A 72089-nucleotide genomic window follows, 5' to 3' on the forward strand; every position below is an offset into this window, starting at 1 on the left:
GCATTTTGCAAATCTTGCATCTCTCCAAACCATTCTGCATGGCTGGTCATATGATTGGATGCACCTGAATCAACATACCAAACATCATCATGTGTTCCCTTTCCTGTAACAGCATTCAGCATATGCTGCATAACAAACAGACGTTCATTTTTGTCTTCATTCTGTCGTGAAGACAATGCATAGTTTCCTTGCTGCAACTTACCACTGCGGATATCATCTTTCTTAGCATAACATTGGGTTGCAATATGACCTGTTTTGCCACAGTAGTGACACACAATACCAGAGTTGTTAGAACCTCTATTTTGCCATCCACCTCTTCCTCTAAAGCTCCCCCTGCCTCTAAAGTTACCATGACCTCCTGAAACCTGCATATCACCAAATTGCTGATTCAATCTGTTTTGCTGGTTGTCACTACCACGTCCTGTACCATGGCCTCTTGAAGAGAACCTGCCACGTCCCCTTCCTGAATTGGAGTAGAAAGCCTGGACCTGTTCACCACTTCTTTCAGATGTCGCACTGTGCATGTTGATTTGTTCAGTGATCATTAGAGAGACCAACTCATCGAAATCTGGGAATGGCTTTCTAACATATACGGAAGTTACAAAAGACTTCCAAGCCTTTTCATTGTTAAGTCCACCCAAGGTTGACGACACCAAATCATCATCATCGGGCATTGCATCAATCGCTGCCAATGCATCTGCAATGCTCCTTACCTTCAATGCATACTCATTGATAAACAATTCCCTTTCTTTAATGTATTCAACTCTTGCTTGAGTTGAATCTTTCGCGCCTTTGTATTTACAGAAAACATACTTTCAAGTATGGTCCAAGCTGCATATGAATTCTCTACATTTCTAATGTGTCCCAACATATTATTGTCAATTACTGCAGACAACCAATACATGACCTTTTTATCCTTTGCATTCCATTCCTTTCATGCCTTTGTCTCTTTTGCAGTTGGAGGATCACTCACCTCCGGCTCCTTTTCTTCACCTGAAACAAACTCGTAGAGGCCTTTTCCAATAAGGAAATTCGTGACATGGAACTTCCATGAAGGGTAGTTGTTCTTGTCGAGCTTCTCAATGATGGGGCTTCCACTGTTCTCTGCCATTATCACAGAACTAATACCAAACAGCAAGCAAATCTTCTGCAACCCTCAACCTGTAGTGCACAGCAATACACCAAACAACCTTTTTCACTGTCTGCTCAACAATACATGCAATCTGCGCAACCAGTTTGCAGATAAACCTTGTGTTTACTCACTGGTAAAAACCTTTGAACTTACAGATCTGAAATCTGTAACCTGTGCACCCACTTTCGGTCAATAAAGTCGAAGTCACATCGTATCCTGAAACTGCTGTTCGCAACCTTGCGGCTCTAAAACGGTCAATACAGTCGAAGTCACAGCGTACCCTGAAATTGCTGTTCTCAACCTTGCGGCTCTAAAACGGGCCCTGAAATGGCCTCAAATGCCCAAAATAACTGCAGGAAAACCCTAAAGGCCTTATCTGCAAAATATACAACGCTCTTCGCGCACACCAAATCTCACTGCAATCTGAGATTTTTGCTCTGCCCTGCTTCCGGTGCCTCCACAGGCACTATCCAAGAGAAAGAGTGGAAGGATGGGAGAGCTTCTTACCCGTGGCTTGCTTGCTCGAACCTTGCTTCTTCTCCTTTGCTTCAACCTTTGAAATCAGCCTCTCTCAGTGATGTGGCTCTGATACCATGTCAAGAATTGCGTGGTGGAGGGAGTTGCTCAGGATGCTGCGCCGAACACACACAGGATGCACAAGGAGAAGCTCACTCAAGAGACAAGAAGAGAGATGGAGGCCAAAAAGTTTTCTTGCTGATTTCTTCTTCTTCTTCCACACACTTTTCAATGTACACAAAGTATAGATAAGATACAACATAAAAGGAAAGTGGGCTACTAAGTCAAACAATGCATAACCGACTACACTAGTCGACTAGCGCTATAACTATGCCAGCTGTAAATAGGTGTAACAACCTGAATATAATAAGTAATGAGTCAGTGGCCATGTGAGAGTCATAATGACCATCAACGTGCTAAGTGTAGACGTGTGGACCCATCTAACCAGGTGGTCCATCATCAATGTCCACATGTGTTGAGCTTGTCATCTCAACAAAGTGGAGGCCTTGACCAGTCCTATCCACATAACAATGATGCCACTAGCTAATTACGACGAGTACGTCGCCAAGTTGCTCTCACAATTGGAGAAGGCTAAGAAGAAAAGGAAGATAGCTGTGGCTGAGTTCGCGGTAGAAAAGGAGTCGATGGCTGCATTTCAGCTCTAAAAGACCCAAGTAATAGCATGCAACAAAGGGAGATCTCTGATCTCAAACAAGAGCTGAAGGATAGGGATGACAGTGAAGAGGGCTGGAGGTAGTAGCTGGAGGATGAAACATAGGAACTCGTGAAGATGCAAAGAGAATACAAGCTCTTGATCATGCAACTTGAAGAGTTGATTGCAAAAACTGATCAGATCGAAAAGCTTATGGCTGAGTTTACCGCCATGGATGAGGAAGAAAGCATGAGTTAGAGCTGTAGCAGAAAGAGATTGAAACCATGACCGACAAGCTGGACCAAGGAAAGAAAGAACAGGAAACCATGAGCAAAGAGCTAAAGGACCAGGAGCAGAAACTCATGTCCCTGGTCTAGAGGTAGGGTGAAAGAAAGAACAGGAAACCATGAGCAAAGAGCTAAAGGACCAGGCGTAGAAACTCATGTCCCTGGTCTAGAGGTAGGGTGAAAGCATGGAAGAGATGAAGAAGAGAGCCGATGAATGGGCTGGGAAAAATGAAAGAAGGGTGAAGACACTGGCGCGGTGCCTGGCTCTGGTAGAGAAAGAGAAGATCCTTGTAGAGAGCAGAGCAGAAGCTACCTAAGTAGCCTTTAATACCCAACAAAAGGCCTTCCTAGATACATTGATGGACACCATCCACCCAGACGAAGGAGAGTCATTGGAGGTGGTTAAGAAGAAACTCAGTATTGCACACAGAGCTCCACACGTAGGGATGCACATGCCACCCCAACCTACAGAGGTTAAGTTGAGCCTAGATGATCAATGAAAGTACCTGTTTTATTGACTGGCCTAACCCCCCATGAAATTGATGCCATAGGGTTTGAAGAGGGAACACAACAAGGAGACCGATAGGGGGATGAAGCTGAACTTCAATTCGATATGGGAAGGTTTAGAGAAGAGGTGATCTCACAACCCCCCTCGCTGCATTCCCAAGAGCAACAACCGGTCAACACATTTGCAGAAAGACAAGCCGCGCTCAGGGAAAGAAGGAAAAAATTAGTAGAAGAAACCAAAAAACAGCTAAGGGCCAAGCCAGTCGTGCAGCCATCCGCGTCCCTCCCACCATGCCTTGATGAAATTCCCACAGGATTCCATGCAGAACTGGTAGTTTGGGAGCGACAAGAAAGAGAGAAAGAGCCATTCACTTTCAGCTTCCTCATGCCCAACAGCCTACGAAGGGTCTTAGCACTCAAGGTGATGGAGGAGGTGATTGGGATTGGTAGCTAACTAGGACAGAAGTGGCGGAAAGAAAGAGAGAAGAACCCCACTCTTTGGGAAACTGAAGAAGCCAAATTCTGGCAAAATAAAGTGTTCAAAGTGTCACATTCCGTGCAAGGTTATAATTGCTAGCCCCTATGGAGGAGGCGGGTGTGCGACATTAGCATACTCACCTGGATGGCTTTTTGCAACACCCTGTCCTATGAGAGGAACAACCCCACGTTTATGGCCTATCCTCGTAGGGTAGGAGTGGATTTTGCTCCCCCCCTCCACGGGCGATATGATTTTCCCATTATCTACAACTCTAATGTTGTCTCTTTTTAAACACGCCCTCATCTTCAACTCGGAAATCTTGGATGACTCCATGACTCGCTTCCTTGTTGACTTCTCCTCTTGTCCAGATCCAGCTTTCATAACTACATATAATTATCTTAGGCTTCTTAAATTATTACTTAAGCAAGATTCAACTCTACAAGGACGTAGCCTGCCTTCCCTCTTCTTTGATCCTAACGCCACCGATAGCTATGCCATGGTGTGCCTGATGATGAGGGCTAGCCTCCTCCCTTCTTTTGCCTAGCTCTCCTGGAAGACATGAATGACAGCCAGTTCACCAGATGTAATCATCCCTTCCTCTCCACCACTTCACTCCACGTTCGCATGAATCTTAAAGGATACATGTAGAGCTGGAAATTTTTGAGCAAATCCATCCAACCCCCTTCTCCACCTAATTCAAACGATGAGAATTAGGCACTGGCTGTCATCCTACTAATGTAATACTTATACAAAAAAAAAAGAGAAGCATGAAAGGAAAAGTAAGAGGAACATCACTTAAGGACATGGAAAAAACGACTCACTTGAAGAAGCACTTAGCACCACATAAAACACGATCACTACACCTGGGGATCCTCAAGTTAGGTGTGCCCGGTGGCTTCGGTCAGCCGGCTCCGCTCCTAACCCCGTAGCCCTTTTGATCCCCCACTTCACTCTTAGGGCCCATCAAGGGCAGGACATACCTAGGGAGGTAACAATCGCCTATGGTTACGCCTATGGTTAGACCTGTCATCCTAAGTTACTTGCACTGCACCTTCCCATTCCACTAGTACGAGCACGATATACCACACAATAAGGTAGACACTCCCCTTAGGTAGTGCACCGCACCTTCTCCTTTTAGGCATTACAAAAAGGTGACAAACCACCAACTTCGGAGGTCCCTATCATCCACTTGGCATCCAATTGGCTTCTCCGATAGACATCATTACCAAGCCTCCACAAGCACTCAAGTCTACATGTGGCCCTACCCACACCCGAGCTGCCTACCATTCCCCAACAATAGCCAGAAGTGCCATGGGAGGCAGCTCGGGTGTGGCTCTACCCACACCCAAGCTGCCTACCATTCCCCAACAAAACAGCCAGAAGTGCCATGGGACTGGCACTCATCTCGAAGGGGGTAATGTTAACCCAAGTTGAGATGGTGGAGAAAGATGGCGAAAAAATGAAGGAAAAAGCAAAAAAAGGATGGAAAAAGAGCAAAGACATACATGCAGCCTCTAAAGCTAAGCTAGGGAAGAAAGTGCAATTTTAAATGAAAGGTGCCTCAAAAAGCTCTAAAAACTATTGTAAAAGAGCGCCAGACTCCCTCTTGTGCCAATTGTAAAATATTAGACGGGTGTAGGCTAGAGGCATAAGGCTAGAAGAGGGAAATAGAGAAAGGACCTTGCGACAATGGCTGGTCATGTAAAAAAGGGATGGGTGCCCATGGGAATTTAGGGTTTTGTATATAAAGTTCAAAAAGTGAATGAGAGCTCATTCTTTTGGTGTGTGGCTAACGAGAGTTCTCTTCTTCTTCTCTTCTTCTCTTCTCCTTGATTGTGTGTGCTCTTGAGAGAGGGAGTGTGAGAGTGTGAGGGAGTGAGTGTGTGGGAGTGAGGGAACAAGAGGGTTCAGAGGCTCTGCACCATCTCCTCTTCTCTTCTTCTCTCTTTTCTTGCGCGCGCGGCTATGGTGGATGGACCTTGGAGATGGAGGATGCTTGAGGATGCTTGAGCTAGCATCTAGGATCGTGGAGCTACCGGTGTGTGCAAGAGAGGAGGCAACTCATTTCGGCATCAAGGTAAGCTCACTACACTTGTAGGATCGACGGTGTGTCGGCTAGGTGAGCCATTAGAGCTCGCTTGAAACACTTGAAACAATAAGTGGTCCGTGGGTCTTAGCAGTTGAGCATGAGCTCCCTCTACAATGCACAATGCTATGCTGTGTGTCATCTCCTATGCATACATAGCCATTCTTGTCAAGCACCATGTCAGTAAACCAGTTAGCATGAGGTGTCATATGATTTAACACTCCCGAATCAATATACCAAAGTGCATCCTCAATAGACTTCTTAGCAGCCCTGTCTTTCACATATATCATGGCAAACAGTCTATCCCCAGACACATCTTCTGTCTTGATCAGACGATGCATAATGTCCATGCTGCTTGCCCTTTTGATTGCCCTGCTTCTTCTAGTAGTCCTTGGCAATGTGACTGTACTTACCATAGTAGTGACAATCCTTATCCTTGTTAGGATTGAGAGAGGTCCTATGTGGCTACCAGAAGCCTTTGCCTCTAGGGCTAGATCTTCCATTGCCTCTAAAATTTCCACCTCCTCTTGCATTTGAACGCTGCTAGCTGTTATTGCCATAAGACACATTCTACTGAGATCCTATGCCAGAGCCATAGCCTCTACCACGGCTGCCACGACCACGTTGATTTGAATAAAAAATAACGTCCTTGCTCTTAGAGTTGCTAGAACCTGTAGCCAATCCCAGTTTAACTTCGTCATGAATGAGCAATGCAACAAGCTCATTAAAATCTGGCATTTCAGCCTGTGCAGATATGGAAGTATCAAAGATTTATATTCAAGCCCCAAGCCATTTAATGCTATTGCAACCATGTTTATATCCTCCACCTTTGTGCCAATGGATGCTAACTGGTCTGTAATGGTCTTGATTTCAGTGACATAGTCCTGAATAGACCTACCCTTTCTGTCCATATTATTGAAATTTTCCTTCAATTGTATCTTTCTGGCACTTGTGGTTGTGCCATAATACCTAATCAAAATGTTCTGTGCATCTGTTGGTGACTTGCAATTCATTATCTGCATCACCATAGCATCTTAGATACATAGTGATAGCCAATGTAAAACACCTCGTGTGCTCTTTTCGTCCAATCTCGGTGTGCCCATCTTTTATCAGCCGTAGGAATCCTCTCTAGGAGCTTAGGTTCAGCTTCAACACCTGTTACCAAATCCCAATATCATTTTCCTATTAGGAAGTTCTCCACGCAGAACTTCCATATGGCATAGTTATTGCTATCAAGCTTTTCCCCCACTATCTGGGTTATGTTGTCGATTCTCTCTGCATTTCCATATTGCAAACATTGCCTGACTATCTGCAAACCAAGGCTTCTTAAATGATCAATTTTAGCCTTCCAATGCAATGACAGTTTTCAGCAGCAACCTTTGCTCAGTGATATTTCAGTCCAAAATACCTGTCACATACATCCCTTGTCAAGTGACAAACCACCTAGGTATTACAACCCGTTTACTTAAGCTGCATTCACTACATATTCAACATGCATTCATTGAGAAACGACAAATGATGTATGCTCCAGGAAGAGATGTCCTGAACCCCATATGCACAATGAGGAGAGTGGAACAACTCAACTTCTATAAAGCATTGTACTTGACAATGGAATGAATACAATATCATGATGCTCTGTACTTTCACTTAGTATCTTGTCAGTGTAAGCTCATTGCACAAGATTGTCTTTATGAGTCCAAGCTAATCTATCTTGGAACCTAATTCACTTGTGTAACAATATGTCTCTCTTTGTCTATGACAACATGAACATAGTATTCATCTTCCAACCTCCATAGCTGCCATGCTCTAGATCCATGATCGTTAACATGGTATCAGAGCCCAGTCATGCATGGCTTAGCTCATCCCCATCTCTTCTTAGCTTAGGTTGAGTGTTGGATCTCATCTCCAACTTCATTTACATTTCTACCTTCAATAAAGCTTCCATGCAGCCATAGCCAATAGTATCCTATTAGCTTGAAGTTTTTATATATCTCTCCATAGGCTAAATTTCTCTCGACTTTCTTTTGGAGAAGTGTTTTCCTGCTTCTAGAGCTCCTCCCTTGCACCTTAATCAATGACATTTGGCAACTATAGCTTTAGCATTGCATGTTTTCAAAGTTGCTGCCATATCTGTGTCTATGGAGACAATAGCACGTACCTTACTTGGAGGAGTTGGATCTCCACATATAGGCTATATCTCTCCAAGCTCTCTTCTGAAGAAACATCCCTGAACTCCCTGCACTGCTGCTTGGCACATTATAGTGGGACATTGTTGCTTCTTGGCTCTAGCATTAATGAAATTTATTGTGTTGCCCTAAAATTGGCCTATTGGTTGTTCGTACGCTTGTACTCCCTGCATGCAACACAATGCTTACCAAATCCATAGGACTTTGGAAGCTTGGGTCATAAGCTTCTTCCTCATCAAATGATTCATGATATGAATGTGCCTACAAGCTACACCAATCGCCTGCCTGTGTAACCCTAATTCCACCATACCTCATTTACACTAAGAACTCATAAAACTCCTTATTTTTTCTCACTCCAATGTCTGCCACCTTGATTTGATTCTGAACTTAGTCTCTAGCAAAGACTTCAGCAAGAGGAAGGTTTGAGAAGCCTAAGCATCAACATCAAGTTTAACATCAAGGTCTTCATTCAAGACATAGTATCTATTGATACTCAAATAATGCTTCTTGGCACTTGAGTTTTCAACTTACTTAAAAGTAACTCACCTTCTGATTCATGTTTTGAAGACTATCCTCAGTTTGTGTAATGATTTAAAGTCACATTGATCAAATCCCTTGTATTTGTATTTTGGATACGAAATCTCATTTAAAGCATTAGATAGGGGTGCTATCAAAGTACTAGGTCCCCATGGGATTTCATATACGTTCTGAAAACTAGCCAAGCAAATAAGTGAACTTTAAAGTGGATTTGTTGCGCAAAGAACACGTTATAACTCATTAGCCTCAAGTCTCAATCTTCTTGTAAAAGGGTAGACACTGCTGAAGAACTCTCATGGTAAGACCTCCTCCTAAGATGGCTAAACTAGAGCAAATAGCAATGTTTAATGGTGAAGGTTTTCACGTCTAGAAGGAGAAAACCATGTACTATCTCATGAGGAAAGACCTCTAGGATCTCTTTGAAGAAGATGATGCAGATGACAAGAAAGAAGATGCTAAAGAGGAAGATGCTGCAGAAGACCAACCTAAAACAAAGGCATGGAAGAAGATGAACAACAAAGCTCTAGGTATTATTGTGCGGGGTCTATCAGATGATGTATTACACCACATCTCTAGCATCAGGGATGCAAAGAAGGCATGGGAAGAACTTGGCAAGATCTTTGGTACAGAAGCAAAGAACTCAAAGGTAAAATTACTTATGCAGCTCTATAAGTTGGATGTAAAAGATAGTTCATCTATGATTGTACACATCAATAAGTTCAAGAGCCTTAAAACTCAGCTAGCAACTCTTAAAAAGAACAGTGATGAGGATGAGGCAATAGCAGTGCTACTTGCTAGTGTTAATCATGAACTATATGAGAACCTTGTTTCAACACTAAGTAATATTCCCAGTCTCTCACTTAAAGATATTGCGCACTCTCTCCTTGATGAAGAGAACAAACATAAGAACAAGAATGCAAAAGATGGTATTCCATCATCTAGGAAAAATCTCTTATATCCCAAAGGAGCTGATGGATCCAATGGAAGAGGTCGAGGATTTAACACTGACAACAAAATTCAGATGACATGTCATTATTGTAGTAAGACTATCCATATAGCCAATGAATGTTTTCACAAGAAAAGAGCACAACAGATGCAGAATGACCACCACTAGAACCAATTCATGAATGAAGAAGAAGATGCTTCTGCTACCATCAACAACTCTGATAGATTGTTCTAAGGAATTGGTTCCCATAGTGGATCTCTATGTTTCCCTTAGTGGATTTACTTTGTAAAAACCCTTGCTAAAAATGTAAAGTTTCAAGCTTTCACTTGACTAGGCTACCTATGAGCTAGTCTCTTGGGCCATGTCATCATGTAGGGGGGCAAAAGCCAACAAGTGTAGGAACTCATCATTTGAGGGGGGTTGTTGAGAAATGACAAATGATGTATGCTCCATGAAGAGATGTCCTGAATCCCATATGCACAGTGAGGAGAGTGGAACAACTCAACTTCTATAAAGCATTGTACTTGATAATGGAATGAATACAATATCATGATGCTTTGTACTTTCACTTAGTATCTTGTCAATGTCAGTTCATTACACAAGATTGTCTTTATGAGTTCAAGCTAATCTATCTTGGAACCTAATTCACTTGTGTAACAGCCGATCTCTCTTTGTCTATGACAACATGAACATAGTCTTCATCTTCCAACCTCCATAGCTGCCATGCTCTAGATCCGTGATTGTTAACAATATTCAAGCTAATTGAGAGTAAATAGACAAGTAGTCTGTGAGCAAAAATTTCTAGTGACCAAAAGCCCTTTTCCAACCAGAAATCAAGTATATATGCCTCAAAACACCCCTATAGCACAGACACTTACCTATGCATATGGGAGTCCATACATGTCAATCTGGGCACAAAATAATTCATGTACAGCAAGTACAAGAGTCAAATAACCTTTCTGCGTTTTGCAGCTAGCTCAAAGACAGTCAAAACAAGTCGTATCTCAGCCCAAAAACTCCTCAAATTGTCATATACATATGCCACCGCAACTAGAAATCAATACATGATCACTGGAAATCAATACATGATCATTTCATCATCCAAAGAGGTCTTGTCTTCAAGAGCTAGTGTCATCCAATGTATTTATTGTTCATAAATGGCCAAAGCCATGTTAATACATTTGTTTTTAGCTCCAAACATTAGCATTCAATCCCTTGCTCAATCCACAAGACATTTGCCAAACATATGCCAAGTCATACATCTCATAGGAGCCAACCAAAGTCATGGAGTGCTTCAATGTAAACCAATGCTTGCTGCCAGCAATTTATGACAAATTTTCAGCATGTCATAAACTCACATATTTGTGTATTCTATTCAAGAAATTGTAGCTCAAAGTCATGAAAAATAATGCATATGTCTTCCAGGATGTATATATGCTTTAATGAGGTCTATACAACATGTGAGATATCTCCAGTTTTCATCCAAGATCAAGTGTGTGCTGTCTATTCCTTATTTATAACATGTTTGCACTTAATTTCAAATATGTACCTCTATCTCACAGTCCATAAGTGAGCTCCCAGGTAAGCATTAGAGCTCTAGGGTCTTCAACAACCTTCCAAGGTATGTTTGCAAGCATTTGATAGCTCAACCACAATGCTTGTTACCTTGATTTGTAGCCAACCAAGGGAATCTCATGCACCAACACTCGCAATCACATTGGTAGCTTGGAGTGTGTTTCAGCAAATCTCCATCACAATGATGATTAATGCTCTCTCTAATGTGGTCAATGAAGCCTCCAAATACTCTAGACAAAACCCAGGCACACTTCAATAGTAAAGAGAAAAATAAATGACCTAACACTTACGCAACATGAGCAATGGGCATGCTCCTCTTCACATAGATATTGTCTCTTCAATCTTCATGTCTTCTTCACTTTGTTAAGCTACAGAGATCCCATCCAAGATGGCTCTGATACCATGTTGAAAGTTAAAGAACAGTTGAGGCAACATAGAGTAGCAGTGTGCTATCTCCTCTCATTTCTCATTATTCCATAATCACACATAATTGAAGTGAATACAATGCTTAGGTCTGACTAAATATCTATACTAACTGTGATTAAACCTAGATTCATTGACTTATTCAATGTCCGCATATGGAGACAGCTGGACAATAGCTAAGTGTCAGGTACACACTAACCAAAGGTGAAAGAGCTTGAAGTCTTAACAATGTGTAGGGTGATCTTTTAGGAGCAGTCTCATGTTACTATATAGCCAAAGCCTGGTTAGATAGCCTATAGCTATTGTTGATGCCCTAGTGACCTAGGATCTACCTGTTGTGCAAGATAATGTTAATGATGGATAAAGAGAATAGATGTAATGGCTCCACAACCAATTTTGTGTGTCTCTACTAGAGCCTCACATCCTCCTAATCATTATTAGTCCTCTATGCATTATGTCATGGTGACATATATTGATAGCCCCTTACTTATAAGGAGGCTATTCACAAAGGTGATAGTTTATCTTAGGAGAGGTCTATGTAGTCTAAGTTTGACTCACTGTAGGGGGATCTACATGAGGACATCTATATGCAACAACCTAAGGGCCTTGTGAAAAAGATCAGGGAACACCTAGTGTGCAAGTTGAGAAAAAATTTTTATGGACTTAAGCAGGCACCTAGGTAATGATGTCTTTATATATTTACAATTCTATACTTATAGTGCTATGGATATGTGTACTTACACAAAGAAGACCTATGATGGTAACATTATTATTTTGGTATCATTTGTTGATAGTATGCTAATTGCTAGGAACACTCGTGATGAGTGGATGCTTTGAAGACTCAGCTCAAGAGGAGCTTTGAGATGAAGGTGATGGGGTATGCTTCACATATATTTGGTACGCACAACAACCACTTTAAGGGACTCCTCTAGTTATTATAGAAGGAGTGCATCCAAATGGTACTTATGCCATTCCATATGTAGTGTGGTAGGCCCATTGGCACCCTATTATCTTCTCATGTGAAGGTTAGTTAGGTAGATTATCCCCACTCAGATGATGAGAGGGCCGAGATGGCCAAGAGTTTGTATGCATCTATAGTGGGTAGCTTAATGTGTTCCATGATAGCCACTAGACTTGACATATTATTTCTAGTGGGAATTGTGGCTCGTTAGAAGGTGACACCTAGCCATTGATATTGGAATGCCATGAAGGGTAACATGAGATACCTTAAGGGCACTATTGACTTATACCTTTGCTATGGTAGCCAAGATATTGGAGTCATGGGTACACTGACTGAGATTATGTAGGATAGTTAGAAGTCCACCTCTGATTATGTCTTCACCTTTGTTGGAGGCACTATTTCTTGGATGTTTAGGGTGCAAAAATGCAGTACCTTGTATACTACGAAGGTTGAGTATATTGTAGCCTCTAAGGTTTTGTAAGGATGCCCTTTGGCTAGATTGTCTAGTTGATGCAGACCTTGATATCACTTCTATGATTTCTACTCTAGATTTGGATTCTATGAGTGCCATCTAGTTGGCATGTAATTTAGCTTTATGCAAAGACCAAGCACATTAAGATGTGTTATCACCTCATTAGAGAGGTGATTGAGGACATACAAATAAATCTTACCAAGATCTCTAAGATGAGAATCTTGCCAGTATACTTATTAAAAGTCTCCTAGTGAAACATTATACCTTTCTTAGGAAGATAATGGGTGTAAAATGAGATGATGTCTTTTCTTGTCCAATTGTACTCATGTGTACATATTGTACTTTTCTCCTCACTCCTAGCACATTCCATGTTTAAGTGGGAGGTTGTTGGGGGTTAAAAGCCACCTATGCCTAGCCATGTATATTTACATTATACTTAGCGCCCGCACACCTATACGTTGCAGGTGGCATCGATGCCCATCATTGTCAACTTTATTCTTTATTATTTATTATGATAGAATTTATGTTGGTCTTGCCCTCTTGATTTCAAACCTCCATAGCCATAGCTCTTACTTCTGCTTGTCCTCTTCTCACTCTCACTCCTACTCGCCCCTTTCAAGATTGATTACAAATAAAGAGTGCACATTGAATGCTCTCATCAATGAAGATGTATATTATAATACCCTTACCTATAATGCTTGGGTTCAAATTGTTTAGCCTAAACTTGTGCCAATAATGCTAACATCAACTGATATAAGGGAAAACCATATTCATTGCTAGAGAAGTACAAGATAATTATGGCTATTGAAACTAAAAATTTGTTGTTGATGATTTTCTATTTGCTACCTAATTGTGAAAATGTTGAAAAAGAAGTATTCCTTGTTGTGCATGTTAACTACAGATAAATTGCAATGTGAATCAATTTGTTAAAAGAGTCCATTAATCTTACTAGTGCAAAAATCCTGGTGCCTTTCAACAAGGGTAAGCAAGCCAAGCAAGAAGATCACGTCAACAACTTAGAATGCCATTTAGCAAAGAAGGATAATAAATGGTGATAGACATCTGAGCTATTCAAGGGAAGAACTTCAAACTAGTGAGCCAAGTCACTCCCTGGTAAGAAGAAGAAGAAGCACAAACAAAAGAAGGGATGGAGACTAAGATGACTAACTATGGACCTCCACAAAAAGAGAACACATGACAAACATCAAGGAGGAGAGCACATAAACTTCCACATAAGAGAGAAAAGCACATGACAAACATCAAGGAGGAGAACAATTGGAATGGTTAAGCACTATAGAAAATGGAAGATTAAACAAAGATAGGTGCCTAAGAACCTCTTGTATGCCTGGGGCTATGATAAAGGCAATTGCACCATTTAGCTACCAATACGATTGGATAAGTAACTCCTCAAGTAGTTGATCATCTAGTCAAAAAGTAATAGGCTATGAAGGTAATGATTGAAAAGACAGGGAAAAAAGATTGTTTCCCTTGTAGTAACAAAGACTCCACTAGTTGCTAGTGCGAAACCTAAAAAAAATATGCCATCAAAGCACAAACCAATACAGCAACATAAACCCTATTCTAAAACATCATGAACTTCAAAACAAATAAGAGCTCACAAAGTGACCCCCAAAAACATTAGGAATGAGAAACATACCATAAAAGAAACAACTAAGAATGCTACTACCTTGAGAGAAACTTGATGAACTAGGGACTTCAAACAACAATGAGGCAAGCAAGATTTTTTTTTCAAAACTTCACCTTGTTTTCTATTATTTTTTAGAGTGAGAGAGAGAATGTGTCTATATATGCACACGTGTGTGTGTGTAAATTATCTATATATAAAACTTCTATTGATTGATTGATTGAGAGAGAGAGAGAGAGAGAAAGAAAGAAAGAAAGAAAGTTATATTAACGTCTTTTAAAGACCAAAACTGGCCTATGAGACAAACTGTGATACAACTGATGAGGTCCAGCTATCCAAAATAAAAGTGCTGAATGAAAAGCTAAAAACTGGAAACTGAAAATACGGTGCTGTGAGTGTGATAAGTGTCGTGTATGTGTATGTGCGTATGTAGCTCTGGTACTCGAGATAATGGCTACAAAAGGGGAACAAATGTCGGCTGTGATAGGGGAACAACTGTCGGCTGTGATAAAGTGGTGCGATGTGTATATGTAACAGATGCAGGGAGATATACTATCCTGGGATGTAGTAGCAGTCGTCGAAGTCGCTAATAGCAGGTGATCCCTCCTAGATGCAGGATGTGGTACATCGGCGGTGGAGAAAGAGCAAACTGGAGATCTGAGATCCAATGTGTCGAGTGTCGTCGGATCTCAATCTGCTGTCGATGTAGATCAAGAATACTCTGGATCTCCTGTCGGTGTGGCTGTGGGGTCCGAAACCCACGGATCCTCATGCGACGTCGGGTACGCTGGTCCTCAGCCTGCTGTAGTGTGAGCCCGGAGGTCTGGCTAGAGGCTGGTACAGTAGCTCTCACTCTGTCTGTCTGAAAGAACTGTGTAATAGTCGTCTGGGTGGGCCCCTCTCTGACTAGGACCCGCTGTGTGCTCTGCTCTCTGATGTGCCATGCCTCTCCCAGAAAATGGCCAAATGATCTCTGATCCATATTAGTCATACATCCCTGAAGTGAGCTACTCAATGTGTATCTAGATCTCAACTCTGAGTATGCCAGGCATCTGAGAACAAAATGCTACTCACTCTCCACCTCTGATCTGCAAAGGGGGCATATCCTCTCCTCCCGCGGGATGCCATTGGCTCTGCCACTCTCAATCATAAGCTGATGTGATGATACCCTGAGCTGTCCAATAAGAACTCTCAATCGATGTGGCATATAGATCTGCATATATCTCGGAATCTCTATGAATCCTTGCTCTGATATGCTCAAGAACTGTGTATAATAATGTGCCATCTTCGATGGCAGTGGCTGTGCAGGGCCGACCCATGTTGTTAGATATGATCAATGCCCCACCCTCATTAGGTGCTACCAATGATCCATGGTGCTCAAAGTTGTAAGGCCCCCATTATGAGGAGAATCCAAATGTGAGCCCGGACATTGGTTGAGTCCTGACTTGTATATCAGATGAGGTCTATGTGACCGGATGGCAAAAAGGTGACTGTTGTGGGTCTAATCTTTGGGTTAGACGGAGTGGTTAAGCTGGTAGCAACTCGAGGCACATTGCATTGAGTTGCGTGGTAAGGGAGTTAAAAGGGGCCCCTATTGTGGGGTCCGGGGGCAGCGCCCCCGGCCCGATGGTAAAGGGAATATTCCCTGGAATATTCCTTGGCCGACTAGTGGAGGCTCATATGGTAGGTCGGTCAGTAGGCTGACCTAACGACCTTCGCAGGCTATAAAAGCTAAACCCCTTCGCAGCCATCTTACACTCATCTTTCACCCAGTCAGAGTTGTTGTTCCAGCTAGCCTTAAGCTCTTCACCTATCTTCTGTCTAGATCGCCATCTAAGCTTCATTTAGTGGAAGCGCACGGGTGGGCAGAGCCATCTTTGTATCAGTTGTTTGGAGTTAAAGAATTTTACTGATTCTCCTCTTATCTGTTGTGTACTCTCTATCTCTTTCTCAGATTCTGTTCGCTGCGCGGTGTAATATTTTACATGGTATCAGAGCCCAGGCGGCTCTAGAGATCGGAGAGCATGCAAGAGACAAAGGCTTCAACAGCAAAGAGAAACGATGTCGACTCCGGGAAGCAGTTCTGGCGCATTAGGAAGCGGTGCAGGAGGTGGTGCTGCTGTACCGGCTATTCAAACACTGAGGATTCGTCCACCAACCTTCAGCGAAGGCAAGTTAGATGGTACAAACTACACCTTGTGGAAGTTCAAAATTAGAACTATCCTTGATTCTTATGAGCTTCTGGAGACTGTGCTGGGGACTGACGCAGAACCACAGCCTACCCCCAACCCATCAAATCCTAGTGTGATGATTCCTCCGAATGCAGATCTTCTACGAGCTTGGAAACGAAGGAATGCAGATGCATTGTGTGCCTTAGTTACAAGCTGTTCTGACAGTGTTTTGACTCTGATTCAGCATACAACCAAAGCGTCAGAGGCTTGGAATGTACTAAGGAGTCAGTATGAAACACGAAACCAAACAAGGATTCAAAACTTGGAGAATCAACTAGCAGCGGAGAAGTTTGTTGAAGGAGAGACGGTTGAAGCATTCATCACTCGGATTAAGAATCTGCGCGACCAGATGGCTGGCGCTGGGATACAAAAGACTAGCGAAGAGCTAGCTCGGAGGTGTCTTCGGATTTGTCCACAAAAGTTTGATGGACTAGTAACTGCCCTTAATACTCAGGTGAGACCTCAAGCTTTGACTTTTGAGGAGTTTTGTGCATTATTAATGGAGGAGGAGTTGAGGCTGAAAGCCCGAGAAGGAAGCAACAATGGAGATGCTGCATTCTCTGCAAGTGCAAAAGGCAAAGGTGTTTCCTCCACCAAAAATGATGGTGACAAAAAGAAGAAGGGCGGCAAGAAGAAGTTTCAAGGAGAGTGCTTCTACTGTAAGAAGAAAGGACATGCAATTGCAGATTGTCGTGTCAAGAAGGCAGATGAAAAGAATGGTACCCTTAAAAGTAAAGGGAAAGAGACAGCCAATACGGCTGAAGCAGAGTTGGAATTATTCATGGTGACCATTGAGGAAGTGTGCTCCTCGGCGCAAGAAGAATCTACCACTGACTCTTGGGTGTTGGATAGTGGGGCCTCCCGTCACATGACCAACAAGAAAGGTCTATACAGTTCTATGCAGCCTCTACAAGAATCCATCACTGTGACGGTTGGAAATGATGCTAAATGCCCTGCTGCGGGCACAAGTACTATTTCTTTTGTTGTTGCAAATGGTGAAGTCAAAAAGCTTTCAAATGTGTTGTATGTTCCCGAAATCAGGAGAAATCTCTTATCAGTTGCTGCCATAACTGATCTTGGTCATGAAGTGAGGTTCAAGAAGACAGGTGCATAAATTATTGATAGTGCTGGCACAATTGTTGGCAAAGGAGAAAGAAGGAACAACCTGTATGAGCTAAGTGCTCTTACAGCCACCGCTGGAGTGGGCACGAGTAAGCTTTGGCATGAAAGGTTTGGACACATCGGATTTGCAGTATTGAAGGAGATGCAAAAGCAAGGTATGGTTGCTCACCTACCTACAATAACTGAATTGAAGGAACCATGTGAAGCTTGTATGATGGGCAAGCAATAGAGAAAGGCATTTCCACAAGAAAGCAAGAATAGAGCACATGCTCCTCTAGAGTTGGTGCATGCTGACTTGTGTGGTAAGATGCCTACACAGGCCTTGGGGGGATCTTCTTATTTTATGTTGATTGTCGACGACTACAGTAGGAAGATGTGGGTGTACTTCCTTCGTGATAAGGCTCAAGCTTTTGGTAAGTTTAAAGAATGGCTAATACTTGTTGAGAATGAAACAGGGAAAAGTGTGAAGAAATTTAGAACAGATGGTGGTGGTGAGTTCAACTCAAAGGAGTTTGAAGGCTTTTGCAAGAGCAAAGGGATCAAGCGTCAATTGACGACGCCTCACACACCTCAGCAGAATGGTGTTGTGGAACGCAGGAATCGTACCATTGTGGAGATGGCAAGATGCATGCTAAAGGGCAAGGGATTGCCTAACCATTTTTGGGCTGAAGCTGTTAATACTGCAGTCTACATTCTAAATCGGAGCTACACAAAGGCTCTCAAGGGAAAAACACCTCATGAGGCTTACACTGGTAAGAAACCATCTGTTTCACATTTCAGAATTTTTGGATGTGAATGTTATGCACATGTTCCAGATGAGAAGAGAAACAAGTTACAACCAAAAAGCAGAAAATGTATCTTCTTGGGTTATAGTGATGAGCAGAAGGCTTACAAGTTATATGACCAAGAGGCAAAGAAGATCATCGCGAGCCGTGATGTGGTGTTCAAGGAGGAGCCGCATACAGTGGAGGAGGAGAAGGCAAGTTCTTCCACTTTATCATCAAGCGAAGAAGTAGTCCACTATGAACCTGTCCCAAGAGCTATCCCTATCCTTAAGGAGGAGGAAGCATCATCTTCAGATGATGAGGAAAAAGTTCACCAACCTGACATCACCCCACCGGAAAAGCTATTGCCGCGCTGGGTGAAGCAGCTCTATGACCACAATAATCCTATGCCTGCATCTGTTGAGGAGAAGGCAGACGGACCAAGGAGGTCTCAGAGAATAGAGGAGCAAAGGAGGGCTTTTGCTCACATAGTCAATATGGCCTTGATGGTTGAGATTATGAGAGAAGTAAAGGAGTCAACTGACTTAGAAGAAGCACTTGCAGATCCATCATGGAAGGATGCTATGCAGGCAGAGTATGACAGCATAATGAAGAATAACACTTGGGAGCTAGTGGATCGACCAGCAAAGCGGAAGGTTATTGGCACCAAGTGGATCTGGAAGGTAAAGTACAAGGCTGATGGTACCTTAGAAAAGTACAAAGCTAGACTGGTTGCCCAAGGATTTTCACAAGTTGAAGGGTTTGATTTTCAAGAGTCATTTGCCCCAACTGCCAGAATGACCACTATTCGCACGGTACTTGCAGTGGCTGCCCACAAGAAGTGGCCAGTGTACCAAATGGATGTTAAGTCAGCGTTCTTAAATGGTGACCTCAAGGAGGAGGTGTACGTGGCTCAGCCACCAGGGTTTGAGGCCCCCCATTTTGAGAACAAAGTGTGTAAACTGAAGAAGGCATTGTATGGGCTGAAACAAGCCCCCAGAGCATGGTACCAGCGGATAGATAGGTTCCTTTCAAAACTAAACTTCAAAAGATGTGCCTCAGATGCTAACTTGTATGTTTACAGGGATGGTAAAAAGTCTGTAGTGATTGTCCTATATGTGGACGACCTTCTTATTACAGGTGACTATGAAGATATGATCAACCAAACTCGAAAGGCTTTGAGTTCTGAGTTTGAAATGACAGACTTGGGCTTGCTACACTATTGTTTGGGGATTGAAGTCTGGCAAGAGCCAGGAAAGATCTTCATCTCTCAGAAGAAGTATGCATGGGAGATCTTGAAGGCATTTGGCATGACCGAGTGCAAGGAGATAGCTACACCTATGGAGGTCAATGCAAAGTTATCCGTCGAGGATACATCAACATTAGCAGACATTGGGAGGTATAGGAGGTTGGTCGGCAGTCTGATCTACTTGTGTAACACCAGACCAGATATCAGTTTTGCTGTTGGTGTTTTGAGCAGGTTCTCAAACAAACCTCATGAGAGTCATTGGAAGGCTGGGATGCGGGTGCTGAGATACTTGAAGAAAACTCTTGACTATGGTATCACATACAGTTTCGGAACTTCTCTTGTGGGGACCTGTGACTCAGATTGGGCAGGAGACATTGATTCCAGGAAGTCATTTTCTGGTTATTGTTTCTCTTTGGGTTCAGGAATTTTCTCTTGGATTAGTAAGAAGCAACCAACAGTGGCATTGTCTTCTACCGAAGTAGAGTACAAGGCAGCTTGTTTTGCTGCATGTGAGGCCGTATGGTTGAGAAGGATTCTATGGCATATGGGAGTGCAGGATGAAGAACCAACTGTGCTGAGATGTGACAATCAGAGTTGCATCGCCATTGCCAAAAATCCAGTGTTTCATGCACGCACCAAACATATAGAGATCCAGTATCACTATGTGCGTGATTTGATGGAGGATGGGATAGTGGAATTGGTCTACTATCCAACAGAGGAGAATGGAGCAGATATCTTCACCAAAGCACTTACGAAGGACCTGCTTCAAGTTCATCTTCAGAGACTCGGCATTGGGCCGAGGAGATAGTTCACCTATGGGTGGACATTGAGGGGGGGTGTTAGATATGATCAATGTCCCACCCTCATTAGGTGCTACCAATGATCCATGGTGCTCAAAGTTGTAAGGCCCCCATTATGAGGAGAAGCCAAATGTGAGCCCGGACATTGGTTGAGTCCTGACTTGTATATCAGATGAGATCTATGTGACCGGATGGCAAAAAGGTGACTGTTGTGGGTCTAATCTTTGGGTTAGACGGAGTGGTTAAGCTGGTAGCAACTCGAGGCACATTGCATTGAGTTGCGTGGTAAGGGAGTTAAAAGGGGCTCATATTCCCTGGCCGACTAGTGGAGGCTCATATGGTAGGTCGGTCAGCAGGCTGACCTAATGACCTTCGCAGGCTATAAAAGCTAAACCCCTTCGCAGCCATCTTACACTCATCTTTCACCCAGTCAGAGTTGTTGTTCCAGCTAGCCTTAAGCTCTTCACCTATCTTCTGTCTAGATTGCCATCTAAGCTTCATTTAGTGGAAGCGCACGGGTGGACAGAGCCATCTTTGTATCAGTTGTTTGGAGTTAAAGAATTTTACTGATTCTCCTCTTATCTGTTGTGTACTCTCTATCTCTTTCTCAGATTCTGTTCGCTGCGCCGTGTAATATTTTACAATGTCCTCTGTATATAAATATGCCATATCTCCTGTCTGATGACTCTGTTCCTCAGAGAGAGAGAGAGAGAGAGAGAGAGAGAGAGAGAGAGAGAGAGAGAGAGAGAGAGAGAGAGAGAGAGAGAGAGAGAGAGAGAGAGAGAGAGAGAGAGAGAGAGAATGATTTTTCCATTGACTTGAAGGTTAGGCTTAGTAAAGGAATGTATCATTAGCATCATGTGTCAAGATTGTGGGAGAGAAGGAAGGAGTCTCACTTGTAGCTTTCTTGCTTACACAATGGGAGAATACACACAAAGGTGGAGGCTGAAAACAGTTTTCCTCTTCTTAGTTGTGTAAGCCAAAAAGAAGTCTCATACAAAGAAATAGAAGAACCCTATATATGGGTCTCAAATCAAAGACAACTAACTAAGGTGGCATACTAACTGAGCCACGAACTAGAGTAGATAAGGATAGGTGTCATCTAGCTATTATTCATGGGCGGTGTACCAACCACATCTACAACTGACAAGTCGGTGACATAAATGCACAACGGTCACCCTGGCATATCACGAGTGGAGCTCGATATCTCAACACTCCCCCTCGAGCTCAATCCCAATTCCTGCACACCAAGTAGGTCTCTGAACTTGCGCAGCTTCTCTGCGCCCAATGCCTTCGTAAATATGTCAGCTACCTGATCCTCTATGCTAACATAAACTAGATCAATAAGACCTAGTAAAACCCTCTCCCGCACATAGTGATAATTCACCTCAATGTGCTTTGTTCTAGCATGATAGACTGGGTTATTTGCCAAGTGTATACTACTCATGTTGTCACAATAAATGACAACTGGCCCATCTGTAGGCTGATGCATATCATAAAGCAGCTTATGCAACCAAGCTACCTCACATGCAACCATTGCTGTGCCCCTGTACTCAGCCTCTGTGCTGGATAAGGCAACTGTAGGCTGTTTCTTGCTGTTCCAAGTGACTGCAGCACTCCCAAAAGAGAACACATATCCACTGGTAGATCGTCTATCAGAAATGCTACCAGCTCAATCAGCATTAGTGTATCCATGCAACTATATCTGAACCCCAGTCTCATAAAATAGTCCATACTGCAATGTGGACTTCACATACATGAGTATGTGTCTAGCCGCATCCAAATGCGGTTTCCTTGGAGCCTACATAAACTGACTTACCAATCCAACAGCATAGCTCAAATCTGGCCTGGTAATAGTTATATAAATCAAGCTTCCTACTATGCGTCTGTACATAGTAGGGTCTTCCAGAAGCTCACCTGCATCTGTGCTCAGCTTCACATTCTGCTCCAAAGGAACTGAAATAGGCTTACAGCCTGTCATCCCATATTTGGACAGCATGTCCAATCCATACTGCCTCTGCAAGAGCTGTATCCCACTTGGTGATCTAATCACCTCAATGCCCAAGAAATAACGCAGCTCTCCCAAATCCTTCATCTCAAACTTCTGCTTCAATAGCATTTTCACATGAAGGATATCTTCATCACTGTCACCTGTCATAATCAAATCATCAACATAAATGACAAGTAGCATAATACCTTTCTCTGTTTTTCTCACATAAAGTGAGAAATCTGCCTTGGAAATCTGAAAGACAATAGTGACAAGATACTGTCCTATCTTGTCAGACCATGCTCTAGGTGCTTGCTTCAAGCCATACAAGGCTTTCTTCAACCTGCAAACAAACTCAGGATGAACAGCATGCACATAACCTGGTGGCTGCTCCATATAGACCTCTTCTTGCAAATCACCATGCAAGAAGGCATTCTTTACATCCATCTGATGTAAAGACCATCCCTTTGATGCAGCCATAGCAATGACTGCTCTTACGGTTACCATCCTTGCAACCGGACTGAATGTTTCTTCATAGTCAATGCCATATGTTTGTGCATACCCCTTGACTACTAATCTTGCCTTGTATCTGTTCACAGAATCATCTGCATTGTGCTTCACCTTATAAACCCACTTACAGCCAATTGCATTCTTACCTTTAGGCAAAGGTACCAATTCCCATGTAGCATTTGCTTCCAAGGCATCCATTTCTTCATCCATGGCTTTCTCCCATTTTTCTTTTCCCATGGCTTGCTCAAAAGAAGTGGGTTCTGGTTCCTGTATCACTTTGACCATATATGCATAGTGAATGGCTGTAAATCCATCATATTTCAGCCTATCCACAGGATACCTAGCTCTCGTAGACCTGCGCAAAGTAGGTTCACTCCCAGGTGCTCTTAAAACATCCTTGGTCTTCCTTACTCCAGGTGTAACAATAGAAGGAATACCCAACTCATCATCAATGCTCTATTCTCAGCCACTACTGGATTCACCATCCACATAAGAGTGACCTGCATTCACATCAAACATGGACTGATCATTCTTCTCTTTTCCTTTTTGTGATACCTGCATACCACTATCTGCATTGCTTTGAGAAGATTCTCTTGATCTCAATCTGCCTGTCCATGGCGAAGAATGTGAACCACTGCTAGAGGACGCTCCAGGTCCACTAATATTTTGTGACTGCTGCTGTGAATTCTGTGTAGCATTACCATTTTGTGCATCTACATCATCAATCACATTTACTGGTTTATACCAGCTACTCATCTCATCAAAAACAACATCTCTGCTCACTGTAAACTTACGAGTAGAAGGGTTATAGCATCTATACCCTTTTTGCTATGCAGAGAGTAACCAATAAAGATGCACTTCTCAGCTTTTGGATCCAACTTGGATCTCAACTCATCTGGCACATGTACATAGGCAATGCAACCAAAAATTTTCAAATGAGAAATATCTGGTTTCCTACCAGTATACCTCTCCTCTGGAGTCATCCCATATATTGCTGCAGTGGGAGTCCTGTTCATTATATAGCTTGCTGTAACAACTGCTTCAGCCCCACTAAAAATCTGGCAAGTCTTTTTTGTTGAGCATGGCACGAGATACCTCTCCAATATGCCTGTTTTTCCATTTGCAATTCCATTTTGTTGTGGGGTATGACTGCATGAATATTGCTGCTTTATGCCATGCTCCTGCAGGAACCTTGCAAACTCATTTGAGAGGTACTCTCCCCCTCCATCTGACCTTAGGAATTTTATTTGTAGGCCTGTTTCTTTTTCAACCATAGCTTTAAGAGTTTTGAAATGCCCAAAAAATTCACTTTTCTTTTTCATAAAATACACCCAAACTTTTCTGCTATAGTCATCAATAAAAGTGACAAAATAATGACAGCTTCCAAGAGATGTAGCTTTAGTAGTCCACACATCAGAGTGGATTAATTCCAATGGCTTCTCACTCTCTTGAACATGTCTAGGAAATGGTTTCCTTGCCTGTTTTCCAAATTGATAGGCTTCACATACCTTATACATTTCTGCAACCTTGAATTTAGGCAATCCTGTAATAATATTTTGGGCCTGCATTGATTTAAGTCGCTGTACATTAACATGACCAATGCGTTTATGCAAGATATCAATATCTGCAACTACACCGGTCCCATGTGCAAACATTGCTGCACTCAATTCAGGCATGTCTGCATCCAACGTAAACATTTTGCCATTCTTCTTTCCTTTTGCTATCAAGCGACCTTTATTTTTCATATCCTCAACAAAGCATCCATGAGGATTAAATCTGACCTGCAAGCCCTGCTCAACCATTTGACCAACAGAAACCAAATTCTTGGTGATATTCGGGACATGAAATACATCGGACATGTATTTCTTTTTCCCATCCTGCATAGGCAAAGGAAATTTTCCAATCTGCACAATAGGATGTGTAGTATCATCACCAGTCTCCACAAATCCTAGTTTTTCCATTTTCCTTGCATCCTCCATCCATTCTGCATGACCTATCATGTAGTTTGATGCACCTGAGTCAACATACCACATATCATTGCTTTCTTCTGCACTTGTCACAGAATTGTTCATGTGCTGCACCATGAACAAATGCTCATTTCTGTCATCACCCTGTCTACTAGAAGATGCATAATTCCCTTGTTGCAATTTTCCATTCATGATGTCATTCTGCTTTTTATAGCAGTCTTTAGCCATATGACCCATTTTACCACAGTAGTGGCATTCAACATTACTGTTTGCATTTTGGCCTCTTTACCATCCACCATGACCTCTTTGGCTCCCCCTGCCTCTAGAGTTACCACGTCCTCCTCCATAGGACTGGTTTTCTTGAGTTTGCTGCATATTCTGATTTCTACCATGGCCTCCAGATTAGCCTCCTCTACCTCTGCCTCTACCTCTTCCAGCATTTGAGTAGAAGATAGCTTCTTTTGAAGTTCCTCTTGAAGAAGATGCACCACCATTTCTCTGCTCCTCAGATATTAGAAGAGCAATCAACTCCTCAAAATCAGGAAATCTTTCACGGACGGAAATGGATGTTCAGAACTGTGCATAATCCTTTCCTAGACCATTCAAGGTCACAGAAACTAAATCATCATCTTCCCACAGGCGACCCAATGGAAGCAAGTGCATCTGCAATCTTCTTCACCTTCATGTGGTAGTCATTGATGCTCATACTTTTTCTTTCCACATTATGCAACTCTTGCTTGAGCTGCATTTTCGTGGCTTGTGTATTTGTGCTATACATTTTTGATAAAGTATCCCATGCCTCCTTTGGCGTACTTGCATCTTGAATATGCACAATCATAGAGTCTGAAATACTGATAGACAGCTAGTACATAACTTTCCTGGGTCTCTCATGCCATGCTTTAAATGCCTGCATTTGCTGTTGATTGGGAACATCAGGAAGAACTAGTTCTTCTTCATTTCCTGCAACAAATTTCCAATATCCTTTTCCCATAAGGAAATTTGTCATTCTAAACTTCCATGCCTGGAAGTTATTCTTGTCAAGCTTTTTAGTTACAATCTGTGAAAGAGAATCAGATGCCATTACAGAACACTGCAAAAAATTCTGTCACTGCAAAAAACACAGCTTCACCCTCACAAGGAAAAATCTGCAAAACTGGCGAAAGTGGTATTTGACCACACAGTCACTTCCTAGTGACGATTTTGCATAAACAGGAACCAAGGATGATTCTGAAACTCCCAATGTCTCTGCGCACAAGCATACGATGCAATTTCTACAGTAACTTTTCATCGACATATAGAACAGTGGTCGTACAGCATAAAATAGGGTCTTTTCCTGAGTGCGTGCAGAAAACTTCCGCCTCCAAAACAGGCCCCGAAATGGCCTCAAATAAAAAAAACAGGGTCACCAAGGGCTAAAGCCCTTACCTGTAGCATATACTGCCCTCTTGCTTCACCGGGAAGGGCGTCTCAACCTGAGACAATGCACTCTTGCAATTTTCGGCTATGCTACCTGCAGAGATCTGCTCGCAAAACAGAAAATGAAAGCAACACTACTCCTCTTACCAGAACACTGTGAACTTAGTTTGCTTTCTTGAGCTCCTTACCACGAACAAGGCTCTAATACCATGCCAAGATTGTGGGAGAGAAGGAAGGAGTCTCACTTGTAGCTTTCTTGCTTGCACAATGGGGGAATACACACAAAGGTGGAGGCTGAAAACAATTTTCCTCTTCTTAGTTGTGTAAGCCAAAAAGAAGTCTCATACAAAGAAATAGAAGAACCCTATATATGGGTCTCAAACCAAAGACAACTAACTAAGGTGGCATACTAAATAACTGAGCCACGAACTAGAGTAGATAAGGATAGCTGTCATCTAGCTATTATTCATGGGTGGTGTACCAACCGCATCTACAATTGACAAGTCGGTGACATAAATGCACAACGGTCACCCTGGCATATCACGAGTGGAGCTCAATATCTCAACATCATGTGGGTTGACTTAAAGGGTAGGGCCAAGTAAAGGAATGCATCATCGATATCATGTGGGCACCTTGGTGTGTTTGGGGATACACACAATTTGATACATGATGTTTCATGTACAAATATATTTTAGTCATCACACGGCTTTATTATTAGCATGAAAGATGGACAATGCAAGGATTTAGATTCAATCCATCTTTCTTCATTTCTCTAGGTTGCTTTTTGAAGCAAAGCTTGCAACTTGAAATATGGAAGAGTAATTTTATGTCCATATATGTGGAACCTTCCTTCATAAAGGTAAAACTTTTGGCCTACTATAATGTCATTTTGTTTGCATGGCATGAAAAGAAACATGGTTACGAGTTCCTTTACAAAAGTAGCTTTGCTCTCCTAGATCATAATGTTCCCTTTGATCACCTCATATCCATGTAAAGCTCTACAATGATAAACCCTTGATTAGGAGTGGGGCCTCTATAGCTTGGCTTTAGTAATTACTTTATCATATTCTCTTTCTATGTGTAACATAATTTCCCCCCTTTTTAACAAAATTTTTAAATTATTTCCCCCAACTCATGCCGCCAACTGGCGGACGGCGCAGGGGGTTGCCGTGATGACAACGAGAGGGGAGGACTGTCACGTGCCCTGGAGGTGGCAAGGGGGGGCTGCCACATGCCGCCCTAGAGGTGGCAAGGGGGGGCTGCCGCGTGCCGCCCTAGAGGTGGCAGGGGGGGCTACCATGTGCCGTAGAAGGAGGAGGGAGGGCCTTCATTACTAATTTCCCTCCTCCCCCCTCCCAAGACCCTATAAAAAGGGAGTAAGTGTGGGAGGGGGGACCTTTTCACACTAGAAAGAAAACAAAAGAAAACTGAGAGAGAGAGAGAGGATGGAAGAGTAAGAGGAAAGAGGGAGAGTAAGAGAAGAGAGAGAAGGAAATAGCTTTTTCCTTCCTCGAAGAACTCCGAGCTTCTCGGAGCTTGCCGTCTTCTTTCTCCCCCCACTTGGAGAAGGTCCTCACATACGAGTCCCTTCCGTGAGGAGCCATCTCTCTCGTAATCTGGGTGCGTAGCCGCGAAGCAAAAGCCAAATCATACGATGCCTCCCAAATGAAATAAGGTCCAATTGAACACAAATCCCGCCTCAATCGATGGAGTTGCGGGTCAAGGAACCACGTCACTTGGTAATCAAGTGCGTTCCATACACCCTACCTTGATGGGAGGTCTTAAGGACATAGGCCGACTTCATTGGGAAGGGAAAGCTATTTGGCGAAAGTCTATCATAACTAATCACCATTTAGTTTACATCATTTTATCATATTGGAAATTGTGTTTACTTGCACTTTGGCATGTTTTTGAACGAGTAAATTGCACGGAAGATTTTGCATTCCTGCATGCAAAAAAAAAGGAAGCAAGGACCTTATTGATTATGCTCATAATACTTTAGATTATGCACTAACATTAGCATGCTTGAAGGTACTGAAAAGTGGATCGTTAAAAAACACTTATGCATATTTGCCAATTAAGCGAAAATCGTACTTTTTTTTCTTTGCATCACAAAATTTGTGAAATTGGAAAGGTAGAAGTGATGGTTTGAATCAAGTACATGAAAGTCGTGAATTGCTACGATGATGTTTAAGTATATCTAGGCCATTGCAATACTAAAACATGTATTAGGTCCCTATAAACCTTCAGAGGGGAGTGGTTCATTTTTGCCTTAGGCCTGATAACTTCATGCCTCCACCCAAAAGAAAGAAAAAATACAAGTCTCTATTTGTGTTTTGCATAAGCGCATCGAAATGAATTCCCAAAAGCAAAGGCTTGGATTGTAGCATTGTCGTAGGAAAGATACGCCTCTAAATTGCGTGGCATCATGATTAGTTTCAGTTGCATTGCTAGGGATTCATCATGAAGATAATTGTAAACCGCACATACGAAATACTAATAATTGCTCAAGAGTTGTTCGATAAAAATGAACCCTATATACGCAAGGATAGAGCTCAACTCAGCTTATTTAGGGTTTTAAAGAAATTAAGCCAATCTATCGTTACTTCATAGGGGGATGGAATGAAGGAATTCCCTATCCTTCGGAGGATATTGGAAATTACTGCTAAGACAAGAAGGACAAACGCTAAGGTCAAGAGAGGGACCCCACCTCAACAAATGTCTTGAGCACTCACCTGCACCTTTGTTTGTGCTTGTAAATTTAGGAACACTGCTTCAACTAAAAAGAAAAGAAAAAGGAAAAGAGAGACTGTGTAACCCCAAATTCATAAATGAGCATAGTGAATCAGGTTGAACTTTTGGAGGACACGCCAAACCATGCCGCCAACCCTAGCTAAGGGGGTTCTAAATAGCAGTGATGGGAACGTGGACCGAACCCACCACGAGAGGTCTCTCCACAGATTGGGTTGAATGTAGGAGGACACTTAGATGCCGGGGGGCTCTGGCCGTAAATTCCTTGCCTGCGGGTCCTACTCAAACAATCAGTGTGACTCGGAATAGATTTTTGAGAGGCCCTTGTTACTAGTGCAAGGCGAAAACTTGGTGGAAATAAAAGTGCATTCTTAAGGATTGTGGATATTGTCCCTTTTGAACAAGATTTGTATCTCTGATAAATTGCTAATATTAGGTACTTCCAGGGATCTTGTTTGAATTTGTTTTTGTGTCAGTGTCATAAGATTACATGAACGAACCCTGCCCTTTTAAAAGGCTAATTAAGGAAGCTGTTTTTACATGTCACACCTAAAAGTGATAGGGATAAGTAGGCAACTAAAATACGCCAAGTGAGGGAAGTAGGAGGACAGAACCCCCAAACCCCCGACGGGTCTCCTACGGCAGGGTGGTCCCAGAGAAGTGGGAGGCTTCTCACAAGGCTAGGTTTTATTGACAAACGATGCTGAGAAATTGTTAGGTTAGAGCCCCAATTCATGCCGTTTTAGGGGATCGGAATGGGGTTATTCCCTATGGGTAGAGAGGTGGAGCACCGCATCCCTCTCGTTTCCCATTCTCTTTGAACCAAGTGTGGCATGGGTTTGCTTTGGCTTGGGTATCTCTGCGTAAAGTAGGATGTCCAGAACACGCTAGAATGCTGCCAAGAGACCTTAACCACTAGGAACTCAAGTTTCAGGTCGATCCTAATGGGTTCGACTGCAAACATTCCATTGCGAGGTGGACTTGAAAACCCCTAGGTGACAAACCCTGTGACATTCCATGGGAGTGTCGGGTGGCATTACTTAGACTCATCTCTTGATGGACCACTAAAAACATGCTTGGATAGCCAATAGGCGGTCATGTTACACTATGATTAATCCTCCTTAGGCATGCAATTATTATGCAAGTAGCAACACCTATGATTTTAGCTCCCTTACTTGCTTCATTTAACATGTTTAACTTCTTTTGCATTGCGACCTTCCTTGACATTGTTCATTAGGTACCATAGGTGATGCTTGTGGTACCCAACAAACAATCATATGATTATAACACATTGTGAGGCCTAATTGAAGCTAGAATTAAGGAGTGCTTATTGCTAGGAAATGTTGGACAAAGACTATCAAATGGGAGTCTCTTTGTGTGGATATATCCATTTTTTACTCAGTGACAATCAAATTGTATGAAATCATAGCATTAAACTCATTGCTATGACTAATATTGAGATATTATTTACACACACACATCTATGTGGAGTTTTTATGGCCAACAACAATTCTACCACACAAAGTGTGGCTTAGGACATGAAGTGCAATCCATTTTCAAGATGTTGTTGCACGTAATATTTCAAATAAAGATTGCTTTGTTGCATAGATTGCAATCTATCTTAGACTTTGCTATTTGCTTCTAAAATCAATCACATGTACATGCACATGCAGACGTGTACACACACGCATACACAAAAATCTCACTCTCTTCGATTATCTTTTCATAAAGTTGAGAAGTGAAAAATTGTACTATATAATAATCTATTTATAGTACATTAGTATCACTATATGTAGGGATATTGCTTATGTATTCATATACAAGTATATGTGTGAGTTAAATTTGAAAGGTAGAGCCTGAGTGGATGCACACAAGTGGAAGCAAGAGCTATTGTATAGAGAGAGAGAGAAAGAAAGAAAGAAAGTTATATTAACGTCTTCTAAAGACCAAAACTGGCCTATGAGACAAACTGTGATACAACTGATGAGGTCCAGCTATCCAAAATAAAAGTGCTGAATGAAAAGCTAAAAATTGGAAACTGAAAATACGGTGCTGTGAGTGTGATAAGTGTCGTGTATGTGCATGTGCGTATGTAGCTTTGGTACTCCAGATAATGGCTACAAAAGGGGAACAAATGTCGGCTGTGATAGGGGAACAACTGTCAGCTGTGATAAAGTGGTGCGATGTGTATATGTAATAGATGCAGGGAGATATACTATCCTGGGATGTAGTAGCAGTCGTCGAAGTCGCTAATAGCAGGTGATCCCTCCTGGATGCAGGATGTGGTACATTGGCGGTGGAGAAAGAGCAAACTGGAGATCTGAGATCTAATGTATTGAGTGTCGTCGGATCTCAATCTACTGTCGATGTAGATCAAGAATCCTCCAGATCTCCTATCGGTGTGGCTGTGGGGTCCGAAACCCACGGATCCTCGTGCGGCGTTGGGTACGCTGGTCCTCAGCCTGCTGTAGTGTGAGCCCGGAGGTCTGGCTAGAGGCTGGTACAGTAGCTCTCACTCTGTCTATCTGAAAGAACTGTGTAATAGTCGTCTGGGTGGGCCCCTCTCTGACTAGGACCCGCTGTGTGCTCTGCTCTCTGATGTGCCATGCCTCTCCCAGAAAACGGCCAAATGATCTCTGATCCATATCAGTCATACATCCCTGAAGTGAGCTGCTCAATGTGTATCTAGATCTCAACTCTGAGTATGCCGGGCATCTGAGAACAAAATGCTCCTCACTCTCCACCTCTGATCTGCAAAGGGGACATATCCTCTCCTCCCGCGGGATGCCACTGGCTCTGCCACTCTCAATCATAAGCTGATGTGATGATACCCTGAGCTATCCAATAAGAACTCTCAATCGATGTGGTAGAGAGAGAGAGAGAGAGAGAGAGAGAGAGAGAGAGAGAGAGAGAGAGAGAGAGAGAGAGAGAGAGAGAGAGAGAGAGAGAGAGAGAGAGAGAGAGAGAGAGAGAGAGAGAGAGAGAGAGAGAGAGAGAGAGAGAGAGAGAGAGAGAGAGAGAGAGAGAGAGAGAGAAAGAGCATATGTGGAAACTCAAACAATCACAAGGTGTAACCAACCTTTCCTTATTTAATTGTCAGTGAAGAAAAATAATAAAGTGCCACATGTACTGTACAGGTGCACGGTCACGGTGTGTAGTAAATACAAGGTGTTTTAGGCACATGTGCCTTTATCCCCAACAACCTCCCACTTGAATGTGAATGCGCCTCTAGTGAGGAGAGACCAAGAAAAAAGTGGTAAAGTACAAATGTACAAGAAGTAGAATAGGATGAGGAATATACATCAGCTCATTCTACACCCATCATCTTCTTAAGGAAGGCACAATGTTCCCCTAAGAGACTTTTAATGAGTGAGATCTGTAGGATTCTCATTAGTTGTTGAGATAACAAGCTCAACATACCTGTCCTCTACCATCTCCTTGATGAAGTGATAGCGCACCTCAATTTGATTTTTCTTTGCTGCATGGAAGACCAAATTCTTAGCCAACTCAATAGCACTCATAGAAAAAAAATGCAATGTAGAAGTAATAGTAATACCAAGATCTTCCACCCATAAGCTGCCTAGGAGTGAAAATATTATTTCCATGGTTGGCCTTTTCACCCCTCGACCTTCGGCCAATGAATCGAGAAGTGCCCTTTTCGGGTTAACCCGTGGTGCGATCATGGAGGTGATCCAGCCATGCAAAGAACTTTTCCTTAATTAAATCATTTAAGAATCAGACAAGGTCAAGGCAATCAGCCCTAATATCATCTTCTAAGAAAACATTCCTTTATCCCCATGGTAATTTGTCATCACAGATCCTTGCCATGAATTTACCATCAATCACAAGCACTTGGAATAATCGTCCAAATGACAATCCAACAATCAGTTGAATGTAAAACCACTTAGGATGTTGTTTGATCAACCAACAAAACCAATTTTATTTTTCCAAGCAATGCAAGAATAGACATGATAACATTTCCATCCACAAATTCGCTCTCCTCCTTGGGATCTAAGAGTGATACCATGCAAAATTTTACTTAACACTCCCTTCCTTCGGCTAAGGCGTATGATGAGGTCTCGTACAACTGTACAAGATGTAAGTTCTATCATTTCAATGTGGGATAATCAATCTGGCAAGAGCATTTATGCCTCCTCTCTAAGTGACATTTATCTTTTAGTCTTTCCCTAGTGCAATACTTTGTAGAATTTTAACTTGACTTTATCTTCCTTTCTCCTAAGGCAAAGAATGCTAGACAGATTTGTAACAATTATAAGCTCTTATACGATGCAAGACTATCTTTTAGTGCAAAATAATTCCCAAATTTTTGTGCAAGTTGTAATCAATTCATGGTTTGGTAGCACAAGGTAAACTCTTTAACCATTATTTAATGCGAAACCTTCATAGGATGGATGTAAGTCATTTAATGCAATAGCATTTCATGTACCATTGATGTATATTTCATATAATCTTTCCCATGCATGTACTATCTATGTGCATAACCCTCAAGGTAACCTTGCAAACCTTAAACAATATTGTCTTAAGTAAAGACTAATCAAAGACTTGCCAATGCTTAATACTTTATTGGAGGGAGCGAAGAACTTGGACTTGAGTGGCTAGAGGTGGGGTGTTGCTCATTGTGGGATTGCCACCTGCACTTGACTTTCTTTGCTTGGGGACCATTCTTGATCCACTTCTCTTTTAGGCACAACCCCTGTTGGAATTTCAGTAGCCTCTTGCTTAAGTTGATGGCAAAAGGGGGGGAAGCTCACGGGATAGGGATTAAGTTCGTAGGGAAGTGAAGGAGCGTGTGGTCACCCTCTAAGTGGATGGCAAAAGGAGGGAAGTGAAGGAGCGTGTGGTCACACTCTAAGTGGATGGAAAAAGGGGGGAAGCTCACGGGATAGGGATTAAGTTCGCATGGAAGTGAAGGAGCGTGTGGTCACCCTCTAATTGGATGGCAAAAGGGGGGAAGCTCACGGGATAGGGATTAAGTTCGCAGGGAAGTGAAGGAGCATGCGGTCACCCTCTAAGGAGGGGAAGAGAAGGAGAAACTTCTAGAAGGCTCTTTCTCTCTCTCTCTCTCTCTCTCTCTCTCTCTCTCTCTCTCTCTTTCTCTCTCTCTCTTTGTGTCATGCCAATGCATCAAGGCCTCCTCCTTTCCTTTGATTGGGGGGGGCCAAGCAGAGTGGTGGTGGTGGTGGTGTTCGCCACCTGATGCCGTTTGCATGGCAGCGGGTGAACTGGTCGAGAGCCAAGGGGGGGTGGTAGGCCACATGGCCTCCCCCTTCATCAATGACATCATTGTCTTCTCCTCGTCCTTGTCAACATCATCTCCTCCTTCTCCTCCCTTGTCATCATCGCCTTCTCCCTTATCGTTGTTCACTCCTTCTTCCCCATCGATGTCATCACACCCTCTTCTTCTTCCTCTCCCCGCCACCTGTTCGGCAACGATAGGGGGAGGATTAAAAAAATTAAATTATTTCTATTTATTTTTAGAGGGGGGTTCCTATGCGCAAAGGGGGCGGGGATATTACATCCTCTTCCCCTTAGAGAATTTGAGATTTCCTCATCTTGGAAGAACTAGGGAGTTCATTTTGGAATCTTTGGGGTAGGATCCATCACACATTTGTTGCTTACTCATAAGTATATGGTCTCTTAAAACAACAACTTATTGTATTAGATATATCCGAGTTTGGATTATAAGAGAAAAGTTTATTGTAGTTACATCTCATGAATATCTTCTAGTTTTTTCCTAGTTATTTGATAATTTTCCTAGTAGATTCTAGATCACTAAAACTTGTTGTACTTCATTCCTTCTACATTCAAGTTCTCTTTTAGTCAAGTTAGGACAATTGACATGGATATGTCCAATGTTTGTGGCACTAGGAGCATCGGTGTTTAGGGTTCTTTGGACATTCCCTTTTGAAATGACCTAACTCCTTGCAATAGAAACAACGCGGAGCTTTATCACTTGAGGTCACAAGATTCTTGGTTGTCTTTGGCAGGATTTTCTTATTTAGACCAAATTCACCTAGGCCTTTTAGTAGACCGAAGTGGTCCTTTATCTTGGAAACTATATTTCAAGATTGTCCTCTTTTTAGATCTGAATTGAGATCCATGGACAATTGGCTTTGCTTGTAATACTAAAGAATACTCCTCAGCTTTATCATTTTGGTAAGACCCAATCTATATTAGTTGAGAAGAAACAACTTAAGAGAAATTCATCGTAAGTTATAACTATCATCCCTTGCTAAAGTATCTCTGATCATTTGTAAGTTCTAGGCTAAAAATTGATGCAACTCATATTACTTAGCTTAACTGTAGTTACAAGAGTAGGGTTTATTCCGATACAAGTTAAATTACACGCCGATAAAATTTCCAGGATTTTTAATTATCTTGAAGAGGTGCAGTGGGTTCTAGGTCTTTGTCTTCATTTGATTCCTCTATATATCCAAAGACTGCACTTGTGTAGCTTTGTTTTCTTGGAGGCTCTGGACTTAAGTTAGGGAAGTCTTCTTGGGTGTGCCCTAACTCATTACAGTGAAAGCATCAATGGTTGGGACATCTCCTACAGATGTGACCTATCTCTTCACATGTGTGGCATCTCTTGTCGTGATCTTGGAAATAAACTTTGCCACAATTGCCTGATTTAAGTTCTTGGATGATCAGCTTTGCTTGAAGTAATGCATCTTGCAAGTTTGTTGGACGCATTGCTTCAAGACTGTGGTTTAAAGGAGTGTTCAAGCCATGGCAAAACTTGGATACTTGCTACGCAATATCCATAGGTGGTGCGTATTTTAGTAGGGTTACAAACTTTGAGTAGTAAGCTTCCAAGGTTAATTCTAGCTGCTTTAGCTTGAAGAATTCATTCATCCTCAAAGTGTGGTAGGTGACGGAAGTCATCGCCCACGTACAACATCTTTCAGATGAACCCAAGTGACAATAGCTTCAAAAATACCTTGATCTTTGCACCATTGCTTCCATCATATTCGAGCCTCTGGCCAACTAACTTAAGTTTGGTTGTCATTGCTTGATTGGTAGAAGCAGTCAGAGAAATAATCATTCATTGACTCAATCCATATCTCGACCTTCACTGCAATGTCTATTTCTTTTCCACCAAACTCGGGTGCCTTAATCTGCTTCAGAATGAATTTCTTCTCTTGCATATTAGTATTCCTTGCTGTAGAAGGTGCATGACAATCAAGCCATACCGCTTAGGTTATTCTTCCAGGATATGTCTACGAACCATATATTAATCAATCACATATCACTACGAAGTTTTGCTCTGATACCAACTGTAATGTGCCCGCCTATTATCGACTGTCAAGGCACGCCTTTAGCGGTCCATCGAGAGACGAACCTAAGCGACGCTACCTAGCACTCTCATGGAATGTTATGGGGTTTTTTGCCTAGGGTTTCTTGAGTCTGTCTTGCAACAAAATGTTTGCAGCCAAACCCACTAGGATTGACTTGAAATTTGGGTTCCTAGTGGTCAAGGTCTCGTGACATCATTCTAGCGTTGGCAGCATGTCCTGGCATCCTACTTTACATAGAGATACCCAAGGCAAAGTAGATCTATGTGCTGCACTTCGTTCAAAGAGAATGGGAAACGAGAGCAATGCACCGCTCAAACTCTCTACTCGTAGGGCATAGTCCCATTCCGATCCCCTAAAACAACTTGAATCGGGATTCTAACCTAACAATTTCTAAGGGTGGGTCGTCGGTAAAACCTTGTGAGAAGCCTTCGAGTTCTCTGGGACCACCTTATTGTAGGACATACATGTTAGGGGTTCCACCCCACTCAATAAACATTCTTTAGTTATCTAATTAGGTCCTATCACATTTATGTGTGACATTTAAAATCAACTTCTTTAATTAAGACTTTTAGGGAACAGGGTTCATTAATGTAATTTATAGTATTGACATGAAAACAGAACAAGCAGTCCTTTTGACAAACAAGTTCATTAACTTATCTCCAAGTTAATATTTGTCTCTTGCCCATACAGGAGAAATTATATGTCCCTTCTGCCCTGTAGAAGTAACTGGTCCAAATCACATGGTACCAAAAATTTCCATCATTTATCTAGGATAGGATCTTCCAACGCCATAGACGTTGGGGCCATGACAATCTTCAACATTGTTCTGAACTTGGCAAGGGATGTCCAGAGCTCCACTTGACCCACAAGTTGCCTAGGAGTGAAAACATTATTTCCATGGTTGGTCTTTTCACCCCTCCACCTTCGGCCCATGAATCGAGCAGTGCCCTTTTTGGGTTAATCCGTGGTGTGATCATGGAGGTGATCCCCCCACGCAAAGAACCTTTCATTAATTAAATCATTTAAGAATTAGACACAGTCAAGGAAATTAGCCCTAATATCATCTTCCAAGAAAACATTCCTTTAACCCCATGGTAATTTGTCATCACAGATCCCTGCCATGAATTTACCATCAATGACAAGCAATTGGAATAATCATCCAAATGGCAATCCAACAATCAGTTGAACGTAAAACCATTTAGGATGTTGTTTGATCAACCAACAAAACCAATTGTATTTTTCCAAGCAATGAAAGAATAGACATGATAACATTTCTATCCGCAAATTCGCTCTCCTCCTTGGGATCTAAGAGTGATACCATGCAAATTTTTACTTAACACTCCCTTCCTTTGGCTAAGGCATACGATGATGTCTCATACAACTATACAATATGTAAGCTCTATCATTTCAATGTGGGACAATCAATCTAGCAAGAGCATTTATGCCTCCTCTCTAAGTGACATTTATCTTTTAGTCTTTCCCTAGTGCAATACTTTGCAGAAGTTATCTTCCTTTCTCCTAAGGCAAAGAATGAGAGACAGATTTGTAACAATTATAAGCTCTTATACGATACAAGACCATCTTTTAATGCAAAATAATTCTCGAATTTTTGTGCAAGCTGTAATCAATTCATGGTTTGGTAGCACAAGGTAAACTCTTTAACCATTATTTAATGCGAAACCTTCATAGGATGGATGTAAGTCATTTAATGCAATAGCATTTCATGTACCATTGATGTATATTTCATATAATCTTTCCATGCATGTACTATCTATGTGCATAACCCTCAAGGTAACCTTGCAAACCTTAAACAATATTTTCTTAAGTAAAGACTAATCAAAGACTTGCCAATGCTTAATACTTTATTAGAGGGAGCGAAGAAATTGGACCTGAGTGGCTAGAGGTGGGGTGTGCTCATTGTGGGATTGCCACCCGCACTCGACTTTCTTTGCTTGGGGATCATTCTTGATCTATCTCTCTTTTAGGCACAACCCCTATTGGAATTTCAGCAGCCTCTTGCTCAAGTGGATGGAAAAAAGGGGGGAAGCTCGCGGGATAGGGATTAAGTTCATAGGGAAGGGAAGGAGCATGTGGTCACCCTCTAAGGAAGGGAAGAGAAGGAGAACCTTCTAGAAGGCTCTCTCTCTCTCTCCTCCCTCTCTCTCTCTCTCTCTCATGCCAGGGTGTCAAGCCCTCCTATTTTCCTTTGATTGGGGGGGGGGGGGGGAGGGGAGGTTATAGTGGGAGAGGTGGGGACAAACGAAGTGGTGGTGGTGGTGGTGTTTGCCACCTGATGCCGTTTGCATGGTGGTGGGTGAACTGGTCGCGAGAGCCAAGGGGAGTGGTAGGCCACATGGCCTCCTCCTTCATCAACGACATCATCATCTTGTCCTCGCCCTTGTCAACATCATCTCCTCCTCCTCCCTCGTCATCATCGCCTTGTTCCTCATCGTTGTTCACTCCCCCATCGATGTCATCACACCATCTCCTTCTTCCTCCCCCCGCCACCTGCTCGGCAACATTAGGGGGGAGGATTAAAAAAATTCAATTATTTTTATTTATTTTTAGAGGGGGGTTCCTCTGCACAGAGGGGCGAGGATATTACATCCTCTCCCCCTTAGAGAATTCGAGATGTCCTCATCTCGAAAGAATTGGGGATTTCATTTTGGAACCTTTGGGGTAGGAGCCATCACACAATCATTGCTTACTCAGAAGCATATGGTCTTTTAAAACAACAACTTATTATATTAGATATATCTAAGTCTAGATTACAAGAGAAAAGTTTATTTAGTTACATCTCATGAATATCTTCTAGGTTTTTTCTAATTATCTGATAATTTTCCTAGTAGATTTTGGATCACTAAAACTTGTTGTACTTCATTCCTTGTACGTTTAAGTTCTCTTTTAGTCATGTTAGGACAATTGACATGGATATGTCCAATGTTTGTGGCACTAGGAGCATCGGTGTTTAGGGTTCTTTGGACATTCCCTTTTGAAATGACCTAACTCCTTGCAATAGAAACATCGCGGAGCTTTATCACTTGTGGTCACAAGATTCTTGGTTGTCTTTGGCAGGATTTTCTTATTTAGACCAAATTGACCTAGGATCCTTTTAGCAGACCGAAGTGGTCCTTTATCTTGGAAACTATGTTTCTAGATTGTCCTCTTTTTAGATCTGGATTGAGATCCATGGACAATCGACTTTGCTTGTAATACTAAAGAATACTCCCAAGCTTTGTCATTCTGGTAAGATCCAATCTATATTAGTTGAGAGGAAACAACTTAAGAGAAATTCATCATAAGTTATAACTATCATCCCTTGCTAAAGTATCTTTGATCATTTGTAAGTTCTAGGCTCAAAATTGATGCAACTCATATTACTTGGCTTAACTATAGTTACAAGAGTAGGGTTTATTCCGATACAAGTTAAATTACACGTCGATAAAATTTCTAGGATTTTTAATTATCTTGAAGAGGTGCAGTGGGTTCTAGGTGTTCGTCTTCATCTGATTCCTCTATATATCCAAAGATTGCACTTGTGTAGCTTTGTTTTCTTGGAGGCTCAATATCTTTTGGACTTAAGTCAGGGAAGTCTTTTTGGACGTGCCCTAGCTCATTAGAGTGAAGTATCGACAATTGGGACATATCCTATGGATGTGACCTATCTCTCTGCATGTGTGGCATCTCTTGTCCTAATCTTGGGAATAAACTTTGTCACAATTTCCCGATTTAAGTTCTTGGATGATCAGCTTTGCTTGAAGTAATGCATCTTGCAAGTCTATTGGATGCATTGCTTCAAGACGGTGGTTCAGAGGAGTGTTCAAGCTGTGGCAAAACTTGGATACTTGCTACGTAATATCCATAGGTGGTGCGTATTTTAGTAGTGTTACAAACTTTGAGTAGTAAGCTTCCAAGGTTAATTCTAGCTGCTTTAGCTTGAAGAATTCATTCATCCTCAAAGTTTGGTAGGTGACAGAAGTCATCGCCCACGTACAACATATTTCAGATGAACCCAAGTGATAGCGGCTTCAAAAATACCTTGATCTTTGCACCATTGCTTCCATCATATTCGAGCCTCTGGCCACCTAACTTAAGTTTGGTTATCATTGCTTGATTGGTAGAAGCAGTCAGAGAAATAATCATTCATTGACTCAATCCATATCTCGGCCTTCGTTGCAACATCTATTCATTTTTCACCAAACTCAGGTGCCTTAATCTGCTTGGGAAAGAATTTCCTTTCTTGCATATCAGTATTCATTGCTGCAGAAGGTGCCTGACAATCAAGACATACCACTTAGGTTATTCTGCATAGGATATGTCTACAAACCATACATTAATCAATCACATATCACTACAAAGTTTTGCTCTGATACCAACTGTAACGTGTTTGGCTATCGGTTGTCAAGGCACATCTTTAGTGGTCCGAACCTAAGCGACGCTACTGGGCACTCTCATGGAATATTATGGGGTTTGTCGCCTAGGGTTTCTTGAGTCTGCCTCACAACTGAACATTTGTAGCCAAACCCACTAGGATCGACCTAAAATTTGGGTGGTCAAGGTCTCCTGACAGAATTCTAGCATCGGCGGCGGGTCCTGGCATCCTACTTTACATAGAGATACCCAAGTCAAAGTAGATCCATGCCACACTTTGTAACACGCCACCGTCTCACCGCCATAATGACATCGCCTCTCCCCCTTTTGATCCCACCGTTGTCGCCGTCATTTCCCCCCATTTATTTACTAAATAAAAATGAATATTTTTTACAAACTTTTCTCCCCCCTTATCACCGCCGTGAGTGGGTGGCAGGAGGGGGAGTTAAACTACAAGATGAAGGGGGGAGTCAAACTGAGGTTGACAAGGCAGGAGGCCGTGTTGATGATAACGAAAGGGAGGGGACGAAGTTGGAAATAACAAAGGTGAGAGTAGAGATGACTGGAATTCGATGGGGGTAGAGGAGGAGATCACAATAAGTGACATGGAAGCAGAGGAGGTCGACGATCAGCACAACATGACAATGTTAACAAGAAACCCCCCCACCCATCTTTACCCACTTCACCCTTATAAAACCCCCCCTCATTAAGAGGGTCGACAATTTCTCTCTTCCTTCCCTCCCTACCTATTACCCTTCTTCCTTTGTAAATCTCCCCCTTCTCTACCACATATATGCTATTCTTTCCCTCCCCTTGCTACCATCTTGTGAGAAAGAGAGGAGAGGGAGAGGTAGTGAAGGAGAGTAAGAGAGAGAGAGAGGGAGAGAGTAAGAGAGAGAGAGGAGAAGAGGCTTGAGAACAAACCCCTTCCTTGGGCAAAGGCTTGAGTACCGTCTTTCTCCATTGCGACTCTCGTAACCTCTCCATCAACTACCTCAAATTGACAAGGAGACCATAAAAGGCAAGACAAGGCGTAGGGAACTCCGACACCAAGGGGTCCCTCGAAGGAAGTGAAGGCCACTTCCAACTCCACCAAAGCGTAAGCTCTCCTAGGTAACTAAAAAAACTATGACTGGAGAAGGGTCGGGAAAAGATGCCACTATCAACACGAACGGTTTATTAGGCGAAAACGCTAACTCGACTCTCTAGAACCAGGTACCACCACCATGCTTAGAAAATTGAAATCGAACATTTAAGCATAGGCATTATTAGAAATAAAGTCATGCCTCGCATCAGGTAATTTGCATGTTATGAAAGATAGCTGAAAAAGGGTTAATAATCATGAGTTGTTGGAAATAGATTAAGTATCTACGGTTATAGCGGAAACAAGTCAAGTAATAGGATCTAACTTCCGCAGATGCATCATAGATTATTGGGGTACATAAATATTCCATCTAGGTCAATTGTACTCCATAGAACATCATAGAGAATTAACTTGCATTTTTAATGAAAAATGCATGTACACTCGCATTTGAGTAATTAAGTCATGCCTTTTTAGTTGCATAAATGTACTTGAAGGGATTTCTATGATTAGGAACCTCGCATCGCATCGACAATTTAGGGAAGACTTGATTGGGACTTGCATGGCATCAAGAATAGCCTCAATTACACCGCATAATGGGATATGCATATAATAAGGTAGATTAAGGTGCACATGTGAAGTGTTGAGCTTATTTGAAAGGAATAGTTTGGTAAATGAAGTCCTGGCCGATGAGCGAAGCCAAGATTTAGCTTGACCTAGCTAAGACCTTAGTCGTAAATAAATTGAATTGTCCTTACGACCATACTTTGAATTGGAGTCAACACACTCTTTGGCCTCTAACCCGATAGCCAGCAGCGATGAATCCAAAACACGCTTAGGTATATCATTTTCAGAATATGAAACATCCCGAAGAAGCTAATACAAGGAAATTCGAATGTAGTACCCACAAGGAGAATGACTATTCGCCAAGTTACATTTGATACTCGTAACTATTTCGGAATGGTAAATAAACTTGGTTTATGCTTGACTTGTGAAAGAAATAAATACAAGTTTCCGTTATCTTGAGTACGAGGAGACCCTAGCGTGAACTTAAAACCCGATAGAGTTCTAAGATGGAAAAGATAACTACCAATTGACCCAACAAAACCCTAGACCAAAATCTTAAGATAGGGGGACCAAAGGATAGTAACCCAGGGGAGCCATAATTTGAAACTATAGTGTAATTGCTCTACCCTAATACATAGTAGTGAGGTTGAGTAGAGGGTTTTCTCCATCCCCCGAGAAATAATGGAAAATGATGCCAAGCCATGAATGATCAAGAAAGGCAACGTTAGCGTCAAAGACGAGGGCTCCACCTTAGCAGATGTCTTAAGAGCACTCGCCTTCATGGTTTGTTTATGCTTGTAAATCTAGGTTCAATGTCTGTGAAAGGAATGAATGACCCAAGCTCACAACAGAAAATTGAATAATGAATCAGGTTGAATTCAAGGAGGGCGGGCCAAGCTACCCCCAGGGCCACCAACCCTAGCCAAGGGGATTCCAAATAGCCGTGGTGGGAACATGGACCGAACCCACCACAAGAGGTCTCTCCATGGGTCAGTTTGAATGTAGGAGGACGCTTGGATGCCAGGGGGGGTTCTGGCTGTAAATTCCCTACTTTTGGGTCCTACTCAAACGATCGACGTGACTCGAGATGGATTCTCGAGGCCTTGTTACTAGTGCAAGGGCAGAAAACTTAGAGGAAATAAGATACATCCCTATGGGTTGCGGAATTCGTCCTTTTGGATGAGACTTGTATTTGAGTTAAGATGATAACATAACGTTTACTCCAAAGAACTTGCATGGATTGTTTTTGTGTTAGTGCCATAAGTTACGCAAATGAACCCTGTTCCCTAAAAGGCTTAATTAAGGAAGCTATTTTTAAATGTCCCACATAAATGTGATAGGACCTAATTAGGTAACTAAATAACATCATTAAGGGAAGCGGGTGGGCGGAGCCCTTGATAGGTCCATCCTACAGTAGGGTGTTCCTAGAGAGCTGGGAGGCTTCTCACAAGGTTCTATAGACAAACGACCTTTAGGTAATATTAGAATAGAACCCAATTCATGCTATTTTAGGGGACCAGAATGGGACTAGGCCTTATGAGTAGAGAGGTTGAGCGGTGCATCCCTCTCATTTCCCATTCTCTTTGAACCAAGTGCGACATGGATCTCCTTCCGCTTGGGTATCCCTGCGTAAAGTAGGATGTTTGGGACTCGATGCTAGAATGTTGTCAGGAGATCTTATTCCCTAGGAACCCAGATTTCAGGTCAATCCTAGTGGGTTCGCGGCTCAGCCGCGAACATTCCGTTGCAAGGTGGACTTGGGAAACCCTAGGTGACAAACCCCGGAACATTCCATGGGAGTGTCGGGTGGTGATGCTTCAATTCGTTTCTCGACGGACCGCTAAATCATGCTTGGGTAGCCGAAGATGGGTATGTTACACACTTGGTTCAAAGAGAATGGGAAATGAGAGGGATGCGCCACTCAACCTCTCTACCTATAGGGCATAGTTCCATTCCGATCCCCTAAAATAGTCTGAATCGGGGTTCTAACCTAACAATTTCTAAGGGTCACGATAAAACCTTGTGAGAAGCCTCCCAGTTCTCTAGGACCACCTTATCGTAGACAGACATGTTAGGGGTTCCGCCCCACTCAATAGGCATTCTTTAGTTATCTAATTAGGTCCTATCACATTTATGTGTGACATTTTAAATCAGCTTCCTTAATTAAGCCTTTTAGGGAACAGGGTTCATTCGTGTAATTTATAGCACTGACATGAAAACAGAACAAGCAGTCCTTTTGACAAACAAGTTCATTAACTTATCTCCAAGTTAATATTTGCCTCCTGCCCATACAGGAGAAATTATATGTCCCTTCTGCCCTGTAGAAGTAACTGGTCCAAATCATATGGCACCACAAATTTCCATCCTTTATCTAGAATAGGATCTTCCAACGCCATAGACGTTGGGGCCATGGTAGTCTTCAACATTGTCCCGGACTTGGCAAGGGGTGTCCAGAGCTCCACTTGACCCACAAGTTGCCTAGGAGTGAAAACATTATTTCCATGGTTGGCCTTTTCACCCCTCCACCTTCGGCCCATGAATCGAGCAGTGCCCTTTTTGGGTTAATCCATGGTGCGATCATGGAGGTGATCCACACGTGCAAAGAACCTTTCATTAATTAAATCATTTAAGAATCAGACATAGTCAAGGTAATCAGCCCTAATATCATCTTCCAAGAAAACATTCCTTTATCCCCATGCTAGTTTGTCATCACAGATCCCTACTATGAATTTACCATCAATCACAAGCACTTGGAATAATCATCCAAATGACAATCCAACAATCAATTGAATGTAAAACCATTTAGGATGTTGTTTGATCAATCAACAAAACCAATTGTATTTTTCCAAGCAATGCAATAATAGACATGATAACATTCCCATCCACAAATTCACTCTCCCTTGGGATCTAAGAGTGATACTATGTAAAATTTTACTTAACACTCCCTTCCTTCGGCTAAGGCATATGATGAGGTCTCATATAACTGTATCTATCATTTCAATGTGGGATAATCAATTTGGCAAGAGCATTTATGCCTCCTCTCTAAGTGACATTTATCTGTTAGTCTTTCCCTAGTGCAATACTTTGCAGAAGTTTAACTTGACTTTATCTTCCTTTCTCCTAAGGCAAAGAATGAGAGACAAATTTGTGACAATTATAAGCTCTTATATGATGCAAGACTATCTTTCATTGCAAAATAATTCCCAAATTATTGTGTAAAGGTTAATCAATTCATGGTTTGGCAGCATAAGGTAAACTCTTTAACAATTATTTAATGTGAAACCTTCATAGGATGGATGCAAGTCATTTAATGCAATATCATTTCATGTACCATTGATGTATGTTTCATATAATCTTTGCCATGCATGTACTATCTATGTGCATAACCCTCAAGGTAACCTTGCAAACCTTAAATAATATTCTCCTAAGTAAAGACTAATCAAAGACTTGCCAATGCTTAATACTTTATTTGAGGGAGCGAAGAACTTGGACCTGACGTTGTGGGATTGCCACCTGCACTCGACATTCTTTGCATGGGGACCATTATCGATCTTCCTCTCTTCTAGGTGCAACCCCTACTAGAATTTCAGTAGCCTCTTGCTCAAGTGGATGGAAAAAAGGGGGGAAGCTTGCGGGATAGAGATTAAGTTTGCAGGGAAGGGAAGGAGCGTGTGGTCACCCTCTTAGGAGGGGAAGAGAAGGAGAACCTTCTAGAACACACACACACACACACACACACACACACACACACACACACTCTATGTGTGTGTGTGTGTGTGTGTGTGTGTGTGTGTTTGCTGTGCCAGGGCATCAAGGACTCCTCCTTTCCTTTGATGGTGAGGAGGGACAAGCGAAGTGGTGGTGTCCGCCACTTGTTGTTGTTTGCATGGCAGCGGACGGACTAGTCAGGAGCCAAGGGGGTGGTAGGCCATGTGGCCTTCCCTTCCATCAATGACATCATCATCTTCTCCTTGTCCTTGTCAACGCCATCTCCTCCTTCTTCTCCCTCATCATCTTCGCCTTCTCCCTCATCGTTATTCACTTCTTCCCCATCGACATCATCATGTTGTCTTCTTCTCCCTCCCCTCGCCTCCTATTCCGCGATGATAGGGGGGAGGATTAAAAAATTTCAATTATTTTATTTTTAGAGGGGGTTCCTATGCATTGAGGGGATAGGGATATTACAGTTGATGAGCTGAAATTGCATGATATAGAAGGTGCACCCTTGAATGAAGAGGTCAACAAAAAGAATATAGTTGCTTTCCGTAGCTCTCATTTGATAGTTAGAGGCAATAATGCTAAGAAGAGTTGTAATGACTGCCATGGGAGAGACTCTCAAAAGTCTCATTCTTAGTCACATAGACAGACTTGTACTAACTCTCGTGGTCATAAGTCTCCAATAGCTTGACACTATTGGGGGAAGCAAGGTCATATTCAGCCATAGTGGCATAAGATGTGCATGACAAGAGCGAGGGAAATGAAAAGGGTAAAGTGCAAGAAAAAAATGATGATCACAACATTGTCCCTAGCAAGTCCAACATCAATATCAAAGTGATTAATGTCGTGAAGATTGATTTTGATGATGACTACATACTTCTAGCTTCTTCTCTTGATGTTTTGCAATTGACTGATGCCTTGTTTACCTATGCTCAATGTTGTCTGATTGATTAAGGAGCTTCATTTTATGTCACCCCTCATCGAGAATGGTTCCACTTTTACCGCTTGACAAGATCTATCAAATTGGGTAATGACTTGGCATTGGATATTATTGGTATTGAAGATGTCCAATTGTAGCTTCCTTTAGGCAGTATGTTTACTTTGCATGATATATGCCATGTTTCAATCTTGACTAAAAGCCTGAATAGTTGGATGATGCAGGTTATGTTGTCTCTTTTGGTGATTCCTCATGGAAGCTTACCGGTGGGAATCTTGTCCTAGCACAAGATGCCAAGTTTGGCACCTTTTATCCCTTACTTGTATATGGGTCTATTGACCATGTTTTGGCAGTGGCTCCAATATTACATGTATTGTTATGGTATCGTCACCTCGGCCACATGTCATTAAAAGGAATAAACATTATTACTAGTTTGCAGTATCTTCCATCCCTTGATTATAAATGTTTTGATTCTTGTGATCATTGTCTTTATGGAAGATATACTTGCAGCTTGCATAAGAAGTCTGGCATTACATGCACAGGCAAATCTTTGGCTCTTATTCATTTTGATATTTGTGGAACTATGCCCTACAAGTATTTTGGTGGCACAAAGCATTTTATTACTTTCATTGATGATTACTCGCATAAGGACTAGGCATGTCCCATAAAGTAGAAATTGAAAGTCTTTGCTACATATTAGCATTGGCTTGCTCTTGTTGAGAACCAATCTGGGCATAGGCTGAAATGCCTATGATCTGACAATGGGGAAGAGTATATATCTAAAGCCTTTGAGCAATTTTGTGATGAGAGGGATATTAAGTATCATTTAACCACCTTGTACATCCCACCCCAAAATGGTATGGATAAGCGTATGAATAGGACAATTCTCGATCGAGTCCATAGTATGCTTAGTCAGGCATGCTTACAATAGCACTTTTGGACTGAGGTAGTTACTACTATCATACATTTGATTAATCAATCCCCGTGTATTGTTCTTGACTATTAGGTTGCAAAGGAGGTGTAGTCTAGAAAACCTCCATCATATGCTCATTTTCATGCCTATAGGTTATGGAGATGTAGGTGAGATGGTCTATCACCTATAGGGTCCACATGCTCTATAGGTCATTCATCACAGCCATGATGTTGTTTTCCATGAGGTGATAATGTATAAGCAACATAAGCAAGTCATTGAGATACACAGAGTGATATTTCAGGAGAAGCCTTATGTTATTCTATAGCCAGCTAGAGAGCTTGTAGAGCAACTGATACTTTAGTGGTGCATGACCATGATGTTAGATAAGAGGAATAGGTCCCATAAATTTTTTTGCGGTGGTCTACTAGAGATAGACATCAGCAAGATTGGTTTGCACCCTCTATGGATTATGTTATGGAAATAAATGTTGGTGAGCTTCTTACGTATGACAAGGCCATGTACAAAGGTGATAGTCACTGGGCCATACAATCTGAGTATGACTCACTGTAAAAAGATCATACATGGGATCTTGTTCTTTTGCCTAGTAAAAAATATGCTTTGCCATGCAAGTTGGTGTATAAGTTGAAAAGTACCCTGGACATCCCAAGCCAAGTTATAAGGCTAGATTGGTTGTTAAGGGTTTTAAGTAGGGGCATGGTGTTGATTTTGATGAAGTTTTCTCTCCTATAGTCAAGATGACTATGCTACACTTGGTATTGGCTTTGGTTACACAACTAGATCTAGGACCTCTATGGAATGGATGTCAAGATAGATTTCTTACATGGGGACTTACATGATGATTTTTATATGCAGTAGCCTAAGGGCTTTGAGGAAAAAGACAGGGAACACCTAGTGTGCAAGTTGAGAAAGAGCCTTTATGGCCTTAAGTAGGCACCTAGAGAATGGTACTACAAGTTCAATGCTTTCATGCATTCATAGGGATATACCCATAGTGACATGGATCCATGTTTATACACAAAGAAGGCCTGCAATGGTAGCCTTATAATTTTGGTACTCTATGTGGATGATGTATTGATTGCTGGGGGCACTAATGATGAGTTGGATGCCTTGAAAAGTCAGCTCAAGAAGAGCTTTGAGATAAAGGATATGGAATAGGCCTCATATGTTCTCGGGATGTGCATCATGTGCACTTGTTTTAAGAGGTTCCTTTCCTTGTTGTTGCAAAAGGAGTACATCTAGAAGGTCCTTGAGCAGTTTCATACGTAGGATGTTAAGCCTATTGGCTATCCTTTATCTTCTCATGTGAAGGTTAGTGAAACAGATTATCTGTAGTTTGATGAGCAAAAGGCCAAGATGGCCAAGATCCCTTATGCATCCATAGTGGGGTAGTTTGATGTATGCCATGATAGCCACTCGTCCTAACATGGCATTTGCAGTGGAAGTGGTGGCACACTACATAGCTACACTTGGTAGGTGGCATTGGTATATGGTGAAGGGTATCATGCAGTATCTTAAGGACACTTCAAATATGTGCATATATTACGGTGGCTAGGATACATGAGTCGTGGAATATACTGACTTTGATTATACATGACATGCTGACTGTAGGAAGTCCACCTCTAGCTATGTCTTCACCTTTGTTGGAGATGACGTTTCTTGGATGTCTAGGATGTAGAAATGCATGGCCCTATCCACTATAGAGATTGAGTATGTTGTAGCCCCATTGTGGCTCTCGATTTGGGTTGTCTAGTTATAGACCTTTATATTATTGATGTGGTCTCTACACTGCATTTGAATTCTATGAGTGCTATTCAGTTGGCCAAGATTTCGATCTTCCATGTGAAGACAAAGCATATTGAGGTGCATTACAACTTTATCAAAGAGATCATTGAGGACAAGTCCATCGATCTTGTCAAGATCTCAATTGACCAAAATCCTACAGATCTACTTACTAAAAGTCTCTTAGTAGAAGGTTTTGTCTTCTATAGGAAGTTGATGGACATTGGATGAGATGGTGTGTTTTCTCATCCAATTGTACTTTATATACATTTGTACTTTGTCACTTTATTCTTGTTCTCTCCTCACTATGGGCACATTCGCGTTTAAGTGGGAGGTTATTGGGGATCAAGGCACATGTGCCTAATCGCATGTGTATTCATTACACTGATAGTATCTGTACACTTATACGTTATAAGTGGTGATTGTCCATCATTGTCACTTCATTCTTTATTCTTTCTATGATATTTGAATAAGGGAAGGCTGATCACACATTGTGAGTGTTGAAGTTTCCACATCCTATGTCTCTTGCTCTTGCTCTCTTGCTCCTTCTACCATAGCTCTTGCTTCTACTCGCATGCTTCCACTTAGGGCTTCTCCCTTCATCCCTATGTGGAGTAACATAGAAAAAAGACCTTGAATCAAGTTGCAAGCACTGAGAATATGTAGATGAAGCATTGATCAACTGAGAAGCATCAAGAGAGGAAGTTGTTAAGATATACTTATCATCTAACTCGGGCTACACTATATTTATCTCTTCAATCTTTACACTGAACTTACTAAGGACAATGCTGTGATCGTCAAGCTTTTCCTACACTTTCCCTTGCCTTTCTCTTTGTGCTTATTATCGTGCATCTTATGGCACTGTCGCCAAATATGACCCAACTTCCCATAGTAATGACATGTTAGAGGACTTATGACCATGAGACTTACTATGAGATTCCCCTCAAGATTGAGACATTTGTGAGTCTCTAGCCTAGGGATCATTACCACTCTTACCCCTTTGTGAGTAAAACACCCTCAACATTCTAGAATTTTAGGCCATCTTTAGGCATATTAGCACATATCGTTATATGAAGAGTAACCCATGACTTAGGAAGTGTCACAACAAGAACAAGCGAGGTAGGTTATCCTTGAACTCAATGCCCTATGAAGTCAATTGTTTGAAAATTGAATGAAATTAATTCAAATGTGAGAGCACACTAGTCCCTTCCTTTATGTGAATGTCCCTAAGCAGTTTGAAGATACACTACGACAGGTATGAAACCACTCACGGTAGGGGGTCACATGAAAAGACGTACCCAAATCCAAGAGCCAACACTATGCATGCATAGACTAAGCCTCGATCAGCTGAGAGTTAAGCCAATACATCTGCGAAGTAGGGCTCTGCTTTGCATAAAGTTCCATGCACTCTGATCTTCATCTTCAACAACATTATTGTGGATCTCTTTAGAGAGTGATAAAATGATAGTAGACTTGCATAGTGCATCTAAGTCAGCCCAAGCATCATCATCCATGTTCTCGGGTTTAATATCTTTATTTTTTAGTGGCTTAATGTGCAATTTTTGCACCAAAACCTACCATATTTGAGACTTCTAGTAGCCATAGTTGGTGCCATCCAACTTAGCAATGTTAAACAAAGTCATATATTTGAGATGACCAACCATAATGCGTCAAATTGAGACAGACTATGCAGGAAACAGTCTGTTGTAATTAGTAGTAAACATGCCAAAACCACTACCGAAACAAGCTGAAAAAAGGAAAATTTGCTAAAATGACCAGCTATCCACCAAATAGTACCAAAAATTCATCAAAATGACATGATTAAGCTCAGTAAATACATCACAATCTGCATAGAGCAACTTGCTATAATAAATCACAGCAATGAGAAAAAGAGAGAAAATAATGAGCTAATAGTGATCCAAAGTCAAGTATGACTACCAAGTCAGATCCTGCATGAAGGGGCATGTAACAAACATTGTAGCAGCCAAGAACCATGAGCTAAATACCCAAATGTGTCAAAGCAATCGATGTCAATAAGAGGACATAAGCTCTGGCATAAAGAACTCATAGAGCAAGCCAAGCTAGGTGTATGCCAACTAACTGATAGGACAACCTAACAAAGGTCAGTGTATGCTCAAAGAGAAGATGGATCAAATCAGCCCAAAAGCATCCAATGTAGACAAGTATCTATCAAGAGCACAGACATGTAAGAGATCCCAATCTCATCTACTCAAGAAGCTCAACTGCATAAACCACAAGCTTTGCAATATCTAGAGATAGCATGAAGCTCCCCCTAGCAGAAATATCAATGTCAATTGAAGAGCAAGGGATCGGTCAAGCATCACCTATAACATCTAGTACATCATGTAACAGTCAATGTCAAATCTTTGACAACCCAAATAAGCATCCAAGAGCTCCAAAGTATGCAAATAAATGCCCAATTGAAGCTACAAGTGGCAATCAAACACATACAATGTAAGGAGCATGCATTTCTGACATATGCGTCAAAGCATGTACCGAAGGGTCAAGCATAGACCATAGGCATAATGAATGCCACAAATCATGCCACTGTAGACCAATGTCAATCAAATACCAACCAAGATGGAGCTTGATCAAAGCTTAGAAGGCATTTCGGAGCAATACAAGACATGTTCCAACCTCCATATACATCCGTGTAGTCATATGAGTCACCTGAGAAGCACCCCTGAATAGGTAGAGCAGCATACATTGACCAAACACGCTTTAGCCCTAGTTATTACAACAATAAATTCACTGTCAAAGCTGGGTAAATCACTCCTCAAATCAAGCTCAAATTCACCTCAAAGCATGGGCATATGATATACCAATGTAGTAGCATCAACAGTACACATCAGTAGTGCATATAGAACACCCGAATCATGGCCAGGAGAAACATGCATATAAAATCCCTATTAATAGAGGTTCAATCTTGTTGTATACAACAGTGAATGCACTGTCAAACCAAGCTATTTTAGTACCAAAATCAGCTCCAAATCCAATCTATAACATGGGCATAGCATTCCCATACATGTAGATATCACCCCAACATAACTGGGCATCATAAGACCAACAAAGCTGACCATAGAAGCATCAAATAGAGTGCTGCCCTATATTTCCAGCCAACAAATCTTAGCAAAAAAAAAAGTAAATAAAGTGTTTAAATTAGTCCAAAATCAACTCCACGCAATGACATAGCATTCCCCAAATTATATAAGCATCAATCGGTGACAACACCTAGAAACAATGCCTACTATTGCAAATTTTTAAAGAAAAATTGTACACAATTGGCACATTGTTACCGACTTTATACATTAATTTAATGCAAATGCGGTGCTCCTTATTGCTATTTTTGGAGGCCGTGTCTTTGCAGTTTGGCGAAGAGATGTTGATACAAGGAATTTCTTGTATGAGATAAAGGATTGAAGATTTTGGTAGAAGGCCTTAATCCTAGCCAATCTAACTATGCTTTGAATACCAACTATACCTAACACCCAACCTTGGGTACTTGAAGATTAAAAACATCCTACAGAGGGTGTTGAATGGCATGCATTGCTTCTCATGGGGAGACCCATAGAGAAACCACACGTCATAAAATAGTAGATATTGGGCCTAGTGTAAGTATAGATAATGATAGTGTCCTCCAAGCCTTGAGTAATGTTACCATGAAGGGAGTAGAATACGATTTATTTCTTAGTTATCCATGGATGCATAATGCTCGACTCATTGGAGATTGGGGCAATAGTCTAGTTTTCTTAGGAAATCAAAAAGAGACAAGCTGTATTGAGATGGAGTCTTAAAAAAAAACCCTTTTTGACCTTGATTTGATTGAAAGAAGATTCCACAGACCCTCAAACCATCCTTGGAAACCCCTTCATTGCCTCTTTTTATGATGGCCCTCGACTGTGTACCAAAGGCTATCCAATTCCCAAAGAGAGATTTGTACTAATAAAAATACTAAGTCATGGAGGCCATGTTTCCATGATCGCCCAAATGCAAAATTGATCATCTTTGACGAATTACTAACTAGCCCCACTTGGCAATGGAAAATTTTGCATCAAGTTTTATTCAATTTCCACAATAATCTCTTCATCTTGGTAATGCACAAGCAAAATATAGAAGCTAAAGAGCTTAGTGACTAGGAGGATGATCATTAGAAAGAGAATTCCAATTCAAACTCAATGGATTATGACATTGATGGCTACACCATTGAGAAATTTTGATTGGACCCCAAGCCATCTCAACCTAAGCAATTGCTCATTGATGTTAGAATTGTAAGAATTATATATGAATTAGAATGGTTGGACTAACTCAAGGTTCTAGATCACAATCAAACTGAACCTCCAAATGACGATCTAGGTCTTGACCCTCACTCCTAGCCTAGCACAATCAAGATAATGTCCAAGAGGACACTACAACAAGATCATAGTTTGATCAAGATGAGGACAAGGAATCTTACCCTAAATAGCTTAACTATCCTAGTTCAAGAATGCCAAAGTTAAACTTCCAATCCATCTAAGGAGGAAGTACTTAAAAAAAGGATGCATGCCACATTGAGTTAGACTCTCATAGTCAGAAAAAGCCACAAGATCTACAACTTAAATTCACCAAATTTAAGAGAAGCAATAGATTTGTTGTATTTATTTTTGGAGCCAAATGGGAATTCACATCTAGTGAACCTATTGAGGGACCACCCAAAGTCAAGGAAATGAATGTTCCTAAGGGTGGGGAATCCCCCAAGCCCATGTACATTGTTGAAGACATTAGTAAGCACGATGAGGCATGGCCGAAGGAACAATTTGGTCTATATTGCATCGAGAACATTAATTCACATTTGTGGAAATTTTGTACAGTTTCTAGACCTTGACACTATGTGTCAAGCTAGTCTCTTGAGCAAGGGTGGTAAAGGCATTGGGTGTCGAATAGTGCATCCATCCAAAGATTATTTTGCAGTGTTTAAAAAGGGTTTCCACCCAAATGTATATATCTATAAATATCCTTCATTGGAGGTACACAAGGGAAGGGAAGGAAATGAATTAAAAGGAAATTTGAAAATTAGAGGAAGGAAAGGCCATTGGAGGCAGTTGGAAATTTGAGAGGTTGTGAAGAAGAGGAGGGTGCCATCATAGTGGAAGATGAAGAGAGGGAGAAGGGGAAAAGGCTATGCTTGCTCGTTGGAGAAGGATTAGAAAAGGGAAAGGAAGAAAATAGAGGATCCATTGGAGGAGAGGAAGTTTGCTAAAGAAGGAGGAGTTGTGATGAAGAAAGGGGGTGCCAACAATGTGAGAGAGAGAGAGAGAGAGAGAGAGAGAGAGAGAGAGAGAGAGAGAGAGAGAGAGAGAGAGAGAGAGAGAGAGAGAGAGAGAGAGAGAGAGAGGACTGTCATAATCATCCACAACAAGCATTGCTACTTCTTGCATCATTATCACCATCCTCCTCCTCCTCCTCCTTGCCCTGCATTTTGTGATCATCACATAAATTCTCACTTCCCCACCACTATCATATGCCTTTTGTAGGAGAGAGATAAGAGGCTTTCCAAGCCATCAAAACTAGGAAGATTGCAAGGAAATTGTAGTTGGAGAGGGCAAGAGGAGAGAATTGAAGCCAATGCCTCTTTCATAAAGATCACCATGCCTTCTTCTCTAATCTCAATTTCGGAGCTTCAATGTACCCCCTTCTTTTGAAGTGATAGGGTAGGAGAATTCTCTGTTGCCTTCCAATTGCTCTAGTTCACTCCTGATTCCGTGGACAGATGATGGAGATATTACATTACTCTCCTCCCCCCTCTTAGTTGTCAACATGAAACTATGAAGGCTAAGCTCTTAAGCTTGAAATAAAGCAAGATTAAGTCTTAAAAGAGTTACAAGTGGCTATTCCTATGGGAACAAGACAATTCGAAAATGAAAACTCAAGGAAGCGAAAAATGATGAGCTCACTGTTGGGACGACTGGATAGGCTCCCCTTGACTGGACTGCAAAGGACACGGCTTCCAAAGACACAATTACAACTCTTGTACTTTACGTAAGTGCCTTAACTCGTTTAACAGAAAAAAGTAATTCTGCATAAATATTTCTTTGGTTTGGATTTTTTATAAAATGTATTTTAACCTTATTTTCAACTCTAGAGAGTTTTTAGAATTTATGTAGGTCTGATATTATATTTTTAAAATAAAAAACTGTTAAAAATACTTTAAAATGGTATAGATATTTTTTTATAAAATATTTGGTTAAAGAATTATGAGATGTAATATTTTTCTAATGAAGTATATACTATTGAAAGTATTAAAAAAATTTTCAAAATTTTTGAAATATTTTTAATATGTCTTTAAAATAAAAAAATTATTTTAGATGAAAATTACAGTATTTTTTGATTAAAAATGTGTTTTTAATTCAACAAAAATTAGGATATTTTATAGAAAATAAGAGAATATAGTTTTGGATGTTTTATGAAATTTTCTTAGGGTTAGAGAAAAAGAAAATTAGTTTGATGTTATTACTTTGAACATTATTAATATAAAATATGATATGTCTAACTTTATGCAAATTAAAAGTGTTGACAAGGTATTAAGTTATACATATTGGACAAGGGAAATGTTTTTTAAAATTAAAATTAGAGTTTATGGGTTTGAGAAATGTTAGTTGATTTGATAATAAAAGAAATTAGATAGAACTAATGGATTTATGCTTTGAAGTTAATTCTCAAAGGGATAAAAAATCCTAGGGTTAGTATTTTAGTGTCCAGTATAGAGATAGAGACAAAGTGTGAGAATATGCAAGTTTATTGAGTTTTCGATATTAGATTAGTTGGACTACTACGAACGAGTGTTGTAACTTTTGAGGAAGGCTATGATAAATCATAGAAATTAGTTATCAATATCACCTATTCAGTGCAACAACTTCTAGGAGTTGGCTTGACAACCTGGTTAAAAGGGCCTTGGTCTTTGGCTAGTCCTTTTTTGGTGCATTTTACTCGGGCATAATGGGGCATCATCCAACCACTGGCAATGAATGTAGACATAAAAAAGGATAACTGCTGTCCTGTTTTATGATAGTCTGTGGACTATTATAACAGCCCAAAACTGAAGCTTATCACTCAAATTGAATGTCAAGAGTGAAAGGATCAATGCCAAGCATCAAAACCAAGTGTATAAGTGCTCATATAGCTGTCCAATGAAGAAGATATGCTGTAGGAGATGAAAAACATGAGCTGATGCTAAAAAAAAGGGCATGTTTCACACAATGTGATGCTGCACCGGCAGGGTGAGGGCTATGGGGGGTTGCTCCAACTTGCTTGAGAAGGCTCAAAGAGTGCCCAAGAAGAATGCAACCAATAGGAAGCTCGAACAGAGTGGCTATGGCTACCAATTATAGTGGGAGCTCACACTCAACCACCAAGACCCACAAATCGCTTATTATTTAAGTGTTTCAAGTGAGCTCTAATGGCTATCTCTCACCTAGCTAATGCACCTCCCATCCCACAGGTGTAGGGAGCTTACCTTGATGCCGGAATGAGTGGCCTCCTCCCGCAAGAACTCGGTAGCTCCACGATCCTAGTTGCAAGCTCAAGCCTCCTCCTTTGAGCTCCATCCTCCATCGCCATGCACAGGTCAAGAGAAGAGAAGAAAAGAGAAGAAGAGAGGAGAAGATGGAGAGCTTCTCCACCATGGTTCCTCACTCTCACACTCTCACACTCCCTCTCTCAAGCACAAGCATACACAAGCAAGAAGGAGAGCACGAGAGAGGAAGAAGAAGCCACTTTAGCCACACACCAAAGAATGAGCTTCTTATTCACTTTTTGAGTTTATATACAAGCCCTAAATTCCTTGGGCACCAATCCCCTTTTTTACATGACCGAGCATCTTGCCAAGGTCATCTTTTCCTATTCCCTTCTAGTTGCCTTATCCCTTCACTTATGCTCAACTAGATTTTACAATTTGCACAGGAGGGAGCCTGGCGCTCTTTTACAAAATTTTGGTGACACCTTTGCATTTAAAAATGCGTCTTTATCTTCGACTTGACATTTTGCACTTTTGGAATTTTCTCTTTTATTCATTTACCAAGCTGTCTTTTTTTGCATTATTCCCTATTTTGAATTTTTTTAAAATGTCTTGCATCGGGGTTAACATTACACCCTCCTAGTTGAGTGCCAATCCCATGGCACTTATGGGTCTTTGTTGATGAGGGCTTGGCAATTTGAAGGGTGGTCATGTGAGTTGATGATGGGGCCTTGTGGGGATTGGAGAGAAGCTTGCAAATTTATTGCGATCGTGGAGGCTGAGGGTATGTCAAGCGGATGGTGGGACCTCTGATAACGCTGGTTGGGAGCATTTGAAAAACTAGAAAGAGAATAAAACTGCACTGCCTAGGGGGTGTGTCTACTTTACTGTACGGTGCGTTGTGCTCGTGCTAGTGGAACTGGGAGCTGGGTCCGAAGTGTTATCCCACACTTGAGGATCTAGTTCGTGTGGGAGGGAGGTGCGATGGGTGTAGCTTAGGGAGACAGGTCTAATCGAGGTTGACCTCCCTAGGTATGCCCTACCCTTGATGTGCCCTAAGCGTGAAGTGGGGGATCAAAATGGGCTAGGGGGTTAGGGATGGAGCTGGCCAATGGAAGCCACTGGAGGCTTTCAACTTGAGGAACCCTAGGTGCAATGACTGTGACACTCATGAGTTTCTTACTTTTTCTTGTGATTTTCTTCTCTCTGTTCTCTTGTTCTTGTCCTTTCCTTTCTCTCTCTTCTCTCTCTTTTGCCATCTTTCTTCTTCTTCTTTCTCTCTTTTTTCTTATTTTTCTCTTTTTTTTTGAAATAAATTGTGATAAGAAGCTAATCTTCATCGTTGTGGTCATCAGAGTGGGGGGTCTAAGGGACTTACTAAGAAAGCTTTTCCCTTGCATGTATCATTTTAGACTCATTCGAACATTGAGAGGGATTGTGGACAAAAAGGGGTGGTTGCAGCTAGTGAAACGACTATTGCTCATATCCTCTAGGAGGGCTACACAAAAAGATGGTAAGAAGGCATTGCACATCATTAGCCTAACAATTGCATAGCTGTCTATGACAGTACTGAGATAAAAAAAGAGTTATCTTCTCCCTTTACCTTTACCTATGTTTGGTTAGACTTTACGGCTTGCACAAGAGAGAGCCCAGCACTCTTATAAAATGAATTATATTGTGCTTCGTGCTTTCCTTACGAGATCCCTCGGAGGTTCTCCCTCATCCTTGAGAGAGCTTTGCTATAATATCCAATGCTTCCCCACTTTCTTTCTGAGCACCTTGCTAGAATCTTCAGTGCTTTCCTTCGTCCTTCAAAGCACCTTGCTTTCTCCTCCACTTTTTCTACATGGGCAGAGTGGGCTTCTTCATTTACTTTTTGGCTTGGGTTTGGTCCTCCCTTGATTTGCTTCGGTTGCATGGTGATGTGCTGTGTAACATGAAACTTGCAACAAAAATCAAAAGCAAAATACTGATGTGATTCCTCCTACTTACCTAATCATCAAAAATAAAAAATACTTACTTGTTGCCAAGATTAAAAACCAAAAACCTCCTACCTATCTCAAGCTCTAGTTTGGCAATGAAACTCTTACTTCATCGCTCCATTTGAGGTGCGCAAGTGCTCAAGCTTGAATCCGTTGGTCTCGACAATGGAACCAAAATGTAGAGGCACCACCAAGACCCACGAACCGCTTTTTATTTCAAGTGTTTCAAGTGAATACCTATGGCTATCTCTCACCTAGCCAACGCACCTTCGATCCTACCGAGGTGGTGTAGTGAGCTTACCTTCATGTCCGATTGAGTTGCCTCCTCTCATGAGCACTCTGGTAGCTCCATAATCCAAGTGCAAGCTTCAAGCAAGCTCAATCCTCAAGCTCCACACCTCAAGCTCCACACTCCAAGCTCCATTGCCGTGAGTAAGAGAAGAGAAGAGAAGAAGGAAGGAGAAGATTGAGTGCTTCTCCACCACGGTCCCTCACCCTCACACACTAACTCCCTCACACTCTCACACTCCCTCTCTCAAGCACAAGCTCATGCAAGCAATAAGAAGAAGAAGAAAAAGAAGAGGAGGAGCAGAGCTTCTTTTGGCCACACACATGAATGAGCTTCTTCATTCACTTTTTGCCTTTTATAAAAAACCCTAAGCCTAATTCCCTTTAGGCGATCATCCCCTTATCCCCTTTTTTACATGGCCCGGCAGGCCATGGCCTAGGACCTCTTTCCCATTGTCCTCCTATCTTCCTAACTTCCTTCCTACCGTCCATCTACCTTTACAATTTGCACAGGAGGGAGGCTCACACTCTTTTACAAAAATTTTTAGGGGCATCTTGCATTCAAAAATTCACTTTTGCCTTTGACTTAGCCTTTGAGGCTACCCTTGCACTTTTGGTCATTTCCCTTTCCTGCTTCTTTCGTTGTGTCTGATTTCCTTCTAGGGCACCTCTTTTAGCTCCTGACTTTTCTCTGTTCGAAGTGCTGTCTACTACTTGTAGATTGCGATCACGGCCCGCACAATTTCACCAATCACTTTCTTTATATTCTTTCATTTTATAAAATCTCCAAAACTAACTAATACATCACTTGTCTTTTCTTTTAAATGACATCCAGTCTAGGTTGTCGCCACATAGTATGTTTGATTGATGCATCAAAATTCTCCCATGATTCTTTTCTTCCTTGTCTCTCCAAATATTACATTGCTTTGTTGATTTCAGATATTCTTAGTACTTCTTTCTTATTAGCTCCATGGACAAGCTTGTTGTATGTCCATTGGTGTAATTATTCTAAACTGTTGGCCTCTATGCTCCATGGACAAGCTTGTTGTATGTCCATTGGTGTTTGGGCCAACAGTTTAGAATATTACACCGAAGTAATAGCACGGAAGTGGCAAAGATACTTGAAGAATTCAAAGATGTAATGCCACAGAGCTACCCAAGGGTCTACCACCCAAATAGGATGTGGATCACCAGATTGAATTGATGCCAGGGTCTGCCCCACTAGCCCGAGCTCCCTACCACATGAACCACATTGAACTCATGAAATTGAAGAAGTAGCTACATGAAATAGAAGAACAAGGGTTCATCTAGTAAACCCCCCTTTGGTGCCCTAGTGTTATTTGTCAAGAAGAAGGATGGGGGACTTAGGCTTTGTGTAGATTATAGGGCCCTCAACAAAATCACCATTAAGAACAAATACCCAATGCCCCTAGTGGAAGACCTCTTAGATAGATTGCACAGGGCCAATTACTTTAGTCACATAGACCGTAGATCAGGGTACCATCAGATCCGCATAGTAGAGGAAGATATCCCTAAAACAACCTTTTGCACTCGTTATGGTAGTTCTGAGTGGTTAGCGTTAGGATTTGGCCTAAGCAATGGGCCAGGCACATTTTGTGGCCTCATGGATGGAGTCTTCAGGCCCGAGATAGATAACTTTGTCATTATCTACATCGATGACCTCCTAGTCTATAGCAAAACTTTAGAGGAGCACAAGCAACATTTACGCCGAGTGTTTGAGAAATTGCGATAGCATTAGTTATATGCCAAGCTTGAAAAATGTGAATTTGCAGTGAAGGAGTTGGAGTTCTTAGTATTTATCATAGGAGTAGCTCGAATCAAAGTGGGTCCTAAGAAATTGGAAGCTATCCAAAGAAGGCCTGTTTTGAAAACTGTAAGAGAAGTGCAGGAGTTCCTCGGCTTCACAGTATTTTGTCAAAGGTTCATCAAAGATTACAGCCTCATCACAGCCCCCCTCTCCCACCTCACCAAAGAAGATCACTCCTTTACATGGGGGACCGTGCAATAGGAAGATTTTGAGAAGATGAAGAAATGCATGAGTCAAACCCCTGTCTTAAAGGTACCGAATTTCACCAAGCCCTTTGAAATATCTACAAATGCATCCGATTATGGCATAGGAGGTGTAGTGGTGCAAGAAGGTCACCCCATAGCTTATGAGTCCAAGAAATTCATCGATGCCGAAACAAGGTGGAGTACACATGAGAAGGAAATGTTGGCAGTCATCCACTGCCTCAGAAAATGGAGGCACTATGTTCAAGACAAGCACACAATAGTCTTCATCGACAATATCTCCCTCAAATACTTCCAATCACAACCCAAGTTATCAGCAAAGCAAGCCTGCTGGCTAGACTTCCTAGCAGAATTCGACCTGGAGATTGAGCACAAGCCTGGCTCCACTAACAAAATAGTAGATGCCTTGAGTCGAAAAGCTGACCTGAAAGCTGTCAGTGTGGTCAGCAGCAACTTCATGGAATTAGTCAAAGAGGCCTTAGAGAAAGATCAAGAGATGCACAAAATAATCCAAGATGTGGAAGCAGAGAAGACCCCACATGGAATGTACACCTTGGAGGAGGGTATCCTCTTTTTAGGCAAGAGATTGTATATCCCCAACAATTTGGAGTTGAAGAAACTCATCCTGCATGAGATACATGATGGCAAACTTGGAGGACACAAAGGGCAAAGCAAAACCTTGGAGGCCCTTAGGAAGCAGTTCTTTTCACCCAATATGAAGGAAGAAGTCATCGAGTACATCAAAACCTGCCCCACTTGCCAACTAGTCAAAGCATCCTGTTCCAAACCAGTAGAATTACGACAGCCATTACCTGTACCCAACCGCCCATGGGATGTCATCAGCATGGATTTCATTGTGGAACTACCGAGTCCCATGGGCACACAATCATCTTTGTAATGGTGGACTATTTCTCCAAACAGGTCCATTTCATCCCGACCAAGCCACCACTGAATGCCAAGGAGGTTGCACGCCTTTTCTTCACACATGTATTCAAACTCCATGGTTTGCCACTCTCAATAGTATCAGATAGAGATGGAAGATTCATGAGCGATATGTGGAAGGAACTCTTCAAGACCCTCAAAACACAATTGAGATTCTCCTCATCCTTCCACCCGGAGACAGATGGACAAACAAAGCGAGTCAACCAAGGCATCGAAGACTATCTCTAAAGCTATGCACGAGTGGACTAGAAAAATTGGGCCTTATATCTTGATGTCTTGAAATTCCACTACAACAGCTCCATCCATTGAGCAATGGGTTACACCCCCTTTGAATTAGCCACAGGAAAAGAAGTCATTACACCACTGGCCTTAGAATTCGGAGTGGCCAAAGCGGAAGATCAAGATGCAGAACAATTCCTGAAGAAATGGAGAGATCAAAATGCAGCGGCTAAGCAGAGTCTAGAACAAAGAAAAATCAGTATGACTGAGCAAGCCAACAAAAAGAGAAAGGTTGTACTATTCACCAAAGGCGACATGATCCTAGTCAGCTCTAAGAATATGTCACTTCCCAAGAATATGACTCCCAAGTTAAATCACTGCTATTATGGACCCTACTGAATCACTCAAGTGCTAAACGAAGTCACCTACAAACTTGACGTGCCAGATAGTGTGTGCGTTCCTAATGCTTTTCATGCTCATCTTCTGCGCAGGTTCTATCCTGACAACTAATGGGAATGGCGCGTACCAATGCTCCATTCCAATGGTCCCTTTGAAGTAGAAGCATTCCTCCAATGCCGGGAACAAAGAGGATTCCCCGAATACCTCACCAAGTGGCACGGGCGTCCACTCAAGGAGGCCACTTGGATCTTAGAAGCGGAGGCTCGTGAAAGCGGCAAAGACGCCTTCTCCCTTTGGCTCGAGGAGAACCCCCTTCTCCTTCAAACGACCCTTGAGCCTTTCCACACCCAACAAGGTGGTTCTCAATCATAGACCCCAATATGCCTCCACTCCTCAAATGTTATTGAGTTGAGGGTGGACCCGCATGGTGATTCCAACATCAATAAATCCAACAAAGCCACAAAATCCAGTCTAGATGGGTAGACACTAACTAGCTTGCTAGGAAAAGGCTGTGTTAAGACCCCCAATTCCTAGTGCAGTAGACACTGGCCAGTCTGATAGAAGAGATTGTGTTAAGACCTTGCTGTCACATAAATCGGTAGACACTGACCAGCTTGATAGGAAAAGTTGTGTTAAGACCCCGGGTGAGTCAAATAAAAAAGCGCTACCCTTAGATTGCTGAGGACAGCAATCCAATAAGCGAGGGTGAGTGTAAGGGCTTTGTAGCTATACCATGCCATTATCACTGAATGCACCTATATAGGAGTAGTAGTGACTCAAAGCCCTGCCTTGTTTCCACACTATGTGTGATTCCCTATACCTAGTGGTGAACCCTCTTATATGCGGTGTCATGAGGATGTAGTCCTGGGATGTGTCTATGTTGTCCCGCTTTTTGGATTGAATAATACAAGAGTACCCCCCAAAAAAAACCCACTCCACCCAAGTCCCCCCCCCACGACATAGCATAACCTCACCCCACCTCACCCCCCCACAACACGGCACACCCTCATCCCCCCCGCCTCTCAAAAAAGCCCCCATCCCACCCCACCTCACCTCACCTCAAAAAACCCCACTCAACCCACCCCACATCACCCCCCCGAAAAACCGCACTCCACCCTAAACCCCCTCTCCCCTCCCCACCTCACCTCACCCCCCCACGACATGGTGCACCTTCCTCCCCTAAGAGAACCGTACTCCACCAAACCCCCCCCTCCCCCCCCAAAAAAAAACCCCACTTGACCCAAGTCCCTCCCCCTCCACAACATGGCAATCCCCTAAAAAAACCCCGCTCGATCCATCTCACCCCACCTCACCTCAAAAAACCCCGCTCAACCCCACCTCACCCCCCCATGACACGTCACACTCTCATCCCCCCTCCCCCAATCTCAAAAAACCCCCCATCCCACCCCACCTCACCTCACCTCAAAAAACCCCGCTCAACCCACCCCACAACCCTCCCCAAAAAAACCCCACTCCACCCTAACCTCCCCCTCACGCCCCCCACCTCACTGTAAGGGCTTTGTAGCTATACCATGCCATTATCACCGAATGCACCTATATAGGGAGTAGTAGTGACTCAAAGCCCTGCCTTGTTTCCACACTACGTGTGATTCCCTATACCTAATGGTGAACCCTCTTATGTGCGGCGTCAGGAGGGTGTAGTCGTGGGATGTGTCTATGTTGTCCCACTTTTTGGATTGAATAATACAAGAGTATACCTTGAGCTCACATATCGTGTTACCTTTTTGTGCCGTGTTGAGTGCGTAACGAGTGTAGGTGCATCACACTTGGTATGAGAGCAACTCTTGCTCGGAGTGAAGGAGTGCTCATGGAAGCAGGAGAGAAGATCCAGTGCCCGAAGGAGAACAAAGTCATAATGCCCCATGTTGCATTGCCCCACGTCGCATCGACCCCCGTCACATTGCCCCCCGTCGTGTCGACCCCCATCGCGATGCCCCCATTGCGTCAAGCCCCCAGCATGACGTCTCGACCCCAATACCACCCATCGTCTGAAGATGTGACGCGGCTTCCCCATGGCACAACCACTTCCACCACAGGCAAGACACAGCTTCCCCGTGTCAACAACACCACAAACCACATGGAGGATGAAAGGGAGAATGTCACCTTCCCAACAATGGAGGAGAGGAAGAAGAATAGAGGGCAAGAATGGAGAGTGGCCCAAGAGGAGAAGGTAGCCGGACTAGAAAGGCAGTTAGAGGGCATGTTAGGCATGTTGGAGTCAATATGGAGGAACATGCACATGAAGGAAGAGGAAGAGGAAAGGAAGAGAAAACTAGAAGTGGAGCAAGGCTATAGAGATTGGGTGATACAACAACAAGAAGAGGAGAAAAGATATAAAATACAAGAGGAGATGGATAGGATGGGTAGAGAGGAGACGTCTAGGAGGGCGCAAGATACAAGGAAAGAGAAGGAGAAGGTAATAGAAGCAAGAAGCAAGAAGAAAGACAAGAAGAAGGAGAAGAAGCACAATCGAAGAGAAGAGGAAGATAGTGACAGTTTAGAAGACAATTATGGAAAATTCAAGATGCCCCAACCAGCCAAGTACAAAGGAGAGAGAGAGAGGCTGGTCCTAAAGAAATAGATTGTAGAGGTGGACATGTACTTGAAGTATTCCCAAATAACCAAAGATAGGAAGGCGAAAGTGGCAGCCATTTACTTGGAGGAGGACGCTGCCAGTTGGTACCTATTGGAGCAAGAGCAGGGCCACGCCATCTTTTCGTGGAAAGAACTCCAGGAAGAATTGAAAGACTACTTCATTCCAAAGATGGAGAAATTCAAAGTGAGAGAAGAATGGAGGAACCTCAAACAAACACAAGGGAAGATGAAATAACATGTCACCAAATATAGGCAAATTATGCTGTAGCTACCAAAACATGGATACTGGCACCAAATTACATGGATTTTAGTTTGGGATGCAAGAATGGGCTAGAAGAGATGTGGAGAGATAGGAGCCAACAAGTTTAGCAGAAGCCATGAGAATGGTTGAAAGACTAGTGGACCTAGAAGGCAGAAGAACAGCCCAAGGGAACCAAAGCAGGTTCAAAACCAACTTCAACAACAACAACTCATCGAATCAAAGGCCCAATGCCCCTAGAGGGCCATTCATAGATACAAGGAGCCAAAACCCCACCACCACAACAGCCGTGTTGCAAACCGCATTGGTACCAAGAGGAGCAGTAGGAAGATGGGGAAACAACCATTATAGGCCAATGCCTAGTACATCATATGGACGTGCAGGATCAAATACATAATGGTGGAGACCCCCAAGCCCTTCCATTGGGATCAGATGCTTCAGATGCGGGTGCCCACACTACCAAAATAGATGCCCAGTAGAAGATACAGCCTCATCATGCGGGTCAAGGGTGAATGCAACTAGTGCATTTGGAGGATAAGAACCACAATCACCACGTATTCAAGAAATCCCAAGTGGAAGTGAGGAAAGCATGGACCCCAATGCATGGTAGCCAAAGTAGCAGCAGTCCACCTTCTATACATCAAAGGCCAAGTGAGCAAAGGAAACCAACCCATCATGGTAGATACAGGGGCCACGCACAACTTCATTACCCCAGAGTGCACATCAAAACATGGATTGAAACTATCTAAGGCTCCAGAAGGGTTAATAGTAACATTCGCACAAGGAGAAGCCAAGGAAGTGAAACAAGTTTTTGCAGTCCAAGTAGAAGTTGGCAAGTGAAAAGCAAAACTCAACTTCTTAGTAATCCCCATGGATGATTTTGAAGTGATCCTAGGCTTGGAATTCTATGAAAAATATGTCATTAAGATGTTCGATAAAGGTGTAAATGAAATGATGCTAGATATGCAAGGAGAAGTTGTTAGAGTACCCTGCGAAAGAATGCAATTGCATGGCAGGACCCCAATCAAAGTGCAAATGAAGGAGAATAAGCCAGGAGTGTCATGTCAAACACTGAAGCCAAATGCAACCCAACCAAGAGGCCAAACCCAAACAGCACCGGTCCAAGGGACCGTTATCAGGCCACGCATCATGATGTGTAGTGCCAAGCAGGTAGAAAAATCAGTCATAGTAAATCCCCCTTTGGTGCCCTAGTGTTATTTGTCAAGAAGAAGGATGGGGGAGTTAGACTCTATGTAGATTATAAGGCCCTTAACAAAATCACCATAAAAAACAAATACCCAATGTCCCTAGTGGAAGACCTCTTAGATAGATTGCACAGGGCCAAGTACTTTAGCCGCATTGACCTTAGATCAGGGTACCATCAGATCTGCATATCAGAAGAGGATATCCCTAAAACAGCCTTTCGTACCCGCTATGGTAGTTTTGAGTGGTTAGTATTAGGATTCGGCCTAAGCAATGGGCAAGGCACATTTTGCGGCCTCATGGACGGAGTCTTCAAACCTGAGATAGATGTCTTTATCATTATCTACATCGATGACCTCCTAGTCTATAGCAAAACCTTAAAGGAGCACAAGCAACATTTACGTCGAGTTTTTGAGAAACTGCGAGAGGATCAATTATATGCCAAGCCTAAAAAATGTGAATTTGCAGTGAAAGAATTGGAATTCTTAGGCTTTATTGTACGAGCAGCTAGAACGAAAGTGGATCCTAAGAAAGTGGAAGTTGTCCAAATATGGCCTATACTAAAAACTGTAAGAGAAGTGTGGGAGTTCCTCGGATTCACAGTATTTTGTCAAAGGTTGATCAAAGATTACAGCCTCATCACAGCCCCCCTCTCCCACATCACCAAAGAAGATCACTCTTTTACATGGGGGAATGCACAACAGGAATCTTTTGAGCAGATGAAGAAATGCATGAGTCAAACTCCCGTGTTAAGGGTGCCGAATTTCATCAAGCCCTTTGAAATTTCTACAGATGCCTCCGATTATGGCATAGGAGGTGTATTGGTGCAAGAAGGTCACCCCATAGCTTATGAGTCCAAGAAATTTACTAATGTTGAAACAAGGTGGAGTACACATGAGAAGGAAATGTTGGCAGTCATCCACTGCCTTAGGAAATGGAAGCACTATGTTCAAGACAAGTACACAATAGTCTTCACCGACAATATCTCCCTCAAATACTTCCAATCACAACCCAGTCACAACCCAAGTTATCGAAAAAGCAAGCATGCTAGCTAGACTTCCTAGCAGAATTCGACTTGGAGATTAAACACAAGCTTGGCTCCACTAAGAAATTAGTAGATGCCTTGAGCCGAAAGCTGACCTGAAAGCTGTCAGTGTGGTTAGTAGCAACTTCATAGAATTAGTCAAGGAGGCCTTAGAACAAGACCAAGAGATGCACAAAATAATCCGAGATGTGGAAGCAAAGAAGAACCTGCATGGAATGTACACCCTTGAGGAGGGTATCCTATTTTTAGGCAAGAGGTTGTATATCCCCAACAATTTGGAGTTGAAGAAGCTCATCTTGTATGAGATACATGATGGCAAACTTGGAGGACACAAAGGGAAAAGCAAAAACTTGGAAGCCCTTAGGAAGCAGTTCTTTTGGCCCAATATGAAGGAAGAAGTCATCGACTACATCAAAACCTGCCGCACTTGCCAATTGGTCAAAGCACCACGTTCAAAACCAATAGGATTACTATAGCCATTACCTATACCCAACCGCCCATGGGATGTTATCAGCATGGATTTCATTGTGGAACTACCTGAGTCCCATGGGAACACAATCATCTTTGTAGTGGTGCACTATTTCTCCAAGCAGGCCCATTTCATCCCGCTCACCACTGAATGCCAAGGAGGTAGCACACCTCTTCTTCACACATGTATTCAAACTCCATGGCTGACCACTAGCAATAGTATCAGATAGAGATGTAAGATTCATGAGCGATATGTGGAAGGAACTCTTCAAGTCCTTGGAAACACAATTGAGATTCATCCCGGTCACCACTGAATGCCAAGGAGGTAGCACGCCTCTTCTTCACACATGTATTCAAACTCCATGGCTGACCATTAGCAATAATATCAGATAGAGATGGAAGATTCATGAGCAATATGTGGAAGGAGCTCTTCAAGAACCTGGAAACACAATTGAGATTCTCCTCATCCTTCCACCCAGAGACAGATGGACAAATAGAACGAGTCAACCAAGGCATCGAAGACTATCTCTGGAGCTATGCTCGAGTGGACCAGAAAGACTGGGCCTTGTATCTTAATGTCTTAGAACTTCACTACAACAACTCCATCCACTCGGCAACAAGGTACACCCCCTTTGAATTAGCCATAGGCAAAGAAGTCATTACTCCACTGGCCTTAGCATCTAGAGCAGCCAAAGCAGAAGATCAAGATGCAGAAGAGTTCCTGAAGAAATGGAGAGATCGAAATGCAGTGGCCAAGCAGAGCCTAGAGCAAAGCAAAATCACCATGACTGAGCAAGCCAACAAAAAGAGGAAGGCCATACTATTCATGAAAGGAGACATGTTCCTAGTTAGCTCTAAGAATATGTCACTTCCCAAGAACATGACTCCCAAGTTCAATCACTGCTACTATGGACCCTACCGAATCACTCAAGTGCTGAATGAAGTCACCTACAAACTTGACTTGCCAGACAGTATTTGTGTTCATAATGCTTTTCATGCTCGTCTTCCTCGCAGGTTCTATCTAGACAACCAATGGGGACGGTGCATACCAATGCTCCATTCCAACGGTCCCTTCAAAGTAGAAGCATTCCTTCGACGTCAGGAACAAAGAGGATTCCTTGAATACCTCACCAAGTTGCACGGGCATCCACTCAAGGAGGCCACTTGGATCTCAGAAGCAGAGGCTCGCAGCAAAGATGTCTTTGCCCTTTGGCTCGAAGAGAATGCAGCAAAGACGCCTTCGCCCTTTGGCTCGAGGAGAACCCCCCTACTCCTTCCAATGACCCTTGAGCCTCTCCAAACCAAACAAAGTGGTTCTCAATCATAGACCCCAATATGCCTCCACTCCTCAAATGTAATTGAGTCGAGGGTGGACCTGCATGGTGATCCCAACATTAATAAATCCCACAAAGCCCCCAAAAAACCAATCTAGATGCACTGACCAGCTTGCCAGAAAAGGCTGTGTTAAGACCCCCAAGTCCTAGTGCTGTAGACACTGGCCAGTCTGATAGCATAGACTGTGTGTTAAGACTCTGCGGTCACTAGACCGACCAACTTGATAGGAAAAGCTGTGTTAAGACCTCGGATGAGTCTACCCTTAGATTGCTGAGGATAGCAATCCAGTAAAGTGGGGGTGAGTGGGGCTTTGTAGCGATACCATGCCATTATCACCTAATGCACCTATATAGGGAGTAGTAGTGACTCAAAGCCCTGCCTTGTTTCCACATTACGTGTGATTCCCTATACCCAGTGGTGAACCCTCTTATGTGCGGTGTCATGAGGGTGTAGTCCTGGGATGTGTCTATATTGCCCCACTTCTGGGATTGAATAATACAAGAGTATACATTGAGCTCACATATCGTGTTACCTTTCTGTGCCATGTTGAGTGCGTAATGAGTGCAAGTGCATCACACTCACCCCCCCAAAAAACCCCACTCCACCCTAAAACCCCCCCTCCCCACCTCACCCCACCCCACCCCACCCCACTGCACCACACCCCACCTCACCTCACCCCCCCATGACATGGCACACCTTTCCCCCCCTAAGAAAACCCCGCTCCACCCAACCCCCCGCCCCCCTACTACATGGCACATCCCCACCCCACCTCACCCCCCCACGACATGGCACACCCTCATCCCCCCCTTGCCTCTCAGAAAAATCCCCACCCCACCCCACCTCACCTCACCTCAAAAAACCCTGCTCAACCCACCCCAACTCACCCCCCAAAAAACCCCACTTCACTCCACCCCAACCCCCCCTCCCCACCTCACCTCACCTCCCCTCACACCACCCCACCTCACCTCACCTCACTTCACTCCACCCCAACCCCCTCTCCCCACCTCACCTCACCTCACACCACCCCACCCCACCCCACCTCACCTCACCCCCCCATGACACGGTGCACCTTCCCCCCCTAAGCAAACCCCGCTCCATCCAAAACCCCCCCCCCAAAAAAAAAGCCCCGCTCCATCCATCTCACCCCACCTCACCTCAAAAAACCCCGCTCAACCCACCTCACCCCCCCACGACATGGCACACCCTCATCCCCCCTCCCCCCTCTCAAAAAACCCCCCACCCCACCTCACCTCACCTCGAAAAAGCCCGCTCATTCCACCCCACCTCACCCCCCCAAAAAACCCCACTCCACCCTAAAACCCTCCTCTCCCTCCCCACCTCACCTCACCCCACCCACCCCCCCATTACATGGTGCACCTTTCCCCCCTAAGAAAACCTTGCTTCACCCAACCCCCCACCCCCCACGACATGACACAATTCCCCCCTCACAACATGGCATAGCCCCACCTCATCTCACCCCCCCACGACACGGCACACCCTCACCCCTCCCCCCCCCTGCCTCCCAAAAAACCCCCCACCCCACCCCACCCCACCCTACTCCACCCCACCCCACCACAACATGGTGTACCTTTCCTCCCTAAGAAAATCGTGCTCCCCCCCCACCTCTCAAAAAACCCCCCACCCCACCTCACCCCCCCAAAAAACCCCACTTCACCCTAAACCCCCCCCTCCCCACCTCACCTCACCCCACACCACCCCACCCCATCCCACCTCACCTCACACCACCCCACCCTAAATCCCCCCCCCCCCCCCACCTCACCCCCCCCCCCCCCCCAAAAAAAAAACCCCACCTCACCCTAAACCCCCCCCCCCTCCCCACCTCACCTCACCTCACACCACCCCACCCCACCTCACCTCACCCCCCCA

The sequence above is a fragment of the Lygodium microphyllum genome, chromosome 3 (genome assembly GCF_053477565.2).
Source record: "Lygodium microphyllum isolate KBCC chromosome 3, Lygodium_microphyllum_v1.1.10, whole genome shotgun sequence".
NCBI classification, from domain to species: domain Eukaryota; kingdom Viridiplantae; phylum Streptophyta; class Polypodiopsida; order Schizaeales; family Lygodiaceae; genus Lygodium; species Lygodium microphyllum.